Source organism: Melospiza georgiana, chromosome 3 (genome assembly GCF_028018845.1).
Source record: "Melospiza georgiana isolate bMelGeo1 chromosome 3, bMelGeo1.pri, whole genome shotgun sequence".
Classification (NCBI taxonomy): domain Eukaryota; kingdom Metazoa; phylum Chordata; class Aves; order Passeriformes; family Passerellidae; genus Melospiza; species Melospiza georgiana.
In genome coordinates this window covers 30,823,807-30,895,895 of record NC_080432.1, presented here as the reverse complement: position 1 = coordinate 30,895,895, position 72,089 = coordinate 30,823,807, and the positions used below count along the sequence as shown (strand labels likewise).

At 42.9% G+C, this 72,089-nt stretch overlaps 1 pseudogene; it reads right to left on the bottom strand.

Moving 5' to 3' along the window:
* Positions 1 to 25,608: 25,608 nt before the first annotated feature.
* On the bottom strand, positions 25,609 to 70,156 carry LOC131081043 (calpain-8-like; annotated as a pseudogene).
* Positions 70,157 to 72,089: the final 1,933 nt, after the last annotated feature.

Sequence of the window (72,089 nt, the reverse complement as noted above, 5' to 3'; positions counted from 1 at the left end):
CAGATGTTGGTTTCTCCCACTCAGTCAGCCTGGTCTCAGCTCCGGGGTCAACTCCCATGGTCAGGGCGAGAGGGTCCGAAGGTGTTCCGCGTCTCTGCAGGCTCAGCACTCGGTTCCTCACGTCCAGACATCACTCTAGTCTCTCAACTCTTAGGTGGCTCGTTGTTTTGGGGGTTTCTCCATGAGTTTGGAGATGGGGGTCCCACAAAGCATTCTGGTCTTGCGAGTCACTTTGCATAACCCCCCCCACCTTCTCAGGTGTCTTCACTATTCTGGGAAAGGTACAACTTAGCTTCGGGCAAGGTCCCCACCCAGGAGAAGGGCCATTACCTCGCCCCGGCCAGGGCTTTTACTAATACAAAAACAACCATTAACGACAACGACCCGTGATTACAATAACAAAACACACAGAACTTGGGCAGAGCCAGTGGTCTGGCTGCCTTTTTGAAACTTTTTCTCATAAAAAAATATTAACCGAGTTTTTGTTCATAACACTGTCTATTTCATGTTTAGGCTTATGTCTTGCATAAATTTCTTTCTCTCTATAAAGTTTGACTCTGATGAGAAGGAAAGCTGTGTTAGGAATAATTATGTGCTTATTTCTGAAGAAAACAACAGAGAAACATGTTTGAAAGATACTAGCTCTAACAACACATTACCACACTCATTTTCTTCTACAAATAACAAAGTACTGAAAAAATCTGAAAGTTCTTTAGTCTCTTAGACAAAAATGAACATACTCAAGTGTAAAATGGTAAGTTTCATACTGAAAACCCAAAAGCAATGGAAAAAACATCCTTTTGTGGCAATATTTGGGTTTATGTTTTGTTTAGGATGCAGTCACTGAAGAATTTAATCTATGACAGCAAAGTGGATGTATCACCATCTACAAAGCAATTAGATATGCATTCATTTTGAGACAGAAGCCAGCAAGCTGCTGGTTCTCTCTCTTTATCTCTCCCCACTGGCTAAAACACATAATAGCAAAAAACCCCAACTCAGGCCTCTAAACTAAACAAAACAGTGGCTTAGTTCTACATTTGATTTAAATAAGAATTTGTTTGAAACCTTGCAAGGCTTTGTATCCAGCAGCACTAAAAAGCCTGAAGGAGATAACACATAAAAAAGCAATCGTAACTCACATCCAGGTACAAAAGGATGCTGCTCTCCTTGTGCAGTTCACTAAGCCTTATTCAAATAACCTCTGAAAACACTGCCCCATATTCTACTGCTAATCCCAGAACAAAGAGTAAAAAGGTTACTTCATATACACCTCAACAATCTTATCTATTTGGGCTTGAAGGGAATAAGGTGTTTTCTAGGCATCTTGAGTATCCAAATTTTAAATCCAGAGATGGTCACTAGGCATCATGAAAAATTTTAACATTTTCCCTCTCCATCTTTATTATTCTGTTTGAGTAAATAATGAAGTTCTCATACTCCCTAGTGCCAAGATTTTGGCTTTCTAGATAATGCCCTGCCGAGTTGCTGGACAGAGAGAAAAGTGAAACAAGCAATTTCTAGTGGGGTGTATCATTGCTCCCATTGCTGTGATGATACTCAGTGTAAACAAAAATGGTTTTCTGTGTTATAGGGTAGGAATTTGAGTATCTCAGTACTCAGACCATTTATTGATTTTCTAAATCTGTATGGCTGAATAATATGGCACAAAATAAATCTTTTATATTTAAATAGAGCAAACAGGGAATGCCACAGTGATATGATGAAATTAATTTTTTTTAATAACAGGAACATTGCTGCAACCATTGCTGCAATAGAAAGAAAACTGGGTGAGCTTGCACCTTATTAATTCCTTTTCATTGTGGAACAACCTAGTGATAATGTATTTTACTTTGCCTTTCTAAAATGAGCTTGAGATTTCTTTTGTTGAATCCCTAAACATCAGGGGAACTGTTCAGCTGAAGTGGTCATGCTGAGTCATAACAATTCAGAAGTTGAGCTGACAGAAATCTAATTATCCCCCAACCCTTACCACAGATCGAGTCTCTCTGGGAAAAAGTTGGTGAGTATGACTAAATGACAGTGGAGATCTTATCCATTCGGCTTCTTCAAGATAGTTATTGCACTAGGGATCATGTAACTGTCCTAAGCTCCAGTTTTCACACTGCCTCCTGCAATTTCAAAGTAGCTGGATGTAATCTGAACATACAGATCTATCTGCATCCTTTTTTTAGATGGCATTGTGCAAATTATGTCTCCTTTATCCAGAAAAATTGCTGCCAAGAAGAATCATGTACTTAATACTATCAATGTCGCGTGGCTGCCTCTTCAAGCGAGGTGTACCTAACAGGCAAGGCAGGTTACACCAGCAGAGCTGTTCCCTGCTAGTCGAACACTTCAATGTGCTCCTGCCTCCCTGTGGCTGTCCTGCAGGTAGGATCAGGCCCCTTTGCAGAAATCCTCTCCTCTTCCTTGGATGTTGATCGCCAGACCTGGCGTGCAACACAGCACTTGGAGTACACTGATGTACTCTCAATGCTTTCCTGGTGGTCTCAACACTTCTGTAGGCAAAACCCTAAGAAAAAGAATCCCTGACCTCAAGAAACTTCAGACTCTGTGGTTGGCATATCTGGAAGATGTGGAGTAAGAGGCACATTTGAGTAGAGTGAGGGAATAGAATGAAGCAAAGCACCCCCTGAACCTACTCAAGAAGACACACTTAGTGGGTTAACTCCTCGTGGATGTCCTGGGACAAGTAAAGCTAGAGGATGGATTTGGATAATGATAAAGCTATATTGGGGGACCACCCAATCATCCTGTTGTGGTCTGCTGAAGGTCTGAGAAGGTGTTAAAATCCTTGAGAGAAAGGAAGATAAACAACATTTCTAACCTGAATTAGATTGCTGAAATCTTATTAGAAAAATGTCCTGCTCAAAAAGAAAAAAATATTTTTCATAATTTCAGCAGTTTCCTAGGATATCTGTGATGTCTTGCACAGCACACAGACCACTATGTCTCACTCCTAAAGGTCATTGACCATTAATTAAAATTTCAGTGTACATCCATCTTTCAAAGGATGTCTCCTCATCTTGCCATCTGGAAGGTTAATAACACACAGATTCGCAGGCTGTGCTGCAATGCTTGGATCTAACGATGGATTTCAGATACTAGTGATTGTGGCAGCTGCTCAGAACTGCATTTTGGGTTCTTCACACAGGAAGGGCCCTTCTGAAGGTTTGGGTTCAGTGTCAAGCCTTTCACAGGGTTCCATTCCTTGGAGATGCCAATGTTGACTACTTGAGTGCTGGGCATGTAAATAATCAGAAAGGGTCATGTGGAAAGATAACAAAGGATTCTCTGTGGCCATCTGGTTGGAGAGAGCAACTGACTCACCATCTGGGACTATTTTGACAAGCAAACATTTTCAGCCAGTTTTGGTGCCACCTTCCCTTACCTGACATTGAGCCTCTGGAATTCAGCTGGAATTCAGGGGCAAGTAGTAACATAGACAGATTTAATCTTCTCTTTTAACACCAGAAAGGGAAAGATTAGCAAAAGCTTTCTGAACACTGGACTTTCATAGATTCTCTGTGAGTCTTTAGAGTGTTTTTGTGGAATTTCTGATGATAGACTCACAGCTGTGACACTGGAAATGCAAACCCCCTGGGATGGCATTCCTAAGCATGTTTAACCCAAACTCCTTCAATGGTCTCCACTCTCTCTTTTCCAAAGAACATCCCACTTCATTCTATCTTTCAGCATTAAATAACTGATGTTTTTTGTGCTTGGCATTTGTAAAGGTCTCCAAAGCAACAAATCCTGAACTTTAATATTGGTGTGTGGCTTTGTCTTCCTCCCACAGCCTAAACTAATTGACCCATTCTTTTTATCCAAACCCTTGTCTAACAGGTGCAGAGAAGCACAGTGATACACAGTGATACCCAGGATACATAACCAAGCTGTTTATGCTTGGAAAATGGTGTTGCACACCTTGCCCTATAACCCAAGTAGGGCTGCAGTCTTTTACCACACATGGATCATCAGCCACAGAAGGTCAAAGATGCTTGATCAAGTTGAGCTGTCCCTGTGCACGGAGTCTTATTTCCTGGTAACGTGTTAAAACCTATATAATAGAAAAACAGCATCCAGAACTGTAGGCAGCGTTCCCCAGAGAGGAAAAATTTGCAGCTAAAGAAAAGGCTGCCATTTGGTACATTATCCTGGCACTGCTCAACGTTTTGTTCTATTTTTGCTTGGGAAGACAGCTCATGATGAAGAATGTCTCACCTTATCAGCAGTGGACTGTAGCTGCTGCACGGGGATGGGAGGTCTTTAGGTGATCAGCTGTGCTGGGAATAATTTGAAGACATGAGAGTTAATTAGTCCAGGATAAAGCAAGAAGGGATCTGATTAGCCAGAGTACTAAAAGCCAATTATTTCTGGAGCACAGTTAAATGGCTTTACAAAGCTAAAAAGACAGCATCTGATAGTTTTTCCAACACATGAACTCTGAGCACTAAAAAACTGAATGACCCCTTCTTGTCCTCCCCCAGAAAATTTAGTTCTGGATGAGGGAGAATGTTTGCTGCTTTTTTTTTTTTTTTAAGTAACTTCTACAAGGGTTTGTAAGATACTCTTGAACAGGTTTTAATATGCAGAAAAACTCTTCACAACAAAGCATGATTTTTTTGGAAACCACTGCTGAGAGCAAATTGATGTCTTTTACTAAAGTCAAGTTGTCCCTTCTTTAAGTGGAGTTGGCACTCAGGCAAGTTGGCCCCCATGGGAACTGCATCAGGTCAGCCTCCTAACAGCTGATCCCCTCTTCTCTGGCAAGAGCATGTCCTGTATGTAAATAATGACTTGATTGTTTTCTTCCCATGGACTGCACAATTAAATATCTACAAAATCTGTTTGTAGCTGAGACATTAAGAAGTGCATTTCTGGACATTCAAGCATACTCAGTATCTTGCTTAATGTATATAAAAACAAAAGGATGCTCAAGGTAGGCAAAGCTGAAAATGTGAGGAAGAATTGGACCATCTGTGGGCTAGTCTGTGGCTGCTCTGTGTCTGCTAGCACTTAATTCCAGCTGGACTGCCAGCTCCTTCCTTGTAAGCATACTGCCAATGTAAATTGACAGGAATCCCCAGGCTCCAGCTTTGGAATGTATTCCCTTATGCAGTGCTAAGTAGCGCAGATCTGGCAGGAGTAGATGTTTGACTAATTGCACATAAAATTGCACCCTAGCCAAAAAGCAGCCCTGAAGAGGCAGTGTGCAATTTCAGATAGGGCAAAATGGGATCCCATGAATGCATGAACTCAGCTGCTCAGGTTCTGCTTAAATTCTCCCTGTGAATACCCAGCAGAATTTGCAGAGCAAAGCTGCTGCTCTGCGTGAATGTGAATTGCATCCCTAGCATGTCTAAACTGCGCCTTGGATAATTCATGAGAATCGCCACACAGGGTCATGCCAAAGGTTCATCTAGCTCAACAGCCTGTCTCTGAGGCCTGAGGCTGAGCAGTGAAAGGTGTGTAGGAAAAAAGCATGACAAATGGGATAAACATAGCATGCTCGTTCCCTTGGCAGGCTCTCTATCTACTGACAGTCACTAGTTCAGTCTTCTGGAGGCTGTTCCTGCTTCCCAGAGCTTAATGGCCCATAAGAGACCTTTCTTACTGATTCTGACTAATTGCTTCTTCTGCCCATTCTTGCTTCTATCCAAAACATCCTGTGGCAAGAAGGTGTGCAGTTTAATTATACATTGTGTGCAGATGTTCTTAGTTTCATTTACTGTGATTAATAATTTCATCTGTTTCTCACTAATTCCTGAGTTATAATAGAGAGTGAACAATCTTTTCTTACTCATTTTTGCAATTTGCTGTTCCTCCCATAGATTGCTTTGTAATATTTGGAGAAAATTAAACCTCCAAGTCTCTCATTTCAAATATTAAACTGATAAGAGATCACACCTATTTGTTAACTTCCAGCTGTGAATAGCAGACTTGTTCTGGATTTCAGGTGCTAGAAATAATCTCTCTTTAATGTTCAGGCTTTGAATACAATTTACAGCATGAACCTGCCTCCAGCATTATTATCTGCTGGACTACTGGGATTTAAAAACTCTTTGTATCTGGTGTGGTTACTATGGCCATTCTCAAAGTCTGCTATGTCTGTGCTTTGTATCAGACCTCTAAGTATAAGGCTGCTTAAAAAGTGAAGCATTTCAGAGAAAATCTCTCCATGTTCAGACACAGAGGTTTCAGTAGGCCCCCAGATGGTAAGACCAAAAGGAACCCAGAAACCTCGTATCCAAAAGAAAAACAGTCCTGTTTCTCTTTCCCCCTCATCTCCACATGTAATATTGTGCAAAATGCTCCTATGAAGTTCTCCCTCTGCAACTGCTCCACCCACCATTGGCTTTTGCATCTTATTCAAAGTCTCAGTCACAGATATCCTGTCTCACTTTGTGCACCGTACCTGTCTCCTAATACTGCACCAGATGTATCTTCCTGACTGCTTGCCATTGGCAACAGTCATTTTTCCTTTCTCAAGGGAAAACCATATTCATACATCAATTCTCCACCTTCATCCTTCTTGATTTCAAAGCCTCTCATACAAAATGCACATGGGGCAAGAAATGACAGAAAATCACAGCATCTGCATTTTGTATTCCTGCAGCACTAGCTTGAATGGCTGCACAAAAATACAAGCCTGGAGTTTTTGAGGTCCCCAGCTCTCATCACCCTTGTATCTCTGCTTCTGTTAAAGACTTTATTTCCTTCTGGCCTGTCTGAATTGGAGTCAAAGGCAGGAAAAAGTTATATTTACCATTCTCCTCTTCTCAATACCAGTGGCTGGGAATATTAACAAGTTAGTGCACCCTGACAATGGTTCAAGTGTGGAGCATTACCATTCTCATCAAGGGCAAAGAACCTAGCACAGTTCACAAGAGCTCAGGTGCTTTAAGCTCCTTTCTAAAATTACATTTCTGCAGACAGCAGACCATTTAGTTGAGTCATTCTGTGCAAACTGAATGAAATCTTCCAGTTGCAATTCTGTGTGATCAATAGCGGGTGCATCATTCGAGGGGGATATTTTAAACCATCCCAGGTAGAAGTTTATCTCTGGAAGCCTGAGCAGCAGCTGGGCTCCACCACAGAGGAAAGGGCCAGGGCAGCCCCTTTCTCCTCCTTCTTCTGCTGATCCCTCCCACTCCAAAAGAAAGGAGAGCAAGAGCCCATCAGTAGAGACAACCAGGCAGTGCTCCCAGCTCTGCCCTGCCCAGGGTTGCATCATGCAGCAGGATGGGCAGGGAGCCAGCAGCTGGAAGCATGGCTGTGGCCTGGAGGCTCCTGAGAGCTGGCACATGACAGGACAGCCTGGCCCAGCCTTTGCCTGCTGTGTGTCCCCACAGAATCACTTCCAGTGGATGCCCTCGCTGCTCCAGGTGTCCTCCATCTGTCCGCCCCTGCATGACAGCACTCAGGGGACAAGTGAACACAGCTCCTCCCAGCTTCAGCTGGAGAGCAGGGACCCATCTGCCCAGTTCTGAGGACAGAGCTGAAGCAGGCAGAACCTGGAGTGGTCAACACTCTTGAAGGATCCCAAGGATTTCTCTCTCTCCTGCTGCACCATGATGGGCACCAACTTTCTCTGGGGGAAGGCAGGAGCACCATCCTCAGTTCTGCAGGTGTGTTGGTTCAGGAGAAAATACTCACTCTGCCTTTTTTTCCCAAAATTCAAATGGTGAGCAGCATGACTCCCACCATGTCCAAACAGGGCAGTCAGAGCCCTTTGCTTGCAATCATCCTGCAGAAACTAGGCTATGCTTAGAGAGCAGCCCCCGAGCAGAAAGGGTCTCTGGGGAGCTGTTACCTAGCACCAGCCCCTTGAGCATGGCAGAGCAGGGACTCTCTGTCCTCTGAGGCTCTCTGATCCACATGGCAGATTTCCTCCCAGCACCCCCACCAAGGCTGTGCTAGTGTTCCTGCTGGTTTCCTCCTCTGTGTTCCTGAGGGGCACAGCTGGACCCTGTCTCCCTCCTTCCCACACTAGCTCACTCCACTGGCCATGCATCACCTCTTCACAGCCAGAGACAGCTAAAAGGCAGCCTTGCTACTGCCATCCTCCCCTTCTTCTTTCAGCCCCACTGCCTTCTTTCCACCACTCAGAACCCACAGTTCTCAGGGCAGGGCTCATACTAGAGGGACACGCAGCAGGGTAGCAGCTCATGTCTTTCTCAAGGAATGTTATGGATGGCAGACACACAAGGAAGGAATCAGGACACAGCCAAGGGGAAGGGTCATCTCCCTCCACCTGTTGGTCTTCACTTCCCCTTACTTTGGGCTTCACTGCTAGTCCTGATCTCTGATAAACTTGGTCCCTCTTTGGGCCCAGCCACTCAGCCAGCTTTCAAACCATCTCCCATTGTGATCTGCCTGCCTACATTTCCTCAGCTTCTCCAGGAGGCCATTCTGGCAGACAGTCCTCCTGAAGTAGCCAATGGCCACTCCAAATGTACTCATGTCCCAGCCCAGCCATGTCACCACAGAAGATAATCAGGTTTGGCAAGCAGGGTTTCTTTTGCTGTATTCATGCTGGCTCCTAGTTCCAATCACCTTCATGTCCTTCACATTGTCGCAGACATCTTTTACACTAAAAATCCTTTCTTTAGGATTTTCCCTTCTGGGAAGCTGAGGCCCCAGAAAAAGAATGTAAACAATGCTTATCTGCTGCTGTGGAATGCAACAGGTGGATTTTTGATTGGGCCATCTTGAATGTCTATAATTAATGGCCAATCAAGGACTGAGCTATCTCGGACAGAGTCCAAGAGAGCTGGCTTTGTTATAATTCTATTCTATTCTTAGCTTAGCTTAGCTAGCTTCTGAGGAAACCTTTTCCTTCTATTTCTTTTTAGTATAATTATAATGCAATATATATATATAATAAAATAATAAATCAAGCCTTCTGAACATGGAGTCAACATTCTCGTCTCTTCCTTCACCTAAAAACCCCTGTGACCATGGTCACACACATCTCCAGGATGTGCTGTCATATTCCAGCACCTTCGTGAACATAGGATCCTCTTTTCTTGCCAAATACAATAATAAGTTCAGAGTACCTGGTGATCTTGGCCTTAATTTTTTTTTCAAGCCTCTCCAAGAATGTGACAGTGAACACTACAGCAAACATTTAACAAGATGTGTGGGCTCTGTCCTCATTAGTCTAAATATGAGAGGTGAAGCAGCAGATACATGCAGAGCAGGCATTGCTGAACAACATGAAGTTAATTGGAGCTTGGAAGAGGGGAGCCTTTGACTGGCACACAGCCCTGCATAGCAAAGGCACTGATATGAACCAGCACAGGCGAGCCCTCAGCCACACTGCCTTGCCTATTGCGTGAGGGTCCTTCACTGGAATATGGTTTTGAAACACCCCAAAAAGCCAAGGGCAAGTGAAACAAACATTTCAGATCAACTTTTCATCAAAGCTGTTTTGAAATCTGAATTCACCTTGTGTTTGTGAGCTTATTTCCTTGAGCTATGTTCACAGCACCCACTATGAAAATGTACTTCCATGGCATTTTTTCCTTGCAGGCTTGTTGTACTATCACCCACAATTTATAGAAAGAGAACAGAGATACAGAGGGAGACTTACTCAAGGTCAGAGTGGGCAGATGTTGTAGAAATGGAAAAAGCACAGAAACAGTGCGGAAAAGATGGGTCTGATGTATACAGGAGGGACATGAAGGACACTGATTTAAAGAAGAAATTTACCAAGAAATGAAAACACAGTGTCAAAACATTTACATTATCACTTCTTTTTATTCTTAATAAAGGCAATGATTTGGCTTGAAAAATAGAATTGCTCTGACCTTAAACATTGACTTGATATTTTCCTCAGGGATTTTTAACTTCTGATTATTATTCCTTACACTTTCTTATCTCAGCTTTCCCCCTCTCAAATTAACTGTCATTTATTTATGACACTATCCATGTCTGAGCTGCTAAGATGTCTCCTGTGAGCAGTCCTCCCAAAGTATTTTCCACAGAGGCTTAGGAGCAGGCCTCTTCCTCAGTCTAGCCATAAAAGCCTCCCTCTGTTACAAGAAGATCCAAATATAATCACTATTTTCAGGGAAGTTCATGAACCAAGGGATTGCATGCAGCATTTTGTAGAAAACCATTACAATAGACCGGTTGTTTAGCTTGAGGGTAGGCTGAAGTCAGCCCCGTGCACAAGGTGACACCACAGCTCCCTCCAGCTGAACAGGACTTCCCCAGGAGCACCTGGGGCCAGCCAGCACCAGTGCCGTGTAACAGTCTAATTCCCAGTGTGGAAAAACCTCCATTTTGCTGAAAAAGAACCAGAGACACAGGCATCAACTGTGATGTGCTCAGAGTCCCCCGAGAGGCACCATATTATGCCACCAGTGACAGTCCAGAGCAACAGTGATGCACATCTTGCCCTCAAAGTCTTAAGAAGATCACAGGGATTTGAATACAGAGTCCAAATTCAAGCTGCAAGAATAAAACTCACTCTTGTTCCTTGGGTAGATCTGTCTCAGCTACAAATGATATGACAAGAATCCTATACTGAAAAACAAGATAAAGGCACATGAAAATTATGTAGCCCAGAGAGGAGAATAATGAGAAAGACCCTCTGTGATGCTCCAGACCACTGTGCCTGTGTGGAGCGGATGAGTAAAAACATAAGTTTTAAATTAGTTCTCCGGCAAATGTATGGGTCATGTTCATCTTACTACACAGGACATAAAGCATCTGCCTGGACCCTGGGTTCCTCAGTACACTCTGTAGAGGAGCCAAGTTGTCAAGTGGTCCCTAACCTATGTCAGCAGCTAGAGAGGAGCCAGAGCAGAGGGTCACAATGTGTCCCTCCTTCAGTTCTATCCCTGATGCAGAAAGACGGGATCACATGAGTTGGAACACATTAATGCTGCTCCAAGCACCATTCTGGTTCCCAGTTTGTGCTGTCCAGGCCTCCCATGAACTCAAAAATCAATATGATACAAGTGTGGAGAGTGTGTTGAACTGCATGAGTTTTGCTTTGGTTATACTGCTGTCTTGGGCAGAATGAGACCTTCAGCTAATTCAGTTTATTAGAGAAGTCCTTCTGTTGAGTGATGAGGGACAGAAAGAACCCCCTTGCTCTCTAAACTGCTTTCTAGAGAGGAGTGCAGGTGCTGCTGGATCCAATATTAGCCCCAGTTTTGTCAATGATTTATGTCTAAAGGATTGCATAGCTGTAATTGAACCTTCATACAATTTTGTCCTACAAGGATGGATGGGAAACCAAATATATTTATATAAAAATAAATAATTTCATGACTAGACTAAAAGATCTTAATAAAAATTATTTACTGCACAGTAGAGGAAGCTATAACTATTAGTATTGAAGCAATATTGAAGCAATTATATTGCAGCAAGCAAAGCCATTTATTAAGTAGAGATTGATGTTACCTGTGCCAACGACTGCAGGCAAATCTCTTTCACTCAGCCTCAAGGAGTAACCTTGAGGGGTGTCCCCACTTCAGGGAGGAATCTCCAAACATACTCTAAGAGGGAGTTTGTTAGAAGGTGTGAGCCCTGGCACAGGATGCCCAGAGAAGCTATGGATGCCCCATCCCTGGAAGTGTTCAAGGCCAGGTTGGGTGGGGCTTTGAGCAACCTGGTCTAGTGGAAGGTGGCCCTGCCCCTGGCAGGAGGGTTGGAACTGGATGATCTTCAAGGTCCCTTCCAACTCAAACCATTCTGCAATCCTATGAAGACCCTGCTGTTAAAAAGTGGGACTGGATTTTTATATATAAAGCGATTTTCTGTCCGTCATATGTCTCCAGGCCAGCCATGTCAGCTCAACATCTTTAGATAAGCTATCAGCAGTATCACTTGATTGTCCCTTTATATCAGGTACTTTATCAGGTCTGCCACATCTTCATCTCACTATCAGGGTTTTTATCTTTGGGAATGATGAGTCAGGCTGTTTTCAGCATCATTCAACACCAAAAGCAGTGTGCCACCCCCTTCTCATTTCACTGCTAATAGCTTTGCAAAACCAGTATTGTTCGAGTTGTTCTCCCCCCACTCCAGGCAGAGCATCCTGCTACAACTGCCCTTCTGAGCAGTCACTAGAAACTATTTACTTTGACTAGAACCTCAAGTATATTATTCACTCCTGCTGCCACCAACAACCTTGAAGTTAGATCTTTTTGTAATAGCATTTCCAGATGAAGTCATTAGGCCCAGTTATCTTTAAGAGAGGTAACTGTTACTGGAAAAACTATAAACAGCTGTTGAGAGAGGTGATCTCTTATACTAAAAGTGATAAAATATGGCTAATTGGGCAATGCTTCATTTTCCTAGGGTGAAACTATGACTGCTGGGAGGATACTAATTGGTCTGATTCTTGCAGCACCTTCTGAACTCCTGACTCTTGACTTTTGGCACTCTCTCTCTCTTCAAAGAAAAATGCCTGGAAAAGGGGGGAACATTAGTTAACCTTGTGCTTCTCTTGGAGCTCATCAGCTGTGATTAATGGTTTGAAGGGAGAAAATCCTTCTTGCATGAGCTCAAAGAGTGACCTGAAGGATTGCTGTAATGTAGTGTCTCCTACACAGTTTGTGATAGCACTTCCTTGCTATTTGTTCCAAAATTGAAATTTGTGTTCAGTTTGTAGCATGCCAGGCCAGGTGGGGAATATTTTACTAGCCTAAGAGACTTACCATTACTTTGAATATCCTTGCTTCTCCTTTATTATTTAAAAGGCAAAACCCTGAGGGTTTTTTGCTTGAAGATTATATTAAAATCATACCAATGTTTTGATTTCAAACCTTAACATTTCCTGTAAATTAAAATTTTGAGGAGAAAGAAATTGCATCAATTAATTGATATTCCCATCCTGCTTCAGCTCTCTTCTGAGACTGAAAATGCAGTAAGCCTGATTGTTTCGACACAGAGGCATTTTCTGACAAAAACGGCATTTTGAACAATCATTTCTCAGGTAGCTGTTACAGAGGCAGTCTGAGAGTTTTCCAAGATCTCCCTCTGCCCACTCTGGTACTTCACCATTGCCAAAACTTGTCCGTGCCGTTCATATCATTGGAATATCAAAATAAAGGGTCTGCTTTGTCATCCAACAGACTCTGGACTTACCAAAATGGTTGAGGGAGCTGCTTTGGACCATAGCTGCATATGAGAGAGCTGAGTCACAAACTGCAGGTTTGCATTTGAGGTGAACCTTGAGATAACCTCAGTGGGGGATGTGTGCAGCTGTGGGATGGCATCAGGCAGCACTAAATGAAAAGGGGAAAATTCCCTGGCTTTCCCTGGATGGTAAGCCTTGTACATCAGGACTTCAGGAGGTCAGGGAGGTGCAGGCAGTGACACAGAGAGACACGCAGCATCAGCTGCTGCTCAAGCACTCCCAGGTTAATCTACAAAATTAATATATTCAGTGCTGATAAAGTAATCCAAGATAAGATAGGAGATAATCAGAGCTGGTCTTATTAGGATGTGATATAATTAATTTTAAATTACTTATTTGTGAAACTGTGATGATCAGTGTTGTGTTTTCTCTCCAGATGACAGGATTATTAGTCAGCTTCAGGCTGCCTGGGGGTATGAAGCAGGCAAGAATGTAGTTAAAAAGCAAGCATATACATGCCACACTTATTATCTTAATACCCGTCCCCTTTTTTCTCCCCATCATGCCCCCTGACCGTATCTCCTTGGTCTTCTACTTGCTTGACCTCTGGCAATGTCCTGGGTTGACTATATGATACTTTTATCCCCAATCGTCTTGTCTGTTTATGCTGAATAATAAATTTTGCAGCTTTAAGACTTGTTGCAGAGCGTGAAGGCGGGAGAGAAGAAGTGCGCAGTTTGTTTTCAGACACTGCACTCACTCCTCCACATTCCTGCTCTTGGACTGTGTTGTCCGCGGTTGAACAGACAGGGGGACAGAGCTCTCCTTTGCTTTTAGTTAGTTTAGCTAGCCGAGACAAAGAAGTTCCCTAGACTGTGTTTTTTTCATTTTTCCCTTTTCTTTGGACCTGTTTAAGCCTGCTGTGGACTGAACACCCAGCAGAGCACCAGCAGCTGCACCTGTGGCCCACCGGGCTGGGCATGGCCCACGACATTTCCAGCACTGGAGGGCCTGATAAGAGACTGAGTGAGATGAACTGCAATCCAGGGAAGGGACTTTCTCAGTTTGTCATCTCTTTTGGAGCAATAAGGAGTTTTATTGATTAATATTGTTTAGGTTTTATTGTTTAATAAACAGTGTTTTTCCCACTTCTTTCCAAGGAGTATTTTGTCCTGAACCTGTTGGGGGGAGGGGCCGATTGAATCTGCTTTCCTAGAGGAGCCCCTTTGGGGATTCTCTACCAAATTTGCCCTGAACCAGGATAGGCATGTATTAAAAAACAACTGACAATCAAAGGTAAGTACAGTCACTTACTACTGCTTTTGAGCAATATTAATCTGAATTTAATTTCAGCTGTTGCAACACAGTGTGAAAAAGAAGCACTTTCTTTAAACACCTGATGAATTTTCTCTCCAAGCCTCCAAGATTTCATTAGAATTACCCAACTGAGCTTTATCTTGCAGTGTTCAGGTCACATTCACAAAATGTTTTACAAACAAGAAAAAAAAATCTGTGATTCTGTGAGGAGACGACACAGAGAGTCAGTCCTTGATTCCTTTCCCCCATGCCAGGGTTCACCCAAAGTTTGTCCCTTGGTACAGATTTGCATTAAAGCAGTTGAAGTGAGCTGGAATTGGGCTCATGCTTGGAATCCATCCTGTGCTGACAGTTTGATTCTGCACTCATCTCTTTAAGGCAGCTCCAGCACTGGTGGAAGTCCCTGGCAGCACAGCTGTATTGAATATAAAGTATGGGGCATCCCTTCCTAGCTGGAAATTAAGGATGCAGCCACCTGGAAAGCCAGGGGCAGTGCTTTATTCTAATTGACTTTTCAGATATCATGAAGCCTTCTGTCACATTCCAAATTTTTTTCCTTAAAGAAAAAATTATATGTAATTCTATAAAATCCAAATAAGGCTTATGTTACATTTTAAATGGTTCCTACTGATTTTAGTGTGTTTCCATGGAGTTCTTTGTAAAACAAATTCACAGCATTCTTTATACCTGCTCAGAAATCAGCTCAAATTTAAAGTTTAGTGTCAACAGAATCAATACCTAGGAGCTTTTGCAATCTGTCCATGCCTCTTTAAAGACAGAAGGTGCTACATACAGGATAGAAATTGACATAATAAATTGCACACATTAAAAAAAAAAAGAAAGAAAAAGGTGTTGACTGGAATTTCATTAAGCAAAGTGAGACCATTACAGCAAGGTTAGCTCAGACTCTGTCACTTAAGCCCCTCTGGGAGAGGAGATGCTTGCAACATCTCTCCATTATTTATACATCTTTGGCTCATTCTGGCCATGTTTCTTAAGCAGGTTTCTCAGTAGAGAACCTTTAAAATAGGGTGGACACCCCTGTGAGGGTCTTTCCCCTTCATTCTCCTCTGACAGAGCTTGTTCTGAACTCCCAGGCAGACCCTATCCCGGCAGCAGCACCACGCCCCAGCCAACCAGAGCACATTCCTGCAGAGCTCAAGGGGAGCTGGAGCTTTCCTCTGCTTGGGAGCAGCTGAGCTGGAAAGAAGCTCCTAAAAAAGCTCTGCTTAAAAATACCCAGGATCTGCCAAAAGGAGCTGGCATGTTGTCATTTCACCAGTCTTGCCACACACGAGTACTCACTGGGTCTTCGAGTTAAACAGTTCTAGCCTTGAAAATGTTTTTGAAAACAAGCAATACTAACTTCTTTCTCTGAGCAGGAATTGGTGACATTTCCTTGACTCTTCCCTATATTGAGTCGTGAACCTCATAGTCAAAAATTCATGTCCAAAATTAAAATTAATAATATTTATTATTTTTAGAGCTTGCCATTGTCACTGGCATATTTGAGTATATTCAACAAGGTTTTTTTGAGGATTAGAGCATACTACTAATCTGAACTGGAAAGAATGAACTGTTTTATTGTTTTATCTGACCTTTGCTTGTATTAGAGTCAAGCTTGTCATTTCATGGATAACTAATGTTTTATTGTCTTTGTATTCCTGTTACTCCTATAAACCCTGAAAAGTGTGGTCCAGATTTTATTTCCATTCTTTATCACCAGGGAAATAATGTACTGAGTTCCCAAACATTTATGCACTGTAAATTCACTTGAAGCAAAGATGCCACTCAGGGTCCAGGCTGGAAAAAGGTATCAGGGCCTATTGTGTTTGGTGCAACCTCTATTGAACACAATGGTCTGGCACATCTTCCCAGGTTGATTGGAGGCAATGAGAAAGTTAAAAACTTTTTCACTTGGAAACTGAGCATATAGTTTTGAATGGATATTGTGGGTGACAGCCTGCATGCAGAAGAACTTTTCCTTTTTGAAAGAGGACTCTCTTCTAAAACTCAACACCAAGATGAATGGTGTTGCAATTCCAGCAGAGCCGACTGTCTCATACCAAGAGAGATTGCAAAGCAATAAGTTGGGTCTAGAGGCTCAGGCAGACTTTGCTGCTGTTTTATACTGATTTTAATCAGGCTGTGCTGAAAGGCAATTTTTGGATTTCACTGTTTGTGCAGTGTTTATGGATGTGGCACCTGGTACACGTCTTATCCAATTTGAAAGCAGATCTCTCACAGATCTTGGTTATAGGAATGGATGACAGGGAAAACCTTGGGCCAAAGCCTTGTGTTGCTGGGAGTGAGTTAAAAGGGCTAGATTAAAAGGAAGTGTTACAGCTTGGATATCATCGCCATTAAGAAGCATGTTTGCAGACAGATATATTTGTCCCTTTGGGCACCCAGATGTTTCTCCTCTGGAGACTGATCCCTGTCAGAATAGCTTTTTAAATTCTAGTGGTTTTTTATTCCATCCCACAAGTAATTTTCTAGAGCTGTTAGAAAACAGGAGTTAGGAAAGGATGCTTTCAGGGGATCTGGGCTGTCATCAGATCTGAAAATCAGAGCCATGGGTTGTCCTCATGTTGTGCTTCCCGAGGGAGGTCCAGGGAGGTTTTCCTCAATTGGCAGAGACCAGGATTATATGAAATTATTTTAGTATATGTCTTAGTGCCTTCAAGCCCACACATTATAAATAATCTTTAAAAAAATAAAGAAAATATGCTTTTCTAGGTTCTCTTGTGCTTTAGAGTAATTGTTACTAATCAAAAATACTTCAACAAACTCAGTAATTGACTAGAACTGGGCTTTGGAAATACCATTCACAGTTTCATTGCCTTATAAATCTATAAATAAAGAATAAACATATGACTTACACTCTGTAGCTATTGTTTAGGATGCAGTAAAAGTAGCAAAGGAAGGAGGAGGAGGAGAAGTGAAATCTTTCTGAGAGGGTGCAAGTTCCTTCTGCTCTGTGGCATGTCAGCTCCTCTCTGCTCAGCAAAGCAGAAGCTGACGGGACCCAGAGGGGTGAAATTCAAAGCACTGGTGGTACCTGCACAGCAGATGGGGACAAGTCTATTTGAGGTAACATAGAGCAAGGACCAGTCTCCTGGGAGGGATCTCTGGTCAATCCAGTGGACCATCCTGTCTCAAAGTGTCAAAGATTAAGTGTTTCAGAGTAGCCACACAGATGGAGGATTATTTTAAACTTCACAGAAGGTTTGCTCTCAATTTCTAAGATTAGTGGTCATCTCAAAGCCTGAAATGATGAAGTTTCTTAATTTTTCAAAAGGTGGTTTAGCAATAAAGATTAAAACAAAACCACTGATTGCCATTTTGTCCATTCCAATGTCTGATCCCTCTTCTCATCTTGCCAAATACTGTAGACCAACAACATCCAGTTACAACAAGTTTTGCGTTTTAGTTTGAATTTGTAAAATCTATTTCCTTTGATCAGGTCTAAGTGTGTTACATCAATATTATATTGAACATCTTCTTCTCCTGCACTACAGCAGATGTTTTCTTGAGAGAGCTCCTGGCAAACCCATTGGCCAAGAAGTTCAGTTCTACAAAATTTGAAAACAAGGGAAGAAAAAAGATACAAAATCTACCAAATATTGCTATGAAATTCTTGGCTGGTTTCAGCAAAATATGGGGATAGTGCCAAAAGCATCCAGACTCCAGCTACTTGCCAGGAGTGGTGGAAACCCAGATGCACCAATGCTATGTTAAAGCACACTGGTGCAGTTGAAAGATGTGGAATAAACTTCAGGTATTTAACTTCAATCTGAGTGAAAGGGAAAGTGCACCACTACCTGGCAGATGTATTTGGCAGCACTGAGATGTGTGTGCTCCCTGGCAACCAGACTCCTCACACTGGGATTTTGGGTTACCTGGCTTTTTATTGACTGTGGTAATTATTCTTGCATGGTTTTATTGCATGCCTGCCTGCACCCCTGTGTATTCCAGTTACAATGGTGGAATAAATGGAGGTGTCTGGAGGGGGAGATTCCTTCTGTCTGTCAGGTCATTTGGGTGTAATTGTGCTCCTTGTTTCAGGAGCATGCCATCTACTGATAAAGACCTAGTTATTCCCCAAATTAGATGGTACTGAAGAACACATAGCCCAGCTCCTGGGTATTGTAGGACCAACAAAACTGTGGATGAATACTGCCAAAGGCTTCCTCTGGCTCTTGTTCACAGGACATCTTAACAACACCCTTCTATCACGAAGTAAGTGTCTCCACAACAGCCCCATGACTGCAATGGCCCTCCTCAGCCAGGGACCCATGTGAGTGAGGGCATCCATCTGGGCCTGGGAGATGTCACTGCAGCAGCTGAGGGCTCTGCCAAGCACTCCCCAAGCAGTCTGTGCAGGCTAGCACAAAATAAGGCTGGGGATTGCACTGATACAACCACAGCCAGAATAATCTGAGCAATAGATAAAGAACCAGGAGTGATCCCCCAGTGTAATTAGGAAGAGCACAGATATGAAATTAAGAAAATTAAATAAATGTAGATGTAGGGAGTGCAGGTTGAAGGCATATTGCAGCATCGGCTTGTCTAGCTCTGTGGTACTTTTGAGATCTGCTGGTGGTATAATTTGTTTTGCAGTGTCTCTGAATGAGCTGTATTCCCAGATTTCTCTATTGACCACTCCTATGTCATGGAGCATAATTTACTACAAACAGCAGAAAACTCCAGCCTATCAGAACCGATACCAAAATATGCTGAGCACCTTGTGCTCAATGCGGTGAACCTCATTAGTCTAGCCAGAATCACTCCTCCTCTAGCTGAGTTCTGATTTAGCGGTCTCCATCTCTCCATGAAATGATCTTGAACTTTGGGATGGAAACATCAAGTATCCTTAAGCCAGCTATCACTGTGTTACCAGCTCCTTTTAAATGAAATGAGTGAGACCTGGCCAACAGCATTCTACTTACCTTTATCTCTCAGAAATCTCCCAAAAAAGAGTTCATTCAGGGGAAAAGAAAGTTGAAGTAAAAAATCGTTCTCCTGGTAGCTGAGGAAATCTCATCTGTTGTAGGTGTAGGAATCCAGAGAAACAATACCATGGCTTGACAAACACATGATTATTCAAGACATGCTCATATATATGTTATTCACAAAATGCACCTTGTGCTAAAAGAAATGTACATCCCTAGTGACAGTAGGGCATCACCATTCCATAGCTCCATTATATCACAGAATGATGATAGGACATCAGGTACTGAGGGGAGATATCCTTTGAACTAGAATAATATTTGCATCTTATGGAGGGGGGGAGGGGGGCCAAGGATTTTATGAGGACAGGCAAAGTTAAATCTGCCAGGGTAACATATAATAATAACCCACATAATTTTAAAAATAATGATTTTTTTTCTTCCTACTCACATTACTGGTATCATGATAGAATGCAAGGTGTAAGCTCTGAATTAATTATATTTTCTCTCTCCATAAAGCTTGTTCATTGTTTGTGCTGTAGTCAACTTGGACACTTAAATTTGGTTAAATAATTTCTCATTCAAGCTTTCATGCACCCAACACAGAGATCCTGTGGGATGCCCCACTGCCTGCGACACCACCAATCACCACCAGTCATCAATCACATGTTTGACAAGCACTGCATTTCCTGAGCTCCAACTCCATGCAAATTAATAAGCAAATATGATGATCTTTTAAAGCATTGCAAACCACAATTTGAAATAAAATGTGTTGGTCACAAAGCTCCTTTGAACTCTCAAGAGATCATACCTGCTGTGGTATGTGTACTGGGTAAATATGCACTGTGGTCTAAGAGTATGATTACAGCTTGGGAAAGCACACACAGTTTTGCAAACACAGTTTCAAGCTGGCTGGCTTAGTTACTGTGCCAGATAACTTATTAATATCAATTACCAAAAAAAGCTCTTTAAATAAGAAGAAATATTTTTTTCCTGATCAAGCCTACATGGATGACATCAAAGACAGGTAACCTTGAAGTCTTGGTGTCCAGAGAGCTATGCCCAAGAAATGGCCTAGGAGTGCTGGCTAATCAAGTAAAGGTGTGTTGAGAAACTAAGACAGAGAAACAAGAAATCTCTGGAAATGCCAAATCCTGTGCTATCTGTAGCTAAGCTATGGCAAATGAATGCCCATCATTACTAAAGAGAGCACTAAAGATTTTACATTAAAGCAATGTCACACTGCCTTGGCCTATCCTCCTTCTCCTTTGAAAGCTTCATCAGACAAATAAGTAGCCTGACTTCTTTCAGAGGTATTAAAGTCAATGTGATCTACTGGTTTGATAATAAACCAGTTTCTGTGTCTAAACACAGGCCCTCAATGGCAAAGAGGTTGTCTGCTTATTTTCTCTTCATAGTCTGTGATGCCACTGCCAGGGCAGTGACGTTTGTGGTGGGAAGTTCTGTGGTGCCCCTGTGGAGCCACAGGGTTGAGTAAAGTCATAGGGAAAACACCCACTTACATGGAAATGTGGTTACTGTACCCATGTATCTATGATGCAATGAAGATATGTCTTTGGGAAGATTTGTGGTGCTTTCTACATGAACAGACTGAAAGTTTTCTTGGGGACTCTGTGGGGACTCAGTACCCCATGTACCTGGGCTCTGAGAGCTCTTTTGAAGTGGCCTCAGCAGAGCACCTGGGTGATGTTTGCCAGTGATTGTAGCTATTCCTGCTGCTCCACCTCAGCAACTGGTGGCGGTGTGGCAAGTCTGGAGCACAGTACAGATCCTGTGATCTGGGTATGGTTTGTGTCTTCACTGGCAGGGAGCGAAAAACTAAGGAGGATGATGAAAGTTCCCCTTCAAAACCAGCCTCAGTGGTGTTTTATGTATAACAAAGGAACACTGAAACATTTCACTGTATCAGCTGAAAAGAAGCATACAGCAGAGATAAAGATGTGACAGTCTGTGCATTTTGGAGAATAAGAGAGAGACTGTCAAAAAGGATATGGGAATTTAGGGAAGCTTGAAATGCTTTAAGACATTGGAAAAGGGCCCTCACTGTTATGATCTCTGTATGAATGAGATCAAGCTACACTGTTCAAACTAGCCTGGGAAAACCTAATTTTGGTGAGGGATCACATTGAGGAGCACACCAGCTAGTTTGAACTTGAAGAAAATACCTTTCAATTTGGAGGTTTGAGGGTTTTTTGAATGAATAAAAGGTGGGTTAGAAGAAATATCTTAATCCCTCCTTGGGCTGACTCTGTAGTTTTTACATGTTTAGAGGTGAATGAATAGACAAAGCTACCAGTGGTTTACAGAGTTTTCCAAATAGCAAAAGAGGGTTTTTTTTTTTCCTAAGTCAGCCATGTGTATTCTGAAGGGAATATACATGTCTTCTTTCCTAAAACTTGCAGGGCCACAGAAGAACCCATTTTCTCCAGTTCCTGACATTGTTCAGCTCCTGAATGGACAAAAAGCTGCTTCATTCACCTTCTTCCTGGTTGTTATTCCAGTTTTTTGTTATTCCAGTTGTTATTCCTGGTTGTTTGTCCAGGTACTTCTTGAGTCCATCCCTCAGATACATTCCTCTGGATTATTTTCTGTTCTTCATCTTTGCATACAACCCTCCCCAAGCGCCTCCTGTCCACACAGTGCAAGTCAGGTGACAGCTGCATTGAAGATTTCAAAGACTGAGGAAGGAGTTAATGAGTGGCCAACAGTAACAAGTGAAGTGATTTGCTCTACTAAAGAAAGAGAGGGTTTTATGCTGTATGTGCCAGTTATACAGAGGGAGACACACCATGGCAACAAGCTTGTCAGGCAGAAGCAGATGAACTATCATTGGAGACATCATTAGTGGTGGAGAAACTTCAAAAGCTTTTGAATTTGGATTCCTTTTGCACCCAGAATCTCATCTGCTGTTATGGAATTTGAATCTCCAGTCTATAAGCTTAGTCTGGGATAACAATAGCAGGCTGGGATGTTGGATGCATCCTGAATAACATGGAAAGGAAGAATGTGCCTACAGTAACTCAGTGCTTCCAGGCCTGTCTGGTTGTTGGAACTGTATGGAAAGTAAGAATGAAAACATACCATGGAGTCAGGTTCAGCAGGATTGTCTAAAATAAAGATTGAAAGGGAATTTGTAAAGGACTGTTCCTTCTGTGCTTACTCATAAACCATGGATCTAATCATTAGCCTGCACTGGTGGATTGATCCCCCTGTAGATCTCCCATTCTGGGAGGGTGGACAGATAATTGCACATAAGAGGTTGATTCTTTTTATTCTCCTAGCTCATTGGCAGAATCCCAAATACCTGTGTTTGTCCTGTCCACAGTGCAGACACTTACTCTGATGCAAAGCTGGAGTCAGATGCTGATAAGGTAGGATTTATACCCACAGGAAGTTCCTCTGTAAGCAACCACAAAGCAATTAGTGCACAAGGCATGTGGGACTCTGAATGTGGTCTAATGTGAATCTCATTTTACCAAAGCAACATACAGAGTTCAAGTTTCCGGTTCACCAGCCTGCAGTGCAGAGGAAAACATTCCTGTGGGCAAGTGGAGAGAGAAAAGAAAGATCTGAAGACCTGTGACAGAGTTTCTGTGGGAGTCTCTTTAGCCCTGCCATATCTACAAAGTGCTGAGAATGCCACACAGCAAAGTTTTCACTGTGACAGGGAACGGATCACAAATTCATGAACCGTTGTGACTTGCCTGGATTATAATTCCCCATGATAGAACTACTTAAATCTAAGGTGAGCTGCAGCCCTTCACAGCTCCAAAAATGAAGCACAACCAACATGCAGAGTGTAAGAGTGCAGAGAGTCTGGTTGTCCAAGCTGTGGCTCAGCTCACCATGCCCCAGTGCTTTCACAGGAGCTGCTGCGGGCATTTTAGTCAAGAGCTATTTTAGCCCCATCAGGACTAACTGGGAGAACTGATGAGCACAGACATTTGCCCAGCTTGCAGCATAGGGAAGGAAAATCAGGTGGACATTAATCACCTTTCTGCAGACGCGTCAAGTAAAAAGGAGAAGCATATTCAATCCCATGAAAAGGCTTATTTTTGAGCAGTTGTTCTCTAAGACCTGATAGCCAAGTGCTGTACTCAAAGAACAAATGAAAGAAGAGGTGGCTCCTCTGGCACTGCCTGCTTTCCAAAGATAAAGGAAGATGGAATGCAGCACTCTGCCCATCCTGTACAGGAGGATGAGAGCCATTGACATAACTGTAAGAATTATTGTGATGGGGGCATCTGCCTTGCACTAAAAGGAGAAGTGGGAGCATGCAATGGATTTCTGCATATGTTTGAGTTTTCCCAGTCCTGTGGAGAGAGGCCTCTCTGACCATAATTGGAACAAACTCGTGAGTAGTGTGTGTGAGCAGAAAGCAAATCTGAAGCTGCAGCAGCCAGCTCACCCTGCTGCATCATAAACAAGGAGACGTATTGCATGTGCAAGATGTAGGGCAGGGAAGGACATGCTCATCCTACTGAAAAGGCAGAGCATTCACCAGAATTTTCTGATGGTTTTGGAGAGCTCATCTTGTCCCAGGTAGCTTTTCCTTCCAGGCAAGTGGAGGTACACAGACATGTGTTTTTGGTAAAAATCTGCCAGGAGAAACTGGTGGCAACCCATGACATCTGTACACACAGGTCATGGCTAGTGATAGGTGCAGAGGGACAGTGGGGGAAACCCTGTGGTTCCTACTCCAGCTGTTTTTATCCTGCAACCCAAACTAAATATTTATTTATCTTTTACTGGAAGAGGACATCAATTAGAAAGGCAGAGTCGTGCACTGACGCAGGTTATGCATCCCTTTTAGTCACATAAGGCCAGCAGCAGGAAGAAATGTCGTGAGATGTAAGGTGTGGGGTTTGTCACCAGGCATTCTGTGTTCAGAGATGGGAACCAAACAACAAATAGCTTTCTTCCTGCTCAAAGGAAGAGCTTAGGAACCAGCAGGCATGCAGAAAGGCTTCTCTCAAACACAGCACTGAATAGAAAGAGGGGGACAGAGTCATGGCCCCACATCTGCCTTGAGGACACAGATGTCAGCCTGCATTCCTGCTCCTGGGGAGAAGTGTCCAACATGTCGCTGACCATGACATGCAAGGTCTTGTCAGATCATTACTGCAAGTTCCAGAAATATCTTCTGATTGCTAATACAGAGTGCTAGATTATCATGCCTGCATTGCTGTGATATTACTCTTTAGAATACTGTGAAATTTAATGTAGAGAGGAGCTTTTTTAAAGAAGATAAATGTTTACAAGGCCTTAGGAAAGCATAGAACTGTGAGCCAGTGCGAAGTTTAAGACAGTTGAAGCCAGCTATCTTCAGTTTCTTCTTTAAGTCGCAATCGACGTTAACACATCCCCCACATTCTCAGGCTCTGAGACCCCCTACATGTGCATTTTTTGGTTTTTGCCTTCATGAGATTCTGAGCTCCAGTCACTCATTAAACTAAAGCTCCAAATCATTTCTTTTGGCATGCATATGGACAGGCATTCACAGGAGAAGATTTCAGCTGAAATAACTGCAGTAAATTGCATCTGACCTTCCATCCTCTCTCCTTCTCCTGGAGGACTGAGCCAAGACTTGTGGAGGAGTGCCATCACATTTTCCTGATTCCCAGTTAATCCTTGGGGCTATGTCTGTGCCCAAATCCTCTGTGCTCCCAGCATCTCAGCATCTGCCTCCAAGCTCCTTATCCCCAACTTCTGCAGACACTTGCCCCAGCCAAAGCCGACAATTGTCTGCAAAAGGAGGTTGTTGCTAAGACAGTAACATAAATTTTGCCCACACTCGTGAGCATGGAGCAAAACATATGCTGGATTTTGCAGCAATGGAGATCCCCTCCATGATTTTGAACACTACTGAACTTTGCTGCACAGTCAGAAGTCAAACCACAGCCACCTGGGTCCATCCGTGCTAAGTCAGAACTGATGAGATTTCAGCATGGCACAGAGCAATACTCTTTGGGCAGGAAAAGTAAAGCAGGTAAGTCCTGGGCTTGTTTATTTGTTTGTTTAAGATTGCATTTATTTTATAACTGACAGGTGATAATTTTTATTGGCGTAAAGTAACTTGCCAGGAATAAAAAGAAGTTTCTCTTTCTTTTTTTCACAAGAAGTAGATGCCAAACAAGTGGTTTCATGCTCAGAAGAGCCTCAGAGGTCTCTGCTGAATTGATTGACCATGGTTCAAACCAGTGTGCAGCACAGCCACTGAGGGAGAAACAGCACCAGGGGTCAGGGCATCAGGAAGGTCTACAGGATGCCACTGGGGCACTCTTCTGTGCCTCTTGGAGAACAAGCTGGAAAAGACTGGAGCTGCATTTTAATCTTTTATATGTGTAGGATCCATCTGCTCTTGAACTTCAGGGAAATCTACTGCCAGGATCAGCTTCAAACATTGAAAGTGGGGTCTCTTCAAAAGGAAGATGAGTTCTGTGGGGCAAGCGGGAGAAAGCTTCAACTTTCAACCTTGAAAAACTTTAGGGTGGGAGTATGCTGTAGAAAGCGAAGGGAGACGACCCATCCTTTGATCAGCATCGAACTCTGCTTTATTGATCCAACATGCACATTTTATAACCGAGTTAATTAAGTTCATACATATTGCAAAACCCGAGCTCATCATTGGTTACAGATTACATACCAACCCCTCCTTTTGTTTTTAATACCTGTGGTTTGTTATTGAGACCAAGACTTGTTTGTCTCATCCTGTTGTGAACGGTTCTCAAGGCCTCCATGTTTGCCACTTTGCTTTCCCATACTTATCCAAGGACAAGATATTTACTTGTTATTGAAGACAAGCCTGAGAACTCTTGCTGTTTACAGAAACGTGGCTGAGAAACAGGCTTGAGAATTTGCTGCTTACAGCTGCCTTTTACTTTTCCATTAGCTGTATATTTTCATGGCCTTTCTTTTCCTTCAAGCCATGTCTGAGCAAAATTCTCCAACAGTATGCAATGTACAATTTCAGCTAGATTTAACTAACTGTGACTGAGGGTAGCAGGGCTTCCTAGCCATCCTCCTCCCTTCAAGCCATTCTTCAGCTGAGAGGACTAATTGGATGGACCTCTTGGGGCTCCTTCCAGCTGTTTCCTGAGATATATTTGTATTCTGCAAAGGGAAGGCTCAAGCTGATTGCTTTTACAACAGCTTCAACAGGAAAAATTTGCATTAAAAACAATGTGGGAAGAAAAAAGACCTGGCATCTTAAAAGGTTTCTTCTAATTCTGGCAGGTCGATCAGCACATTCTCTGGCAGAAAGAAGAGTTCCCTGCTGTGTGTTTTCTAATGAATTGACCACTGCCCTCTAAAAAGAGATAGTGAAATGCACTGTGTAAGCACCTTATCCATCAGCCTTCGGAGTTTTGAAAGTACCTTTATTTTTTTGCTCATATAAAGGTAAAAGTTCATTCTACTAATTCAGACAGGCCTTGTGGGCTGAAGAACATTTTCACATAAGCAAACTTGCCCTTTAAATCACTACCATGTTCTCTTATAATAACAATTTAATCTCTTACAATAGTGATTTAAAATAAGTGTATTTTAGTGTGGTCTACTGCTGCAGTTGGATCAGGTGGTATTTCAATCTGACCAGACTTACTTCAGGCAGAGAGATCTGGATGACTCCATTCTTGTCTTTGTCCAGGAGATAGAACACTTCTGAAATGTAGAGGGGGGGGGGGGGGGGGGAGCTGGATATAAAATATAGAGTTTGGCATGTAGAGAATCACTGCTCGACAAAATGTAAAAGTCTGGCTTTTTGCCATGATCTACTGGAAATTTAGACTGGCTCTGTAAGATAATATTACAGTGGTTCTTTCTTCTTACAAATAATTTCTGAGCTGCTTCATGAGGTGGAATAGATCTATAGCAGCAAAATGGGAGTTGGCAGCAGGACAGCTATAAAATCTGATGTGGTGGCATCTGTCATGATCCAAGGACAAACCTGTACATCAGGTCTGAGTAAGGACTGCAAGTGATAAATGTTCCCATTTGTTAGAGCTGGGATGATGTGGGGGCCAGAGCACTAACCATAAGTTGCTGATAAATGTAAAGCACAAGAGAATGGTGTGTTGTGGAAATGTGTCCTCTACTCCCCATGGGCATTCGGACAGAAAGGCTTTTGCTATTTCTCTGTTTCTTCCTCTGGCTCAGTTTGCTGGCACCTGAACCTTTCCATGCAATTTGCTGCATTCACAGCTAAAAGACACCAAATACCTAAGGCAATCCCAAAGCTTTCAGCTTTGGGAATTGCCCTTGGGTACTCACTGAACAGGGTCTCCAGGCAGATCATGCAGGCCACAAAGCCATCAAAGTCAATGGTAAGCTTGGTGCTGCAGGTGCAGCAGGTGACGATGCTGTGCTGCACCTCATCTTTGAGCCTGAAACCTGAGGGTCAGGAGAGCACAGGAGTCACTGACACAGCAGGTTAATTTGCTGTCTTGGATGTGATTTATCCATATCCTGCTGCAGCTGCAGGTTGAAGGGCAGGACTATTCCTCCAAGAAGGTCTGTTGAACTCCCTCACTCACCTCTGTGGGTTCTTTTCAAAACCAATTGTGCCAGCTGAAGAGAGACATAGAGTTCGCCCACAGCATTTTGTCAGACTGCATATTTCACATTGTTTCACAGCATAACCAGTCCTATGTTCCCCAGATAAACTCACCCCTAATTAGCAAGTGGGCACTGCAGCTGAATAGCAGTGATTGCAGCAGAGCCAATTGCTCACATAATACATTGGGCTCTATTCAGGCCCATATTCATGCTATTTCTGTCACTGGATCATTCACATAAAATCCACTGAGCACAAGATAAATAAAAAAAAAAACAGTGCTCCTCTAGATGTCTCTTAGCTGGCAAGCTCTGCTCCAAAAGACATCAGAGAGGATGTCACTGGAGCCTGCCTTGATCAGGCTTGCACCTTCTTCAGAGGAGACAAAGGTGGTGGGAGGAAATTAAGGAAAAAGAGGGTTTGGGCATAGCTCTGAAAGAGAACTATTAGATTAGGAAATAATGAGGCAAAAAATAGATCAAGTAATAATCAGATGAATAAGCAATGGTCACAGCATGGACAAAAGTACCAGCGGTTCGTAACGCAGAACAGAGAATGGAGTTTGATGTATGAAACAGCAAAAGGATTGCAGTGTGTGACTGTCAGGAAGGGAGAATGTCACTGGCAATGTGTGATCTAGGTGGCAGGAGAGAATAAAAGCCATTAGACCACTCTGCTGTTCTCCCAATGTCTGGTGATCCAATCTCTGAGCAACACACCTGCCTTTCCGAGGGCATGTCGTATCTCGTGGGAGTTGATGGTACCAGAGTAGTCACTGTCCAGTTTCTTATAGATTTTCTGTGGCAAAGAGTGTGGTGTTGTTCACAGAGGTCCTCACAGAGGTCCCAGGACGAGGAAAGAGATGAGGATCTGACTCCATGTTTCAGAAGGCTTGATTTATTATTTTATGATATATACATTATATTAAAACTATATTAAAAGAATAGAAGAAAGGATTTTATCAGAAGGCTTGAACAGAAAGAAAAAAAAAAAAACCAGCAAAAAAAAAAAAAAAAAAAAAAAAAAAAAAGCTTGTGTCTGACCAAGAGTCTGAGACAGCTGGACTGTGATTGGCCATTAATTAAAACCAACCACATGAGACCAATCACAGATGCACCTGTTGCATTCCACAGCAGCAGATAATTATTATTTACATTTTGTTCCTGAGGCCTTTCAGGAGAAAAAGGGAAGAAAAATTTTCTCCCCTTCTCAGGAGAAAAAATCCTAATGAAAGGATTTTTCATAAAACAAGTCTGTGGCAGAAGGGGAAGGAGGGAATGGGAGAGGGCACTGGAGTGTATGCCCCTGCAGCAATGCCATGGTGTGGGCACCAGAGGCAGGCTGGGCTTGCACAGCTGGGTCACAGCAGCCATGAAGATATGGCAACACAGGTCTCATCAGGGGCTACAAGCAGAAAACTTGGCCTTCACTGACTCAGGCTTTAAACTAAAAAAATTATTTTGCTAGCCCACCATACCACCCATGCCCTGCCATCCTCCCTGCTCATGTAGCTAACCAGTGCCAGGACAATCATTCCTACCTCTGCCTGTTCACATTGTCACTGCTGTGCCCACTGGTGGCTGAACAGAGACTGTCCCTACCACCACAAGTTCCTACTCTTTGAAACATTAATGAGCGAGAGAAACATTTCAAGCAGTAAATGGCAACCTAGGCAGAGTGGGAAACACATTCCCATTGGCTGGCAGCATGCTTGCCTTCACATTACATGGTGGCAGACAGGCCATTGAGGAGAATATCCTATCATTTGGCAAACACTGCAACAGACCAAGTCCATCTTGCTTAATGTTTCAGACAAGATGACAGATGCCTCCTATTGCCAGTAGATTTATTATCCAGAATTAGAAGCCACCCAGACCTAGAGTTAATAGTGGATTTGGGTGTCAAGGTTTGCTTTTCTGACAAGCCTTAGGACAGAGCTGTGTCTTCATGAACCCAACATTTCTTCATGGAACTCCAGGGCAGATGCTCTGTGATGAGCAACATCAAGTATGGTGGCAGCAGGCTTGCCTGAAAGGGAGGTGGTCACACCAGGAAAGCCCAACTCTGACCTTCCTTTAGACCGCTTCATTCTGGGTGAACTTCTCGGGATATTAAATCCTGTATCAGAAAAAAAAATAAAATCAACAGTTCTACAAGATTTCAAAAATACAGAGGCAGTTTTTTGTAGGTCCTAAAATTATATTTCTTGTATTTCCTTATGCTTATCCAGCTATGCAATATATAGCAATGAAATGTTCATATGAGCTTTAACAGACCAGGCAGCAGAAAGAGCTGTCTTTGCCAATAATCAGAGTTAATCTGTCTTTCCATAGGGTATTGCAAATTATGGAGAATGATGGGGCCAAGGTGAAAGAGGACTTGCTTGTGCCCTGTCAAGTGAGAGGTGTTTCAGAGCCCTGGAACAAATTCGAGCCCCAGGAAGGAAGGCTTGCAATTATATCTGCCTGTGAGGGTTTAACTCTATCTCAGTTCTGGATCTGTACTTCAGAACTAATAGGGGAGGCAGGGGGATAGAGTCAGAAATGTTGTTACCAAATACTTTTGAATCTTCATCCAAAGTGTCTTGAATTCTACAAGTCTCAAGGTGTTGGGTCCATCGGTCTGGGTCATGTTAAGGCATGGTTCAAAAATCAGGATTCCTTTATTAACAAAACTGGAGTGTAAAAACACTGGATGGTGCTGGATGGTGCAACACTGGAGAGTAATCTGGAGAGCAGTTCTGTTGAAAATAAATCACCCATCACAGTGTCATCCTAATGCCAGTTTAGTTCTCATTTATAATGCATCTCCATCTCCCACAGACATGCCCACCACTCCATATTTGCTTGGTTAAAGGCATGCCAAGAATTTCTAGGCTATCTTCACTCTCAAGGAATGATATATGGGATTATTAAATATATAAGCAAGATTAAAAGATTAAAAATGTCCACATTTTGGACACTTAATAGTAGGTTAGATTTCACCTTAGGGGGAAAAGAGCCCAGTGTTGCAGCAGAAAATTGTTAGAAACCAGAGGCAGGAGCTGCAAGTGAAGAGAGTCAGTAGCTGTCTAGAGCGTCCTCTCCCATGTCCTTCAGGTCTTTGAACATCCCTTCCAATGTAAAATTATGCAGAAACAGGGATTTGGACACTATGGCATTGTACTTACTGAGTTACCCCATTAAGCTTGGGAGCCTATGGAGTGTAGGACAATGGCATCACTTCTCTTAACAGCCAATTGTCCACAAGATCCACAGTGAATCTTTGCTGGCCTCAATATGGCCATGCCATGGCACCAACACTAGCAAGCTCCTAGAAGCATGGATCATCACCCTCCCAGTGCAAAAGAGTACTGAGTAGAGGTGTTGACCTCCCTTTTTCCTTTGGCTACACAAACCTCGGCAGAAGTATTGACCTCTCCCTTTCCCTTGACTACACAAACCTTATAAGCTCCCAAGTGTCCCCCCAGTTATGCAGAAGGGAGGCAGGCCCTGCCTGTACTTGCAGTCTTCCCCCTCGGAACAGGCTCAGCATGCCCCTGCTGCTGTGAGCTCCAGGGCTCTGTAAGCAGGACCTGACTCAGAAACAGCAGCTGTGGATGTACTCAAAACCAGCATCTTGCCAAGCATGCTATGTATGCACCTGGAACTGCACAGGCAGAAAGGCCCTACTTCCCCCCACTATATTTAGGAAAATGTTTAAGTAGTGAGAGATGGTGATGAGAGAAGCAGCTGATGATTAAATGGTCCAGGTTTCTGCCACCATGAACTGATAGAGATGCTTCGTTGAGTTTTTTGCCCCCAGCTATGTGCTGGGACAAATGAAGTGTAAACTTAGCCCAGCTTGTCAGGAAGTTTTACAAAAGAGATCCAGAAACTTTAAAGGTGATGAAATTACATTCAAAGGATACATCTAAAAGGCTCATCATCTCCCTGAAAGTGTTAATGTTGAATCTATCACTTTTCACATCCTTTCCTGTACAAAAAGGAAATATTAAAGACAAAGTGAGAAATAGTTTAAGACAAATATTTTTCTGCAGACAATGCTGAAAATACCAACCACCTTAAAATCTTGGTAGCAAAGCAAATGCTGTGCCATTTCTTCCACTATGTCCTTTCAGTTGATTAATATGGCTTTTTTTTTCCCCACAGTGGGAGGGGATGTTATTGGTTTTGGTGGTGATAAGTCTCTATTTGTCCACAGAAGTCATGCAGCAGCAGCATAATAACACTGCCCATGGTGGTCCTCCCAGAAAAGTACAGGGAATGTTGTGTCTCTGCAGAACATCTGCTGGCCATGTTTGGAAGGGAAGCACCAGGCACTATTTCCACCCCACCCCATATTTAGAGGTTCAACAAATCAGGAGAAATTCAGCTGGGATCAGACAAAAACTCCATTTTTCTTCACCCCTAGCTGACAGAGTTTTGTTAGCACAGACCCTGTTCTCAGCTCCATCCAATGGGGAGTACATCATATACTCTTCACCAAAACCCAGTTTAGAATTCTTTAAAGTTCAGTTGCAGTCACTTCATGGTCCTGGACAGAAAACAAAACATACTGTAGGTGTTAACAAAAAAAAATATTTGAAGAAAGCTCTATTGATTTGCTATCAGACACCCAGAGACTATTTTCTTTCCAAATCTAAGACATGTAAAGCCTTAATTTTTTTCAAACCCTTCACATTTACCCTCAGATATCAGAGGGAGAAGATCTTCAAAACCAATCATACTTCCTAGACATTCAACCAGGAAATAAGTGGTTTGTTAGGTGCTGTGGTGACGTGACCAAGTAAATGGCAACTTTTTACAATGTTTGACTGAATAAAAAGTTTCAGGAAAACATTTGAGATTTTCAGGGCTTACGGAAACTACAACCAAACAATTCTAAAATTGCCATCTCAAAACTCAGAATGGTCTTCCTAACTAAAAAGATGTCTTCCCTCTCCAGTAACGGTGGCCACCTGTTCATTAAGAGGAAACCTGACATGATAGCCACAGGCTAGCGCAGCAGGACTTTATAGATACTGTTTTTCAAATATATTAAGTAAAGAAAAAGCCCAGCTGACAGTATTTTAATTCCTGGGGCTAAACAAAAAGGAAGGAATTGGCCAGCCAAGCAATTGTCAGAATTATACGATAACGCCGCAGGTAATTTATTTCACCCTGGGATAATATTTTCACAGTCCTCACTCCTATCGCCCCTATTTTCAAAGCTATTCCTTGTCTTGCATTACCAAGGGAAAAAAAAAATCACATTTTGCACCAATAAGAGGAACATTTAGAAAATCTTCTCTATTGTAAAATAAACTGAACTGAAGCTATGAGTTAATAAAAGGGGAGAAATACTTGGTTTTTTGAACAGACAGTAAAAGGAATTGGCAAGTCAAATATTTGTATAATCATAACAGAGATGTCTCAGGTTTTTTTGTTCACTTTAATCCACTAACCTCTCCAGAGAGCTTTTGGAATGGAATCTTGAATTCATCATCTAAATCTTTGTTATCAACATGAGGCAAGAGGAAGGGGATGGCCAAGAGAGTGGTTAACAAGGTTCTAGAAAGTGAGCTGTGGATATTGTAAAGATGCTGTACAGGGGCTTATTTACAGCAACAGAAAATGAGCATGTGCTCTGCAGCAATGGCAAAACAGAGGCACTACTTTAGTCATGACCAGCCAGGGGCTGGCTTAGAGCAAATACTTCCTAAGGCTGATGAGAAAGTTTTCTTCTGTTACCAAGATAGCATAAGAAAAGAGCCACCGTGAAAAAATGTTGCTGCGCTTGGCCAGAGCAATTCAGCAGCTCCTTGGAAGCCTTTTGCAGCTTCTCCCAGACTTCAGGAAGACTATTTGTTTCTATGGAAATATGCCCTTTCCACCTTCTCCTACTCATGCAGGAGGTAAGGACAACCAAATATGTTGTAGTTCAGTCTACAAGAGTGAAGTCTCTGTGCCACATGGCCCAGGTACATAAAAATGAATGGGAAGCTAAGACATGGACATATGTAAAAAATCCCCATGAGCAAAAAATATTTCTCCTCAGCACTAAAACATTCTGTAATCCCAAATCGAATGAGAAATAAAAATCATGCCCCTGTTTACTTCCACATTATGAAGGAAAACTCTGCCCAGTTAATTCGTCTAACCTCATATGGCTTTGCAGACACCTCATCACCCATTGTCCTAGAAAAAAAAAAAAAAGAAAATGGTTAAACCAGAAATTATGAGTCTACTTTAAATTCTTGCCTTTAAAATAATTAGCAAAAAAAACCCAAACAAACAAACAAAAAAACCCAAAAAAAACCCCCAAAAAACAAACAAAAAACCAAAAAAACCCCCAAAACCTATTTAACTATAAGGTGTTAATAAATGCCTACAGAACAAGCCCCCAAGTTTCCTGCTTCCCATGCTCTGCATCCCATCTCTGCCTGCCCCAACTCTTTGAATATATTTCCCATGGGAAATGCAACCTTGCTGTTCTTGTCTTCCATCCAGACTCCGGCTTTTTCATCCAATGGATGGTATTGATATTGATACAACCCCTTTTAAAACCATCTCATCATCATCATAGTCTCAAATCCTGCACTCTTTCATTGTGGGAACTTCTCCTTCACAGAGCTGAGGGACCTTGTTCCCAGCCAAGTGCTTAGGGGACACCTCTGAAGAGCCATGACTCTGAAGAACCATCTACCATAGATGTGTGGTAACTATGGTAGATTGTGGAAAAAATGTATTGTGGAAATGGGCCTATTTTGCTGATTAAGACAAAAGATCAAGCCCAGGGTATGGATGCAACATGTGACCTTCTCCTTTGTGTGCCTCCCCAGCAGAAGGGGGGGTTTTCAGGGAAGGTACTCACTGTGATTTATCCTGATTCTCAGCAAAAACTCTCAGTCAGAACTCCCCATTCTTGTAAGGCTCAAAGGTGGAGGGCTCAAAGGTGGAGGGCAATGCAGTACTGTCCCCGTGGCAGCATCATGTGGCTGGAGACCTCATGCAGGTTCACACAGGGGTCAGTCCAGGCTGCTGGCTGGTGTCTTGCAAAGAAAGCATGGCCTGCATGCACATCTGTGCTGCTTTCCAGCTGTGGAGAACATGGTTTTGTCAGAAGCCCTTTGGCAGTTCTCTGGTAAACCAGCCACCTGATTTCAATTTCAGCGCTTCAAAGCCATCTCAAGCTTTTCATTGCAAAAATAATAAATCCATGAATGATGGCACAAAAGAAAACCACCAGAGTTCTGTCATGGGAAAGAGGCAGATGATTAGAAGGGGCAAGGATCTTCCTCTATAAAGATTCTCTTTTCACATGCCTCTTTACACTTGGTACCATAAAATAAATAATAGTATCATAATGTGTGCTCATATCTGATCAAATTACTACACTGTAAATTTTCTGTGCATTGAGCATTTTTTGCAAGCTTGTGGACAAATTTAATTTTCAGAGTTTTTTTTAGCAATTAATGGTATTGAATAAATCTCCTAATTGCATAGGAATTGTAGTCTCTGATTTCTTTAAATAGACAGAAAAAAGTAGTAAATAGAACAAAGTAGTAGTACAAGGGTGAGACTTCTGGGGCCACATTAAGTGATTTACCCAACTTTTATTAGTAATACTAAGGATATTCATTTGGATTTTGTAGAAAACAGTACTTAAATTTTTCTTAATACCAATATAGTCTGTAGGAAGTTAAACATTGCACATTTTATTTCATAAAATAAAACACTGACATAAGAAGGAACAGTAGTGTAAGAACAACATCCCTGCTATAAAACTCCTATTCATGACTTTTGGTCCACAAAGATGTCTTTCAAAAAGTATGATTCAGTGACACACAAAAAATGCTGTGTGGCTGATGCAGGATGGGAAGTATCATTTACGGATAAGGTTTCTGTCTAAGACCAGAGCACACAAAAAAATCTTACCAAACATTGTATAATCATTCAGGTTTTCTGTTTTAAACTGTAGAAAAATATGCATGTTTTTCCTCTTTTATTCTGAGATAAGATTGAATTTGGTATTTATTCAACAGCCCCTCACTCAATATTAAGCTAAGTGGGACTGCACAGGTTAAGAAGACAGATCCATATCTTCCCCAATATATAAAGTTCATTTTCCCTTTGCATTTGCAAGGCTGCTGAAAGAGCACAGTTAATTGCTACGTGGCCATATATTCACTTACTGAGAGAAGAAAAGGGCTGAAAAGCCAAGCAAAAATTAGGATAGGAGTATAGGAGTATCGGATATTCCTACTGCCAGACACCCCTGGGGTCTTTCTCTTCAGTAATAAAAAGTCTCTTTGACTCAGTATTGACATTTGGGGGGATTAGGGAAAGTTGAGCAGGGCTTGTTCATTACCAGGAGCCTTGGCTCAGAACTGTAAAAGGATCAGATCCACAGAGCTTGGCATTTCTTCTAAACAATATTAGCTACATTTTTGCAGTTTTAGAGTGCAGAGGTCCTGTTCTGCCTTCACCTTAACTAAACAGACAAATTCTGACCTCGGTTGTACAAACTTCCTGGAAGCCAAATTTCAACGAGTATAAATGAGATCAAGACTGGGAGTCGGACATCTGTAATAAATCCTTGTGTCCCAGTCCTTTGAAAATGATTATTCAGAACTTGAGATATTGGTCCCGTGATTCAAGGGCAAAGCTCTCCATCAGAGATATCATTCATAAGAAATAAGTCATTGTGGCAGCTAAATTTTCCAGTGCAAGAGGAGGTGCCCATGTGGAGGCTGGAAGTCTTCAGCAGAGACCACATTCCTCCTGAGGAATCTGGAAGGAAGAGAAAGAGACAGTGGTAAAGTGCTGCTTTATACCTGCACCAGTAGGAAACAAATCAGATAAAGTCTCCTTCAGACACTTTCTGAAAAAAAAATTCACTTACAACGACATATAATAGTATCAGATACACATTGATACAGATACAGAAATTCTGTCTTGTCCTAGAATTGTTCCAAAGGAAAAACTGTATCTTCATCTAGAGAAATCTATGGCATATCAAGTTACTTTTCTCCTGATGCGGTGTTGTGAATGATACTGTTGGTTGGAAACATTTGAGTAAGTCTTTAAATGCTCAGTCAGGAACAGTCAGCAAGTTAGTGCTACTTCACTCCACTAGTCTACTGCTACTGAATATGAATAAAAATATAAGGCTGATGTCACTAGCAGTCAGCCTGGGGATGATGAGATTGTTGTGAGGCAACTATAACAAATAGCAAGTTTCAATATTTGGCTCTTCCTAAATTAACTGAATTGCTATGTTAGTTTGTACCTCCAAATATAAGGCAAATTTTCCAAAAGCAATGAGTTGTCTTGAGAGCACAGATTCCAGTGAGAGCCAAAGAGACTATCCTCCCAATTCCCAAAAGAGCTTTTACAAACATCACCCATACAACATTTCTGAAGCCTGAGTGGCCCCTTGAGACTTCAGGGTCTTTTGTTGCCTATTACCAGCACACTCGGGCAGCAAGGGCAGAAGCTGGGTGATGGACACACAGTTGTTGTCAACAGGCAGCCACATGACTTAGAAAAGCTCTTCAGACCAGATAGACAGACCTCAACACACATCTTTTCACCTTGTCCTGCAGAGAGATCTGCTTTAGGTCATCATCTCTGCAGTCCTAATGATAGTGGAACCCTGGAAAAAGGTAAAGATAGAATCTAAAATGTTAGGCTTTGTGCTTTCCCAGATCAACCGCACCTGCGTAAGCAGTACGATAAATTATATAATTGTTAGATGTGATGATTGTTTAGTAATTAAATGTAATTATTATATAACCATAAGAAGAATAGTGAGAAACTATGTTGGAAATTCAGAGAGGGGCTAAATTTATGTATACAATAGAACAATAGAAATTTAATAATTAACATGAAAGTTATGTAACGATGGAGTATAAAACATGATCATTTCGGATGTATGGTCGGAATCAGATTTGGGTTGAATATACCCTGATTCCCAGAGCTCTTAATAAAAAGCACCACATATAATCCCCCATGATTATGTGTTTTTGAATGCTAAAATTTTGGCGACCCAGATGGGACCCTTGTGAGTGCTGCTGAGCGAGTTCATGACTTGATCACGCTCCAGCCGGCACCGAGGGATTCTCGGGGAGCCCATCGGCTGCAACTGCTTCTGCTGCTCACAAACGTCCTCGGGAGAAAGGTAAGGTGCTTTTTAGTTTGGTTTTGGGTGCCTGCCAATAAGATGCAGCGAAAGCTACGCTTGGTTGGGCTAAAGGAATTCCTGTTGGTACAAGTCTAGGTGCCGTTCCGTAAGACAATCGCGAAAGCGTTGCGGGTTTTGTGGTATTTTTGAAATGGAGAAACTTAAAGGGATTTTGGGCAGTAACACCCCTATCCCGCAAAATTCTCCTTTGGGGTGCTTATTAGCACATTGGAAACAAGGTAACTTTGGGAAAGAATTATGTAAAACTAAGTTGATTGATTATTGTAATTCATGGTGGCCAGAATATGCCTTGGAGAATGGTGAAAAATGGCCAAAATACGGTACTCTGCAATATAACACTATTTCGCAGGTTATGTCGTTTTGTAAACAAGAAGGAAAATGGGATGAAGTCCCATATGTTGATCTGTTTTTCTACTTATGGGGAAAGCCAGAATGGCAGGATGAATGTGGATTATTAGTGGTTAAAACATCTGCAAAGTGTGGGGTTTGTGAGGAACGTTGTTTAGAACACTTGGCGTTAAGAGAAAGCTTGAGTAGGGAAAATTATACACATATTGATTTACAAGTAGCTCAAATAGGAACAAGAGAACCTAACCCTATCCCACCTGTTTCATCTGTTCCTATCCCACTACCTGCTCCTCACCCACTTAGTCCTGAGCCTGTCTCGTCTAGTACACCTTTCCCTCTTTATCCTCCTCTCCCATCATCACCCGATCCCTCTTCCTCGGAAGATGAGCAAAACCTAACTGTGATAGAAAGGAGAAAGAGGTATGAGAGTGAAAAAGATAGCAATGGTAATGAATCAGTGACCCCAATAGCCCATAGAACCCGGGGTCGGGCAAAGCTTGCTCCACTTGTGCATAGAGATGGCATAAGCAAAAAAAAACCGACTGTGATTGCCCCCTTGCGACAACGTGTCGGAGTGGAAGGGCCAGTATTTGTAAAAGTGCCTTTTTCCCCAGCAGACTTAGTTATTTGGAAACAGTCAGAGAGAACTTATAAAGAAAATCCTGATAAAGTGGCACGTGTAGTAAAAATGGTTATGAAAACTCAAAATCCTGACTGGGATGACATACAAGTAATATTAGATACTCTAATGGATTCTACTGAAAAAGAAATGGTACTTAAGGCAGCCAAAGAGAGCGCAAGAGAAGATATTAGAAATGGGCTGGTAACAGGGAATTTAGATGTGAATTTCCCAATTGAGGATCCAAATTGGGACCCTAATTTATTGTGCGATATGAGGAGATTATGGAAATATCAAGAGTAGATCCAAATAGGATTTCAGAATGCTGTGCCCAAAACTATAAATTGGTCCAAACTATATGAGGTTCGACAGGAAAAGAAGGAGTCTCCCACTGCATTTTTGGAGAGGCTTAAGGAGGTAGCAAGGAAATATACAGACCTCCAAATGGATACAGAGCAAGCAAAGGTTCAGTTCGCTCTCATATTCTTGGGCCAATCACAGGATGACATTCGTAGAAAATTGCAAAAATTAGAAGGGGAAGAATTAAAGAATTTGGATAAGTTACTTGAGGTTGCTTGGAAAGTATATAACAATCGGGAAAAAGAAGCTAGTAAAAGGCAGCAGCAGAATCTTTTGGCAGTAATACAGGGGAAAGAGAACCCAAATTTCAGGGGGCGTAACAGGAATGGTTGGGGTAGGAGACCAGTTACCCAGGGGTTAAGTCTGAATCAATGTGCGTATTGTAAGCAGGAGGGGCATTGGAAGCAAAATTGTCCAAGTTTGAATAACCAGTTTGACCAGGGCAATCAGTTCCAGCAGGCTACCAAGGAGATGGTCCTGGGGGAGTATACCAGCTGACTAGACGTAGAACCGGTAGAACAAGTTAAGGAACCTGTTGTAAATATACAGTTAGGGCATAAAGATGTCAGATTTCTAATAGATATGGGAGCTACTTTTTCTGTATTGAATGATTTGCAAGGACAAACTGGGGACAAGGAAATGACAATAGTCGGCACTACAGGGAAAGAGGAAAAACGGCCTTTCCTGCAACCCCTAGATTTGTGTTTTAGAAACAAGGTTATAACACACGAATTTTTATATGTACCTGAGTGTCCAATTCCACTTTTAGGGAGAGATTTGCTAGCGAAACTTGATGCAGTAATAACCTTTGAAAATGGAGAGTTTATAATGAAAATACCTGAATCAAAGACGGGACAGATATTAATGATCAAAGAAAAACCTGTTCCCTCTATCCCTAGGGAGGTAGAAGATGCAGTGATTCCCTCTGTATGGGAGACAGATGCACCAGGGAAATCTAAATTGGCACAACCAGTGCATGTGGAGTTAAAAGAAGGGGCAAGGGCTGTACAAGTCAAACAATATCCCATAAAACCAGAAGCACGGCAAGGAATAGTAAAGATTATTGAGAAATTCTTGAAATACCAAATTTTAGAAGAATGTGAATCAGAATTTAATACACCAATATTTCCAGTAAAGAAGCCAAATGGTGAATATAGATTAGTGCAAGATTTGAGAGCAATAAATAAAATAACAAAGGACATTTATCCAGTAATAACAAATCCTTATACATTGCTAACATCTGTAAAGGAGATATATAAATGGTTTACCGTAATTGATTTAAAAGATGCCTTTTTCTGCATCTGCCTTGACAAAGAAAGTAGGAAACTGTTTGCCTTTGAGTGAGAAAACCCAGGGAACGGAAGAAAGACCCATCTCACCTGACACAACTCCCACAAGGCTACAAGAACTCGCCGACCCTGTTCAGAAACCAACTGGCAAAGGAACTGGAGATTTGGACCGAAAATGGGCAAGTACAAGAGACCAATACTTATTGTTGCAGTATGTTGATGATATACTAATAGCTACAGAAGAAAGAGCAACATGTATAAAAGTAACCATTGAGATTTTAAATTCACTGAGAATGAGAAGCTATAAAGTATCCAGAGAAAAGGCACAAATCACACAACAGACTGTGATTTACCTAGGATGTGAAATTTCACAAAGGCAACGAAAACTAGGTACTAACTGTATCCAAGCTATTTGTGCTATTCCAGAGCCCCAGAATTTACATGAGCTGCGAGTCTTCCTCGGGATGGAGGATGGTGTCGCTTGTGGATCATAGACTATAGACTGATTGCGAAACCCCTATATGAAGCTCAGAAGAGGCAGCCATTCACCTGGGGCAAACCACAGAAAGAAGCCTTCCTAAAATTAAAGGAAGCACTGACAACTGCTCCAGCACTAGGGTTACCTGATCTGTCTAAAGATTTTCAGCTGTTTGTACATGAAAGGCTGCGCCTAGCACTAGGAGTCCTGACCCAACATCTGAGAAGATGGAAAAGGCTCGTGGGCTACTTTTCCAAACAACTCATCAACATAAGTGCCGGGTGGCCACCATGTCTGCAGGCAGTTGCAGCTACTGTGATCCTGATACAAGAAGCCAGGAAACTTACTATGAGAAGGCACATAGATGTCTATGTACCACACATGGTAACCACTGTCTTAGAACAAAAGGGGGACCATTGGCTATCTCCCAGCAAGATGATGAAATTCCAGGTAGTCCTGACTGAGCAGGATGATGTCACATTAAAAACAACTAACCTTTTGAATCCAGCTTTGTTCCTAGGTACCACAACTGAAGAAGGCCCTGAGAATGAAACAGATCCAGCAATAACGAACACTGACACTAGTAGCAGAATGAGGGCAGACAAAGTAAGTTGGTGGGCATGTAATAAAACTTACGACTGCACTTCAGATGATGAAGAGATAAAACAGATGCTGCCCCTGGCAATAGCCCTACAAATTGGTTGTGCTTGCAGAGAGATTAAACATAAACAAGGCAGAGTGAATTATAGAGTAATTATAGGGTGTACCAAAGTTACAATCCAAGGTCCGGGACAATTTGTATGGGCAGCAAGTGATGGTACCTGGACAACATATCTGCCTGTAGATGGGAAAGTAAAGGAGATTACTTTAGGCCTCCCAACCTTATGTCCAATTTGGAAAAGATCCCCATTTAATAGAAAACATGAACTTCTGCAGATAAGAGCAAGACGAGAAGTTCTTGACAATGAAAATCCAGATGACACTTGGCAAGAACCCTCTAGTGGAGAGAAATTTAGATGGGCCCTAGAGTCATTGCTTGGTCCTATAGCAAACTATAAGAGCAGAGAGATGCTATACAAACTTACAGGTCAGGTAGGTAGACTGGCAAGAGTCACCCGTGAAGGATTTAAAGAATTAAATATACAATTACAAGCCACCACAAAAATGACTTTACAAAATCAATTAGCCCTAGATGTGTTACTCCTGAAAGAGCATGGAGTATATAGATTCTTAAAGGGACAAGTTGATCATTGCTGCGTTCATATCCCAAATGTAACTGCAGATGTAGAATATGACATCAGTCAGTTGAAACAAATAGAGCATGAAGCACAAGAAGAGCAAAAGGATTTGGCTACAAGCTGGTTAAGAAAAATCTTCAAAGGATTAGGGTGGAATGTGAGTTCATGGATTAAATCTATCATTGAGAGTGTGATAAATCTTACTAATTGTATTCTTAGCAATTTAGTTAGTTTACAGCATCTTAAAAGGAGAGATACAGAAGAAAACATCCTGGAACCAGAGGATAATAAAGGCTTTAACACGAGATCCACGCCCACCATCTTCTGGTTCTCCAGTTCGTAACAGCATCCACGACAACATTTACATCAACCCTAGATTTGAAGAACCAAGTATGAACTGAGGAATAAAGGACTGTATCAAGTGAAAACATTTACACCTATAGTGAAGTGAAAATGCTTTCAAAGGGGGGAGAATGATAGTTGAACCCTGGAAAAAGGTAAAGATAGAATCTAAAATGTTAGGCTTTGTGCTTTCCCAGATCAACTGTACCTGCGTAAGCAGCATGATAAATTATATAATTGTTAGATGTGATGATTGTTTAGTAATTAAATGTAAATATTATATAACTATAAGAAGAATAGTGAGAAACTGTTGGAAATTCAGAGAGGGGCTAAATTTATGTATACAATAGAACAATAGAAATTTAATAATTAACATGAAAGTTATGTAACGATGGAGTATAAAACATGATCATTTCGGATGTATGGTCGGAATCAGATTTGGGTTGAATATACACCGATTCCCATTGCTCTTAATAAAAAGCACCGCATATAGTCCTCGTGATTATGTGTTTTTGAACGCTAACACTAACTGGAGCTCCCCAGTCACAACATCAAATGCCATGAAGTAAGCCTAGTGTGTGATTCAAGGGAGCTGGGATCATAGCTGGGTCATAGCATACCTGAGATGACTTAGCAGCCAGGTTTTTCCAAAAAATTAACACCTTAAAGTCACTTAAGTGACTTAAGCGTCACCAAGTCTACCCTACTGTGGGTAAGGCCACTGAGGACACAGATGGGATGGAATAGCTGTAAAGCACAAGGAGCTCTCCACTATTGTATTCAGTGATGGGAGCAGACAGCTGTCCATAATGCACAAATTTAGGCAGTTGCAGCTACTGTGATCCTGATACAAGTCACTTAAGTGACTTAAGCGTCACCAAGTCTACCCTACTGTGGGTAAGGCCACTGAGGACACAGATGGGATGGAATAGCTGTAAAGCACAAGGAGCTCTCCACTATTGTATTCAGTGATGGGAGCAGACAGCTGTCCATAATGCACAAATTTAGGATGCTGATAGGTGAGGGTGCCTGGTACCACAGAAAAGGCAGCTCAGAAATGTTCTCAGTGTGTGCATGCAAAGGCACTTGGGCACTAGGGAAAACCTTCTGTAATTTTGAGCCAAACCACACAAGATCTATTAGCAAAAGTCAGCTGTTCTCACCTGCTCCACCTGTGCTGGCTAATGATCTTCATCCATTGGAGTCTGTACAGCATTTAATTGCTTTTCTTCACATATGATATTGGTCATGATGATACTGGTTGGAAATTTTTACATTTGTTTCTCACACCACAGAAATTAGAGATTACGCTGTAAGTTTTTTCCTTACATTATATTTTTAGAAACACTGGGAAAATCAGGAAGAACAAACCCCCAAATTTACTGAATCAGAACAGTAGCATATATCAGACAATGGATTAAAAAAAAAAGTTTGAAATAAAAGGGAGAAATAATAACAAAAAAGAAAGTGAAAACTGAGGGCTAATGATAGGCTGTAATCAGAAACACTTATCTGGTATTGCCAGGCACCATGAGCCTGCCCCCATTCAGATTTTGTAAAAGAAGATTCGCAATGAGACTGTTACTAAATTACTGGCTCAATAATTTACACTGCCAACCTGTTGAAATGGGAAAAAACTGAGCCTCAATTTATCTGAGTCTTCCCATATTAGGTCAGGAAGAAACAAGAGAAATAATTGAATCATTTTGCAAAATCCAGATCTTATTGAAGTGTAGAGCTGAATGCCAAGATGTAGCACACTGCTAATTTTTTCCACGTTAACAGCACAAGGAATACAGTCTTTAAAATGACGAAAAATTTTACCTGATAGAGCAAATAACCAATACTAAGCAGACCTTCTTCCATTCTCTTCTGTCTCCTGTGGTTCTTCTGCATCAAGCATGGCTCATTCAAACTCCCTTCATGGTCATCATTTGGTTCATCCAACTGGATTTTAAACTGGGGATTGGTCCAGTATATTTCTAAGAATTCCCAACAGGAGACAAAAAAGAGGAGGCTTTGCTGTCCTTGCAATTGTCATTGCAATCAAGATGGTTGTCACTATATCTACAGAGAATATCTCCCTGGAAGAACTTTTGCCTGGAGTTTCTCCAATTCTTTCCATTGAGTTGTATGGGTTTATGTTTTCACAGCTATGCTGAGTATCAACTGGAGCCATGAGAAATCAAAGCACCAGGGTGTTGCGGTGTGTTGTAATGTCCTGTTTTAAACTTCCGGGTCCCTTCCCAGGTGTGCCTATACCTCTCTCCCTTCCCCCTCGCCCCCTTGCTGAATGAGTCCTGTCAATCAGGCTTAACATTCCAGGAAGGTCATCGTGTGGTTGGTCAGGTTCAAAAGATGCCCCTATGCCCAGAGGTCATTGGCCTGTCTAGGTGTCATCCTACCCTGAGACCCTGCCCCTTCCCTCCCCCTCCGCCGGGAGCTTAAAAAGGTAATGAGACCATGTGCTCGCTATTCTGTTGGAGCTGTTACTACGGTTCAGACCTCTGTGACCATGGAATAAAGCTCTGGATATTAACCCTCCAGCAGAATCCATCTCCTTTTCATCCTCACCATCGCCTGAAGCCTTCCCTCCTAAGGTAAACTGAGTTCCTACCAAGCCTGGACTTGTTTCAGTGCCCAGCTGCAATCTCCAGCAAGCTAAAGGTATCTCTGGGGTGATACACCACAGTTACTGCCTTTGGCCTAGCAGCAAGGGTCAGACTGGCCCAGGCACAATCTACCTGGTAATATTGGGATTCATATTCCAATACCAGGGTATTTCCTGGGACTAAATACCAACAAGGAGAAGGTGATACTGTTAATTCCAGCCAGTCTTGTATCTCCAGGAAATGTCCTTGGCCGAGGCTGTTATTGTTGCAAGAGGACCAAATACCAGACAGCCTTTCCAGAGGTCTAACCTGAAGACGAGTTAGAAATAACAATACCACTGAACTGTGGCACTTTTCTGGCCTACCTAACTCTTCAGAGGATTACTCCAGCCAGTAGCAAAAGCCATATAAGCAGGAAAAGCAGACAGAGAAAAGAAATTAATATTGCTACATATTAACTGCTTGGTAGGCTGGTAATCCCCCACAAGGAAATAAGTGAATTAGATCTTCATTTAAACTCCCAGGCTTTTTATTACTGTCCAAACCCCACAGATATTGTTGCACTTCCAAGCTCTTTTTTCCCCACCAAAGCCCCCTCCAGTCCACAAACAGTTTTTGAATGTTTTGTTTGGTATTCCACTAAAGGCCCATTTGGTTGGGTTCTTACCTTGGTAGTTCTGGCAACCCCCAGCAGATGAACCCCATCTCCACTGTCCATTAAACAGAGTCAGGTCCCATTTGTTGACCTTGTGGCTTGTCAGTATGTCAGGAGTCAAGTTGCAGATCTCAAGGTGGCTAAATTGCCTTTGGAAATCTGAAAATGCCATCATACAAGTGGCACACAAATGGACAGGTTAGTCCATCAGCCTGCAACAGATGTGGCTGAGGCTGGACACTTCTCCCAATGGTGTTACAGAGCTGTCCAATGCTGCATTTAATTGAATTCTGAAACTTGAAGCTGGCTTTTGGGAAACAAAATTGCCCACTGTCTGAATGATCTGTATCTTCTGAAGACAGCCTCTGTCAATGGCTATCACATATTTTGGGCTCAGACAAACCATTTTCTGTCATTCCCCAGCTGTGGGCACTCCCCCATGGATCATGCTTCATAAACAAATTCACTGAAACTGGTGAGGAGATCCCATTTAAAAGGAATAAGATCTGGCCCTTGTGAAAGCAGCACTCTGTAGGAAAAAAGTCACAGTTTGGTGTTTTTCTTCATTCCTATAATTGATGTTTGTTTTTACCATTCCTGGTATGTTTGCATGAGTGACAGACTTTGATTGCTCCATGCTGCTAGCAGAGGTCTGCTCTCATTTCCTAGTGCCTCATGGCCCATGCAGCTGATTGCAGAGGAGGACAGTGGCCGTTTATCTTTCCAGGCTAGGACAGAGTGACATCAGTTCAGCACTGATTCATATATAATTGGATCAGGGTTAGGACAGGCTTTCTATTAGGACAGGCTGAGTAAACAGACTCTTCCCAAGTTGGTAATCTGAACTTTTTCATTAGTGTGTAGCATTTAGGAAAAAAAAACATGTCAAAATATAGAGCAGCTGAAGTTCATTCTTGCCACTTCATTGATTTTATTACCATCTGGTCTCTATATTTTGGATTGGTGCTGAGTTATGCAAGCTCTAATAAAAGGTAATATTTGAATAGAAAAGGAGATAAAAAAGAGGTGAACAATGCATGCATGCCATTATTAACCCCCTCGGTGCTGGCAGTTTTTCTCCATCCAATTGAAAAGATTGCTCAAGGCACATAAAACTTCCAAAAGAGTAAGCTAAATAAACAATTCTCACCAAAACTCTCCATCATCTACTTGTTTATCCAGAGCCTATATTTGCAAACAATTGCTGTTGTTTGCAATCAGCATAATTCCACTCAGGACCACTGCAGACAAAGCACAAAAGCACACTGTTCAGCTCTTGCATTTTATTCTACAGTGAGATCTGAGTTAGGTGCTCTCTTGGGCTGATAAAGGAGTATATATTTCTTCATCAAATAGATATTGTGCCCCTCCAAATGACAGCACACCCTGCAACCTGACTGTGCCAGGCTGGAATTAGACTGCAACAGTATTTGCAACTAAGTCTTGAATTGAATCTCCCTTGCCAGGTGCCAGAAGGTACAAACAGATTGGCTGGATTAGGAAATTCCCAGTCTGAAAGTCAGTCAGAGCTTCTGCATTTTAAGATTTTTTGGGGTGCCTGATATCCTCCCTAGGAAAATGATACAACCTCCATTGCTGAGGGTCATGAAGGAACAGGAAAGCAAAAAGGTGAAATCAGAAAATTCACTGCCAAAAACAGCATTGCTCCCTTGCCATTCTGATATTAATGGGCTCAGGATGGATTCTGCTCTGATCTACTCCCATGTGACAATGCAGTGCTGCACCTGCCTCAGCAAGGTTGCCCCACGGTAAAACAGGTGTGACGAACCAGGATATGGCATATGTGTGTGCTTGAGGCACCTTACCTTGGGGGTCAGCAAAGCAGCTCTGATAAAAGTAAAATAAATTGTAATATTATCTCTATCCTTAATTATAATACATCAGCATCCATGCTACAGTCAGTCAGAATAGGAACCGGAAATCTCAAATGCTGCATGAAAAAATATATTGTCATTCAAATGACAGTAAAATTTGTGCCATTCTAAGTATAAAAACAAAAGAGGTGTTGTCACTACCCCATTCCCAAGATAGTTGAAACCCAGACAGTTTCTGAGAGATTTTGAAATTTTGTCTCCTTGTCTTAGTCAGCATCTCAACTTTTTCAAGATTCTCAGATAGGTACCAAATTCTGGTGTGATTTAGAGCTAAGCAACCTCAGAGTTAAAGTAGAGGTATAATGGTTTATCCCTGCTTTAACTCCCAGGAACAGGACTAGTTTGTATATTTTACTTAGGTCCTGGAACTCATTGGTAGGATCAATTTGAGAAAAACTGTCTTGCACAATGATGAGGATGTGGCTTGCATTGGGCTTCTTAGAGTCAAACCAAGGGCTGTTGTCTCTGATGTGAAAGCTCCTCCTGAGGCAGGTATTAATGCACACTGGAAAGAATGGGTCAATATTCAACCTTGGTAATAAATTAATAGTGTTTTGTTCCAACTGATTAAGTATCTCTCCTAAATACACTTTGTGATTGGATTAACTGCATTGTCCCAATTTAATTTTTAATAGATTCCAAAATACACCAAAGAGAGAGAAGCAGGAGCTTACAAAAACCTACTTAATCACTCCAAGATCCAGTCCATTTTACTTCACCCCAGGGATTCCTAAACCTCACTAGTTTCTCTGGCTGTCCTCGGTAACATACCTAAAAGATCCACAACAAACAAAACCTGAGCACTTCCATTATTCCAATCATCAGAGACCAATTGCTTTGCAGATAGGATAATATATGATTTGTACTTGAGTGATGCAGTCCATTACAATTTGCAATAGTTAAAAGACACCTAGATGCCTTCCACCCTTATTTTACATTATGCTGTGGCACCAAGTGAGCCATTAGCTGCAGCACTCACCATTTTATATAATGACAGCAACCTGCAAGGAAAATAATCAGCTACAAACCAGCAGAATATCTACATCCTTAAAAGCAGGAAACATTGCACAACACAGCAAGGTTGGAAGGAGGTTATCTGGCATAGATATCTGTGTAATGATTCCAGCTTCAGAGGAGCAGGAATACCTGGGACTCGCTCTGAAGATGAGACTCACAGCAGAGTTCATCAAAGAGGCTTTTACTTTTTTCCCATCAGATCTGACTGGGAAAGTGCTCGCTCCCACCTCAGACAATACAAACATGGGGAATAGCCGCCTCCTCTCCTGCTCCTCCTTTCTGTACCCTGAATTTTGGTAACAGGTTGGTCCACCTTTACACTTTTTACCCCAACCTCTTGGTACCATACAAGTGGCAGACTGCACAGTGTGCTCCACACCACTGTACAGAACTTCTGACCTGATTGAGTGTTACAGGTACTGTCTTTTTCTGTATCAGTGTATGTAAGTTCAGAACATTTTTATGGTCAGTCACTGAAAGACATCAGAAAGTTGAAGGGACTACAGTGTTGCAGCCCCAAGCTGGTTTGCATGATGGTCCCAGAGAGGCTGGCTTATCTCCTCTGCTCCAGTGATAGAGTAAGCATGTCCATTTACCAGCTTCAGACTTGTGATTGCTTCTATTTCATCTGCAGCAGTTATCTGGAGCAATAAAAGTATGCACATTTATGATTATATATTGTGTACGAACTGAGCTTTCATAAGCAAATTAATATGGGGGAAGACATCCAAAGTGATGTGCATGATGAATACTAATATTCTTGATGAAAAGTATATTAAATTGAGGTGAGATCCACGGCAAAAGCTGCAGTCTTAATAGGCAGTCCAAGGACAGAAAAAATTCAAGAATATACAGGGAAATCTAAATCAAATTCCCAGCTCAGGTGACAGACCCAGTCACCTGCTAAGACATGCTCACATGAATTTAGCTCTAGCCTGTCTCAGACAAGATCCAGTACAGCAAAACTGGAACTCTGGTAATTCTGTATGCCACAATGCAAATGAGATAATGAAACAGGATGTGAAAGGTGTGAAGTTTTCAAAACATGTACAAACATATGTAACTTGAGAGTGTTTGTGTTACAGGTGTCAGTTATCTTTAGGACTGAAAACCAAAGCCAGAATCAGACTACAGGCTACAACCAAATGTCTCAGCAAATTTGTCTCTGGCAGTCAAGTGTCTGGAGCTGAAATTACACAAAATTTGAATAAGAAATGATATTCAGAGAATGGAGTTCCTGAAGACCAACAAGTTGTTTACAGCTCTAAGTATTATCATATGCTGTCATGTAAACAGGGAAACATGATGAGGACTGATCATTTAGAACCTTGTCCAAATTTTTTTATACTGAAATCAATAAAGATCTCCAATTAATTCAGTTTGCTCTTGTATCAGACCTTCCTATCTATATCTTACATTGGTCTGGGCTTTTGTCACAGTGTGGGACAGAGCCCTGAGAAGAAAAGCAGGGAGAGTAAGGCCTTGTCAGCCTCTTACATCAATGGAGTAGCCAAGCAGTGACCTAGCTCTCAGGGCCTTCTAGATGATTTGGTGAGGTTTGAAGGAGCCCTTCGCAGCTCATAGAACTCAGAGATGCCTCCAGGAAATTCCTCAAAGCCCTCCACAGTGGAGCCTCCTGCTAGAGCTTCAAAAGAGCTATTCAACCTGGGGGGGAAAGGATAAGAGGGACAAGAATAAGAGAGTCAAGGGTTCATCTTGTGATAAATAGGTATGATTCATGCTGATAAAAATGGAAACAGTAATCAATATTTATACAGTAAATAATATTTGGGAATAAATAAAACAGTTAAAAGTGGTAATGCCAAAGACAAAAGGGAGAGGAGGGGGTCCACACCCCCTTCCCAGCAGATGTTCCCAAGGACCACAGGAAAGAGCTCAAGATGCAGTTGCTAAAAATGAGTAAAACCTAGTTGAGTCCCAGAAAATGCTCATTATAAGGGATTTATTGCCTTGATATGTAGATGTAGTGATACGTTGGTCTTGGCTTACATTGTACTGGCTTGGTGCGCATGTGTAACCCAAAGGTGAATTAAAGGACACAGAGGAAGACTATGAAATCTTCATCAAATGACCCCCAAAAGACTTGTGCGACCACCAAACTGAGTGGTGGCACACGCGCGGTAAAGGTGGTGATGAGGGCGGAGGTAAAAAAAAAATGTGACGAATTGAAAATGGGAAGAGATGGCATTTACACATGGAATAAAAGGGGGGAATCTTTACTTGGCAAGCTCGCACGTGATGTGGCAATGGTCCAAGAGCCCTGCACTCCGTACCCCGCCGTTATCTTTTGCTTATGCGCTATTATTGGATCCAAATTATCCCTTATTTTAATCAAATTATATTGTACCCAATTTTATAAATTTTTATTTTAACTATTCAATTAAAATTACTACTACTTTTAATATTGTTTGGTTTTTTTTATGATGGGATAATTGGGCAAACATAACAATCTCCACCTGCAGGCACAAGGTACCCAGAAAGAAGAGGTTATCATTTAGTATCTCTTAATTTGCTTTGTCATCAGTGGAACCCAGGGCAAGAAAATTCAAGCCCCTTGAAATACAGTTGGCAAGACCCTTTATGGACCCAGAGGGAACTGTAGATGCTGAGTGGGAGGGAGGCTGCCTTAGAATAGAGTGTGTTGTGACTGACACCCCTGGTCTGGGCCACCACCAGGGGCACAGCCAGGGGTACAGCTCCTGCCCAGCCCCATGCTTGGTGTAGGCCTTCTCCAGCAGCATGCTCCAGAACTTGTTGCCCTCCTCTGAGTGCAGGAAGAGAAGCTCCCTGTTCTTGGTGGGCAGCCTGTTATCCACCACTACATCCACCCACTCCCCACACTGCCAAAACAGAGGGAAAGAAGAAAGGAAAAGATGATGGAGGCTGGTGTGCCCAAAATAGCTCCACACTACTATCCTCCTAGCCCTTCACCTGTTATCACTACCCCCTGCATAAGCAACTGTAGGATTATTCCCGTGCTGGATTGCTATCCTTTGTAATAAAGACAAACTCCTCCCAGCTCTGTGGATCATTCAGCAGGCTTTTCCATGATATATTAAATTTTGCTGATAGGAAATACTAGCAACATCTTGTTGTACATAGCATCAAAAACTGTCTGAACATGTAAACTGAGTTTACATGGTGGACAGCCCAGAAAGCCAGCATGGAGATAGGATACTCTGAACTATCTCTAGGCTCAAATCTTAAGAAAGAAACCCCAAAACAATATGCCAGTAAAAATGCATGTAAGTAGAATTCATCTAAAGGGGAAACACTCAGTAGTGCTAAGCCCTTCTGCAAACACTAGGAAATGTGTGAAATGTGCTTGTGCTAAATTTTGGCTTCAAAGCTAGAAATGTTTTCTTCAGGATTTGCTGCATTCCTGAGAGGAGAGATGATAATTCCCACCAAAACACTAAAAGGTGAAAAGGCTGGTGGAAAGGCTAGGTATGTGTTCTAAAACTTCTGTCCTCACCAGAAGAGCTCCTTTAGCAGGGTGAATCCACACTGCTCCCGCCTGAGCCTAACCTCCAGTCAAAGCAGGTTGACTAAATCCCAACACTCTGGCTCCAGAGGCATGGAAATAAAGGCAAAGCAGGGAGGGAAAGGGAGGAAGCAGAAGGAACCACACCAGCCTGAATTCACTCTCAATACCTGGCAGCAGCAGAGCTTGGTTTGGGCTCATGTTGCCTGATGGTTCAGCTCAGTTAATAAAATCTGTATAACTCCCCAGAGCTCCATCAGCAGAATCTCAACAGTGAGCAGGTCTCGTTCAACATTATTTAACTCTGTTCCTATTCTCTTTCTAGCTCCCCCATCAATTTCACATACACACTGTAAGTGTTGATTATTTCACGTGTTCCAAGCAAAACAAAACAAACAAAAAAACCCAAACAAAACAAAAACCCACACCTTAACCCCAACCCTAACCCTAACCCTAACCCTAACCCTAACCCTAACCCTAACCCTAACCCTAACCCTAACCCAGCCAGTTCAGGTGGTTACACCAGGGGACACTCCTTTACAGATGTCTGGGAAGAACTGTGTTGGAAGAATTGCAGTGCTGGACTTGGCCTTAAAAGCAGCCATGCCTCCCTTGAGAACTGCAGAGTCCCATCTCCAAATCTTACTTTTTGGGGCCTTATATCTTTTACTTAGCTTGTGCCAACCAAAAGGAATCAGCTGGGAATTGGTTTGTAACTTGATAAAAATGGAAATATTTCTGAATGTTGATGGTTTGGGGGAATCTTTGGATAGCAGAGATGCACGACATTCAGGCTTTTGTGATATTTACTTTCAGAGGATGTAGGAATCTGTCCATATCAAGGAGCTTTCATGACAGGGCCTAAAGTGTGCAATTGGCCTCTTATCTTCTTGTACACCATAATGGGATCCTGGTCTATTAATAAGCCTTCTCAGCCCTACTGGATAATATATGACTAGCTGTAAAAGAGTATAAATTGTTACTTCCCGTTCCCTTTTTCAAAGTTTACCATCATTTTACCAGCAGCGGGTTTCATTATTTAGTTTGTGGTTGTGCCTACAGGACAGCACAAGAGCACAAGATCCCAAGAAAGGCACCTTATGTACGCCCTCAGACTTGTTCTGATTCAGCTGCAGGTTATAAGTCATCTTTCACACTGTGAGGAAACTATTTTATTCCATTCCTAAAAAGGGAATTTTTTGGCAGAGAGAGGAAAAGACACCAATTGACCAATTAATTAGAATGTATTTCTTCCTCTGTTCAGTCTCATATTTCAGTAACAAAAGTTTCAGATAAATGCCAATTACAGCGTTTACTGCTGCTGCAGAATGTCTTACAAAGAAGCCAGCTTGATTTCTGGATCTGAAGTCTTTTCAAATGGTAGTAATGTGAAATATTAATTGGTGAGGGTTTTGTTGCTGTTTTTATAGGTTTTTTAAAAAATTTAAGCAATCCTGACCTTGTGTTTGTGTGTGTATGTGCATGTGTGCATATATATATATATATATATATATATATATATATATATATATATATCTGTAGACATGTGTGATCTTGGAGAATTACTTTGACTGTTAGTGCACTTGAAATAGAATCCCTTGCTGCTCACAGATGTCCTGAGTTGGCTCGGGTTGTCCGTGCTACCAAGGCAGCCCCTGGTTTACAGAGATAATCAAATTGCTGCAGCGAATAACAAATCCTTGGTGATCTAGCAGCTCAGTGACTCCTCCATATTGATGATGTTTACCCAAGCATGCTCCACTTGCAGAGGCTGTAAAATAAATGAGAAATTTTATTTGTTTCAGTTGTTTCAGAGCTGTGCTCACTTTCTGTTTAGCTACCATCAAAGTGTCTAGACACAAAGCATCTAAACCCTCCTTTGACCCTAAGACAGTGAGTTTCAGCCAAATGTCCAAGTGTCTGATTCCAGGATGCAACTGGACAGCACAGAGGCATTTCTGTCCTGAACCTGTTCTGGCTTGTTGTTGTTTCAGCAATGCCTGGTGTTCAGAAAGGATCCAAAAACATTGCTGTGGCTTCCTGGATTGCCAAGCAGCTCCGACTCTCAGCTTTAGTCTCTGCTGGAAGCCCTTGTTCAGAGCTTGTAGTACTTGCAGCATCACCTCAGACAACAAGCAAGCACTGACCCACTAGCTTATAATTTATGGCAATGAAGGTTGCCTCTGCTTTGAGAGTTTTAAAGATCTTAGGTTTTCTATGGAAGTTAATTTTGTGCTGCAGCTTTGTACAAAACAGGCAAAGAAGAATCCAGCAAAGGAACAGGCTTTCTTCTCCTTGGGGTCTCCGAGTTGTTAGAAAATGTATTTTTAATATCAATGAGATATATTTGCTAGAATCAGGATCTCCAATATCCCTGCGCCCATGGGACTGAATGTCAGAAGGGCCATGTATTAATGTCTACAGCAAAATAAGTGAACAAGCCCAGTACTATCAAGTTCTCTCATGCTTACAACCACTTCAAAGTCTCCCTCAACAGGCATCAGATCTATCTCAGAGCTGTCTGGCTTTGGTTTGTTCTCCAGGATACCTCTAGTCTCCCCAAATCTGCCTGTAGGACAAAGACATGCACAAAGCCCACGTGGGGCGGGCTCCTGGGCTGGTGTAAACTGGTGCATTTGCCTTGGCTTCAGGGAGCTCCTCCAGCTGCCAGACCCAGGAAGCTGCTGTGCCTGGAGTGGCCTCTGGGCATTCAGAACAAAAGACAATTAATGAATAGAAATAGTGTGGCTCTGGAAAGCTAATATTAAACTAAGGGGGTTTCAGTAGATTTTATACTATTTAGATTAAATTTATGCTACTTACTTCTTAAGAACTTCTGCAAACAGTCCTCGAGTTAACTTATTCAGATAGCAGCAAGAAAACTTCATAAGTCACCTTTAATAACTAAGACTGTGTGACTACATTTTAAGTTGTTACTAGGCTATCAAAAAGATATGGTTCAAAGAACGTTGAAAACATTTCAAGACTTTCAAGTCCCCATCAAACTTCCCAAGCTGATATTCTTCTAGCTTATGCTGTTGCCAAAGAAATAAGTTTAATGGAGTGAGATCAACTCTGGGTTTTCTTGCTCCTTTTGGTCATATAAACCCAGACCTGCAGTGTTATTTTGAAAAGAAAAGGGACATGTTAGAGAATATTATTTAAAATAGGCTCTATTTTCCTAAAGGATATGTTACCCAGTCACATATGTGGCTTATGTAAATATGTAATCAGGGTCTGTTTCAATAGAAGTGTTTTACATGAGGGTTTTAGTAATGAGGACTTTGATAGTCAAGGTATTGGATCAACTACCAAAAAAGCTTAGTATGGCTCAGAGATATAAAGCAAATACCTGAAGAGTAGAAAGAAAGTTCCATGCCTGCAGCTTAACGAATTGGATTATCTTTCTTTCTTTTTTTTTTTTTTTTCTTTTTCTTTTTTTCTTTTTTTTTTTTTTTTTATGTGTGTGTGTGTGTGTGAGAGAGAGAGAGAGAGAGGGAGAAAATCCTAATAACGGCAGAATCCAATTTTGGGGCTTTTCTTCTTCTAGGTTTGGGATAGTTTTCAGGACCAGCCATTGGGTTACGGCCTCCCAAAAGATGTCTTGGGAAAACCCAGAGCAAGGCACCATCCCCAGATGGTGGCATCCAGGTTTTGAGGTCCAGTTCTGTTGATACCACAACGTGCAGTATGTGATGAATTTTGGCACTGATCTCTAAAAAAAGCCCATTTAGCACAAGGGACTGGGACTCCACAGAAACATTCAGCAGATGACAGAAATAGAAAAGGACTCAGGGTATTTGCATTCAGTTTCTAGGCTAAACACAATGCACTGGCCTCTTCTAGTTTTAGGATAGATAAAATGATAAAATTTTTCAGTCCTATAGCTTGTAAACTGTCTGGGAAAATGAGGTTTTACTTCGGGTAAAATTTTTTTATGCCATTACAGAAACTTTTCAAATAGGAGGTGACAAGAAATGTTTCAGGAGAATGGCTACTTATTTGAGCCATTCTCCTGAAATACAGTAAGTGATTTCCCCATACTCTGCTCTAGCATCCACCAAATAAATATCCTGGAGTGAGTATATGATTAGGTATCTTATTTTTTGCATTTGGAGCACAAGTTCACACATCAGGGAATTTTTTAGCAATTGCTTTAATAGTGCCGTGTTTACAAGAGCAGTACTGGTGTTATTTATCACCACCGACTTGCAGAAATTGTTTCAATCTCATTTGCACAATGGATATGCTGGAAGACCAGTGAGGTTGGGAGTACTGCAGTTAGCAGCACAGGAGAGAAAAAGGCTGATTTATCTCTTTTTAATCTACCAAATCTCATTACAAGAGTTTCAGCCTTCTTGCCTCTATGCAGTCAAGGGTTTCTTGCTGCTGTCCTCTGCAGCTGGATCTTATCAGCGAGGCAGGCAGGGAAGGCAGCTGCTGCAGCAGCTACTCTGAGGGGGAATAAAGTCCCCTTACAACTCCCTTCTGGCCACTTGCACAGCAGCTCTGTTTAGCCAAAGGCAAGCACTGCAGAAAAATGGGTAAGGAAGGAATTTTTATGATGGATGTCTGGGAGAGGATGAGTGCTGCCTGAGAGATACTTCCTCTGCATTGGGCCCTGATTCACGGAGCTGAGCAGCACTGCCTTTTTGTCTGTGTGGCTGGTTCCTGGTTGCTCCTGTCCCTGCTCACAGCTCCACATGAATGCAGTTCAACCAGAAAGAAGGTTTCAGCGTGAAGGAACAATTTGCTGTGGATGGTATTACAAAGTTTACATTCTCTGTTCATTTCTTTCCAATGTGGTCCTTGTTTCTAATTTATACTTGGACCATCCTGCTTGACACAAAATGGCACATCACAGACCCAGCCCCTCTACTAAACCAGTTCCTGCTCTGTTCCTTGGTTGTTGTGTATTTGTTTTGTGTGAAACTGAGGCAGGAACTTGCTCTGCCTCCCAAATAAAAGCACCTAAGGACTAGGCTACAGCAGAAAACTCCCCTGGTGTTCCTTGTCCTCTGAGTCTTTAGAGCTGCTCTTGCTGGTATGGGCATAAATCCTACTCTCTTGCTTCAGGGTAAGTGCTCCCATAATTAGGCTGGCATCCAGCTCTGTCTTAAGAGGTCAAAAGAAAAACAAATTTCTGTTCCACATAGTTACTTCCTCCAGGAGACAGTTTGGTATCTTCCAATTTTGACACAGCTCTTATAAGCCCATATATATCCTGTCTCAGGCAGCAGTGCTGGTATGTGAGTCCTCTTCTTGGGTATCTATCTCTCCATACTATGTCTAGGAGATAGCCAATAATATGGTTCATGTATCAGGAGTTTTTAAATGAAGCTTCATTTCTTTTTCTTCTTCCAAACCAGAAGCACCATACATACACAGCTCTCCTTGGCAGACATCTGTTTGGGTAGCTCCTCCAATTATAAACTGCGGGTTGGCACATAATTCCTGAAAAGACAAGATTTCAAAGTTTGCATCACCCTTTCTGGCCTGAAAAGTTCCCTTTTCTTGTTTCTTGTTTCAATATTCAAAAACTATTAAGCACTTTGAACATTTCTTTAAAAATATACCCTTTATCTGATTAACATGGTCCCAGGAAAAAATTTCTTTTTTAAATTGAGGGCTCCATGTATTTTTTGAGACAAATCCTGACACCCTTTGCTACTAGGCACTGTCACTGATACTACTGAGATTTTTTTTCTACAGTGGAGATAGAGGTGAAAATTCACCTCAATGTTTACATCTTATTTCATCTTGCTGAGACTTTGGTTTAAGCAGCACATATGAGTTTGTGAATCTAACTACTGTCTGTGCCACTTGAACTATGCTGAGTTTCCAGTGCCAACAGTGTGGAGGATGTCTCCTCACCCTGACCCTGCTTCCTGGGAGGCCAACCACACAAATGCTTTTATTAGCAGCAACACCCCTCTCTTCCTGGCCCTTTGGGGCCAGCCAAATGGTTTGTGGCAGTGACTGTCACTCATATCCCAACTCTGAGCTCTCCAATAACTCATGGCCTATATTAGGAAGTTGTTACAGTGACCTGATGAAGGTCTTCAGGGTGAGAGAAGTGGATGAGAATCTTGGTTCGTGATCAGAAGGCTAGATTTATTGATCTATGATATATAATACATTATTACTATACTAAAAGGAATAAAGAGAGAAGTTGCAGAGGCTTGCTAAGCTAAGAATAGCATAGAAAAGAAGAAATAACAAAGTTCTGTGTCCAGCAGAAAGCAAGGACAAACTCTCCCGTGAGTGGTCAGCAAATCCAAACACTCACAGAAGACCAATCACAGATCTCCTGTTACATTCCACATCAGCAGATAATTATTGTTTACATTTTTCTTCTGGGGCCCCAGCTTCCCAGAAAGGACAAATCCTAAAAGAGAGGATTTTATGAAAAAATGTCTGCGACAGGAAGTCATTATTGTCTCTCTACAGACAAAAGCTTTTCCTGTTTTTCTGAGAATTTTCCATAAGCTTCTGGATGGCAGCAAAGAACAGTTTATAGGAAGCCTAACTTGGCAAGCAGAGTTGAAGACAATTTAGGCAGTCGCTGGCTCTCCTCGAGAGCAGCAGTTGTCAGCTCTGGGCATCCCAGGGAGAGACAGACACAACCCAGGACTTGTGTATGATGGAGAGCCAGTTTGTGAATCTTCGCTCCAACAGGAATCATCTCAGTTTCATGCTTTTGGTACTGTCCAGTGGAGAAGGGCCTAGCAGTATGTTACCCATCACACAGAAGAAGGTTTTGTGTAATTTTTTCTCTTCTCCTTCCAAAGTGCTGCACCTGGTGTCAGTCAGATGCATATGACTTATTACTCACCCAGATACCTGTCCTTCCTGAGCCACTCCCAAGTGCCACATGCACCTTTCACACAGCTGAGTTTCCCCTCAGGAGTCCCACAGGCTGGTCTCTGGCAGGCATGGCTGGGACCTGTTGGATCTCAGCTCTCATTTATTCCTTACCCTGCTGTGCTTGTGGCAGTGTGTCTGCCTGCAGCAGGCTCAGCACTGTTCTTGTATGAGAAACTAAAGTCTAATTTAATAAGTTTTTGTCCCGTTCCTCAGCTGTTCCAATGGCCTGGAAAGGCTCGGGATGGCCTTGGGGCAGCCCGCGCTCCAAAGGACGAAAGGAGTCTTCAGGTTTTTCGGTCCTCAGTGTTGGTTATTAATTTTTATCTACAATATTTTCCCCCGGCCCAACAGAGGTCCGCACAGCAAGCCAGCCATGAACACACTGCCTGCCCTCGGGACGGTCACTTATCTTTATACTAAAAACTATGTATAAGATATTTACTTTTTCCCCCCAATACCTTTCACCCTTATTGACAAGTGCACATTCAGTAAGAACCAATCCCAAAGTGCCACCACCACCATTGAAGATGGATGACAAGAAGAAGAAGAGGAAGGACAGGACACGCCCTAATTCCTCCATCTTGTCCCTTAAAAAGCCCCCTGTACCGAAATTCCAAAACCTGTGTTTCACACTATAATTAATCTATCTCTTCACCATTTATTCCCGTGTGATCCTCCCATCCTCATACAGCTGTTACGTCCTGTGCAGGGTCAAAGTCCAACCACCAAACACTTCTGTCAACGTTCCAGGACCTCCGAGCCCCCCAAGGGTTGTCTCGGTGACTCTGCACATCAGGACTGCTGTGCTGAGTTCCCACATCTCCCCCTTCTGTTTGCACTAAAAACACTTCCTTTGCTACCTGACTCATGACGCGCCTTAGACATTCAAAGATGCACGGAATAACAACTATGAGGACTAAGAGAATTATTAAGACATAGAATGCTATCTTTAAAATTCCTCTCCATATGGGAGAGATATCAAAAAATCCTACCAGATCATCGATCCACGATCCTGTGATCTCGCCAAGTTTATTTATTCTGTCTTTTATTTTCTGAATACTTTCATGAATTGATTTTGAATGGTCTGAGAGATTCATGCAGCACATCCCTTCAAATTCTTCACAACCATGTCCATGAGCGAGCAATAGATAATCAATCGCTGCTCTGTTTTGAAGAGTCGCCTGTCTTATACCACTGAAGTCTTTTAACATGTCACTCAATGCGACAGACACAGATTGAGCATGTTTACTCAACCAACAACCCATGCGGTCAATTTGAGTCAAGGCCACCCCCGATGCTGCTTGAGGTGAGAAGATTGCTGTAGCAACTCTCGCTGCCTTGTCCCAAGTAAATATTTTGTCATTGCAATTTGCCGCATAATGTTGTATTGATCTTTTTTCTTTGTGCTTTTTCTCTCTTAGCGATTTCAGATCTGGCGACAACATTGAAATTTCCCCAATGCTGCATGGACCTCCCGTGGCATTAGCAGGAATGCCGTGCCAAATTCTGTCCCCACAAATTAGAAACAAACCCCGTGGCAATTGCACTGGGACTTGGATCGATCCTCTGGCAGTTTTTTCTGTGTGTTTCCACCAAGCTGATGCATTTTTATAGAATTCATGATTGGGAGTCGCATCGATAGTTTTTGTCTTTGTGACATTTGGAGTTTCAAACAGCATGCAGAGTTCCATTGTCATGGACCCAAAAATCTCCAATTCCTGAGGTTCTGTAGAAGCCACAGGAAGATGTGTCCAAGCACGCCACTCCTTCACAGGATCTTTAATGACCTCTGAGATGTTAACTGCGGAGTGCCCTGGAATTGGCCATTCGTCCACTGACAATCCAACCATGCATGCTGAAAATGGTTTCCCTGGCCTCGAATGTGTCAGACAAATACTATCCAAATTCGCTGCTTGAGCTAAAGCCTCCCATACATTTTGTTTTGGTTAATTAATAGGTAAATTTGCCCCATTGCTTATTGCAATGAATGAAAGAATGATGCACATGAGCATCATGAAGCTCATGACTTCACTTTCATGCGAAATCATTGTTATGTTTTTCCACTCAAGACCCCAAAGGAAAAATTCCCAAAGTCTTTAGTTCTTTTTATTTCTCTTCCAAGTTGTCTTTTGCAGTTTGAGTCTCGACTTCTGTCTGAGTACTCGTCTCTTTGTTTCTCGGATCAGCTTTCTCCTGTTCTCGTGTTCGAAATGGCTTCACGTGTCGAGCTGACACCCACTTCAGACCTCGATCTGTGGAAACACAAGCGAAACCCTTGCCCCAAGTTATTAGTTTGAAAGGACCCTCTATTTGTCCTGTCTCTGGGTTTCTGATCAAAACTAAAGGATTTTCCCTTAGCTTTGCCTGTGTGCTGTTTAAAAAATGCCTCACGATTGGTGGATTATGTTCTGAGGATGAGCTATTTAGGAAATTCAGCACATAGAACGCCTTATTTAATTTCATGCGAGGTGTTTCCTCTGGCTCACCCCTTCTTTGTCTGTCCAGAAGGGATTTCAGGGTGTGATGTGTTCTTTCAATGATTGCCTGACCTGTGGGCGAATGTGGAATACCAAATGTATGTTTGACACCCCATCTTTTCAGGAATCTGTCAAGCACCCTGCCTGTATATGTTGGACCATTGTCTGTTTTTATCTCCTGAGGCACACCTAATGATGCAAATGCTTGCAGAAAATGTTGACAAGCATGGTCTGCTGTTTCCCCTGCATGTGCTGAAGCAAAGACTGCACCTGAGAATGTATCTACTGAAACATGAACATTTTTGAGCCTCCCAAAAGATGGATACTTCGTGACATCAGCTTGCCACAATTGAAGACTTTGCAGTCCCCGTGGATTGACTGCTCCTGTAGAAGAAGGTGGCTGCACAAGCTGACAGTCTGGACAAGCACTAATGATCTCCCTCGCCTGACTCTTTTTGAGACGAAAGGACTCCATCAGCACCTGTGCATTCTGATGAAAGAACGCATGACTTAATCTTGCCTGCTCAAAAATGTCCGGCAGTGTTTGCAAAATGGGCATTGTCAACCTGTCTGCCCGAGCATTCCCTTCCGCTAAAAACCCCAGAAGTGTTGTGTGCGCTCTAATGTGCGTGATAAAATATTCTCTTTCCCTGCTCTCTAGCACTGTTTTCAAGCTCGCCAGATATGAGTATAAAACCTCATTACTGACTTCTTTCAAGAGCGAACCCTCCAATCGTTTGACCACACCCGCAACATATGCGGAATCTGTGACCAGATTGAGAGGTTGTTTGAACAACTGAAATGCTCGGACAACGGCTGCCAACTCCACAATTCTCAATCCCCTGTCGTTGAGTTTCTCCACGTGATCACCGACTTCTGTGTCTTCCCTGAGCCATCAGTGAACACTATGATCCCGTCCAAAGGTTCTTCACTTATTCTTGGTTTCGCTCTGTAACATATTTGTGATTGCAGTATTATATGCTGTGGAAAATGGATTGTGCAAATTCCAGAAAAGCTAACAATGCGATTAATAAGTCTTTCAATTGTTGCATTGCCCAATTGAAATAGTCTTGCTTCAGAGGTAATCTGATGACTGAGAATTCCCGTCCTGCCATTGTCAGCAACCTTGTTCTCGCCTTTATGATGATTTGTGCTGCCATCTCTAAATCTGTGAGAATTGTCTTTGAAGGCCTGTATGGTAGAAAAATCTACTCTATGATTATCAAAGAGTCTTTTTGTGATTCATCCCATTGGAGGATCAAACCATGGAACTGTGTTTTCTTCCCCAGCACTGCCAACTGAAAAGGCAACATTGGAACAAATCGATGTGCCTGCCTTTTCTGTATCACGTCTGTGACTTTCTCCAACTCTTCGCTTCTTGCGTGAGTGTCCTGGGAGATCGAATGTCTATGTCTCCTCTCAAAAGATCGAGCAACGCTGGAATGTCGCTGTTTGTGATTCCCAAAACCGGCCTCATCCACTTGATCTCTCCTAAAAGCTGTTGTAAATCATGCAAATTGCTGATCTTTGTGCTGACCTCCATTTTCTGAGGTTTTATTGTTCTCTCTGAAATCTTCCGCCCAAGATATTTCCAAGGTGCAACCTCTTGAATCTTTGAAATGCTGATTTCCAGACCTGCCTTTTGCACCTCTGCGATCACACAGTCACGAGCTTCTTGCAGCTCCTGTTGTGTTGATGCTGCAATGAGCAAATCATCCATGTAATGAATGATCTTCACCTTCAGAAATTTCTTCTGCGCTGGTGCCAAAGCTCGTGCCACGTACCATTGGCAGATCGTCGGAGAATTTTTTAGTCCTTGTGGAAGAACCACCCAATGGTACCGCTGCAGAGGCGTTTCCTTGTTGATACTTGGAACTGAAAAGGCAAATCTCGGAGCATCATCTGGATGGAGCGGAATACTGAAGAAACAATCCTTGAGGTCGATGCCCACAGGCAGCCAATCTCTGGGAATCATTGAGACAGATGGAAGTCCCAGCTGAAATGGTCCCATGTCTTCTATGACTTCATTGATCTTCCTGAGATCATGTAACAATCTCCATTTGCCTGATAGCTTTTTCTTGATGACAAACACTGGAGAGTTCCAAGGGCTGTCTGTTGGCTTGATGTGTCCCTTCTGCAATTGTTCTTGGACCAGGTTTTTCAAAGCACTCAACTTTTTCCGCTCAAGGGGCCACTGATCCACCCAAACTGGATCATCTGTTCTCCATGTCAACTTCAATGTGGCGAGTGCCGCAGCGACCCCTATTAAAAATCCACTTCGATCTTCGCGCCCCATTGTGCCAAAAGGTCTCAACCCCAGACTGTGATCGGCTTTTGGATGACAAAAGGACGAATGATCGCCATCTTGTCTCCTGGTCCCGTGACAATGACAGAATTCTTACTCTGCAGACAAAGAGAAGCTCCCCCTATGCCTGAGAGACAACCCAAGGGCGCGACCAAGCTCCAATTGCGTGGCCAAAAGATGTACGATATTACTGTGACATCCGCCCCTGTGTCGAGCATACCTCTGATTGCTATTGTCCTGTCTCCACATGTCAATTGGCACGTGAGTGTGAGTCGATCTCGACCTATGTGCTTCACCCATGTAGTATGTACTTCAACATGTTCTCTCATAGGAAACCCTTTCTCGTCAAAGATTGACATGACTTCTCCAACGGCGTGTGGCGGCAAGGCGAAAGCTCTCGCAACCACAGTATTTTCCGGCACAGTCAATGGTGGACGAAGCGCTCTTGCCAGAACCGTCAATTCTGTATTCTTGTCTGCAGAGACAACTGTAGGATAAACAACGAGTCCAAGGATGCTGCATTTGTCTTGTCCAACTATCAAGAAATCTTGTTTTTTGTATGAATCTCCGCAGATACCCGTTGGTATCTCTGCATGATTTTCGTCTAGAAAGCATACTAGTTTTGAAGCTGCCAATGCACACTGTGCCCCTGGTGGGAGGAGGTCTGGGTCGCTATGGAATCGACTGAGGGTTTTGCTGAGAGCATCTGCTTGTCGCTCACTGATGATTGCCCTGTCTGCTCTTGTGTCACCACCAGTACTTGTGTCTGAGCGTGCTGGTGATTTACGGATGCATCCTTCTCCCATTTCCCGGACATGGGAACGGATTTCCTTCCATGTCTGTCTGAGAATAACATTCTTTCACAGAGTGTCTTCCTCTTCTGCAGTGCGCACAAATTGGCCTTTCTGCTTTTTGTGCTGGTGCTGGTGTATGTGTCTGAGGACAATTCTTTCTCATGTGTCCAAACTCCCCACATTTGTAACACTGTCTTCCTGGGGCATTGCTCTTCTTCTGCATTGTTGCAAGAACTTTGTTGGTGTTCTCGTTCTGTTGATGAAGTTTTTTTTCCAGCATCTTTTCCAATGTCTTGTCTTCTGATTGTCTCTCTGAGTGTCCTTTTATCTGTTCTTCCCATTCCTCTCTTAGTTCGTTCTTCACAATCGATGCGACATGCTGAGGTGTCCCCACCTTGCTGCATGCCTCCACCATCTCTGCCAAGGATGGCCTTCCTGGCATGGCACTAATGACCCATTGACAATTCGGGTTGGCGTTGCCGAAAGCTAAGCTCTCCAAGAGAGGCCTCTTCGCTTCCTCAATCGTCACCTGTCGATCCACGGCTTGCGTGAGTCGATCGATGAATGACATGAATGGTTCTGCGGGACCTTGCCTGATGCAAGAGAACAGAACATCCGGAGCTCCTGTTGGCATAATCTGCATGATTGCCATTCGCGCTGCTTCTTTGATGTCATTTAACACTCTTTGTGGAAGCCGCACTGCTTGTTCCCCTGGGTTGTCATCCGGAGGATCTCCTGCTAACTGCGCTTCTGTGAGATTCGCGTTTGGCCCACCTTGATATCTATTTCGCAACTCTGAAAGATACTTTCTCCATCTTTTTTCCCAGACGAGACTCTGTGTGTCAGTGAGAATCATTGCCACAATGCTTCGAATATCATATGGCATAAGGTCATACGTGGTGAATGTCCCGCTTAATAGTTGTTTGAAATATTGTGAATCCAGCCCAAAAGTTTGAGCCACCTTCCCTAAGTCTTTGAGTGTTTCGTGACCCATCCTTTCCCATCTCGGGTTCTGTCCCTGGGCATCATATGTCACCGGCATTCTCAAATCTCCTGAACCCGTAAATAAATGCTTGTCTTTTGCCAATGCTTTTCTGACGCGGTTCTAATCCATCGTCTTCACTGGCTGTTGAAATTCCTCCTCTGGAGACTCCATTGGAATTTGCATGAACAATGGGGTTGTGGAGGTCATCAGTGATTCATTGTACCTCATCCTTTGCCTTGAGGTTTTCGGCCTTGCTCCTAAATCCGAAAAGGAAACTTGAGGATCCTGTTGATATCTCTTTTTTGCTGTATCAAAAGAATGCAAGAAGCTTTTTGCTGCTTCCGCTGCTGACAGCATCCACACTGGAACACCTTCTGATGCTGTAATCCGTACGATGTCTTCTCCTTGTTGCTGTGCTTCATCTGAATTTTCCTCGTCCTCGCGAAATCCTGAAGTTGAGGGATAATCCATTTGTTGCGTTGTCATTGTTTTCTTAGATGTACTCTTCTTTTTATATGTTGTTGGAAAAAATCGCTGCATTGTTGCAATCTTGACACGAGATGGCGCTGTGGCTCCCCTGAACAGATCGGGCATGTCATGCACTTCGGTCATTCCCCCACGAGGTGGCGCTGTCACCGGACTGGACAGCCTTGAGGAAGACGGCACGAACTCGACTGCCCCTCGTTCGGCCGACTGCCGTGCCTGCGATCTCGTTTGAGACCGAGTCTGCATGGCTTTTAATTCAGCGGACAATGGAGCTGGAATACGTGAACGTCCCCCCTGGAGGGAAGAGGCTTGAACTCCAAGGGTTTGGATTGAAGGCACCGGGACTGGAGAGGGGGTGGAGCCTCGGGATGTGGAACCCCGAGCACGCCCCTCCTCGCCTGAGATGTCACAGGGGAACGAGCTCACCTCCGCCCGCGCTCTGCTTTCTGCACATGTGTGCTTTCAGAACCACCCCCCGTCTCTCCCAAGCTGACGTCATTCTCTCCCTCCCGTTCCGCCTCTGAAATCTCTTCCCTCTGATCTGTCCCTGACTCTCTCTCCTCCTCCTCTGACACTGTATCCACTCCTCCCACCGGTGCGCGCAGCCCGCTCCCCGCCGGCACCCGGGCCCGCTCCACGATTCGAGCCGATCTCCGCATCCCAATTTCCGGGTCTGACGTCACAACCGCGTGTCTCCTGCGTCTCCCTACGGTGGCCTTTTGGGGCTGTGCAGCTTCTCCTAACTCACTGCCCGTGTCTGACGCTCCCGCACCGGTTTGAGACACCCCCCCCCGGGGTTCCGCGAGCCTTGCCCTTCGCGCGCATCGTTGCCACCATGCCGGCTGGAGCAGCCGCCGTTCCCGGCGTTGTGCTCACAAAAGCCGCACCAGAACCCGTGTCTCCCATCACCTCCTTACTCGCACTGCCGCCCCCCCCCCAGCCTGCACCGCTGCAGCCGCGCCAGTCTGCTCTGCCGCTGCCACGCCGCTGTGCCTGCCGCAAGAAAGCGCTTCCCCCGACCCTTTTTCTCCCCCTTGGACCCCCCCTTCCGACCCACCGCTTCTGAGTCGGAGCCTGAAGTCCCTGTACTCTCTGGGGTTTCAGGGCGTTTTAGGAATTTCTTGGGCTTTCTGGGTGGTGGTATCAGAGGCAATGATATTATTCCCTGCTCCCGTTCCTCGAGAGCTTTTTCCCCCTGGCTAACTGGGGCCAGAGGCAATCTCTGCCTAGAGCCTTGCTCTCCTCCCCCTGCTCCTGAGGGACCTGCAACAGCTTGTTGCCTTTCCAGTCGTTTTGACTGCACTGATACGCCTTCTAACATAATTCTTGCTGGAGACAGCAATTTTAAGGCTGTCTCGTCTTTTTTCGTGGCTAGGAGATAGAGGTGCCTATTAATTTCTTGCCAAAACCCTACTTTGAACAACAGATGTGTCTCTGAAAACGGGTAATTGAGTCTCACCCACAATAAAAGCTGTTTCAGCTCCTTCTTTGGAATCCCGACAGTGTATGTCTCTGCCACGCCTTGTAAGGCGGACAAAATTCCTAGCTGTCCTTGGGAAAGTGTGCCCCCCATGTTCTTAATTTCGACCTTCTCACCGAATCTCTGTCGTCAGAACGCTCCGAAGGCTCCCGATCTCCGTCCAGCAGGTCACAGGAGATGGATCCAGAGGCGCCTTTCTGGTTCCGATCTGGGCTATTCTGCTACGAGTCTTCTTCAGCAGAAGCTGGGAGGTGTAATTCTCAGTGACTGCTGTTTTCTTCAGACTCTCTCGGCCGTTTTTTGGCTTCTCTCCCAAGGAGTTATCAATGCTCTCCTGGGAATTCGTCCAAGTCAGGAGCTGCCCTCTCGGCTCTTCAGGGCTGATACCCCCCCTTTGGTGGGAGTAGCCCATGCAGCAGACGCCGGTTGTCCCGTTCCTCAGCTGTTCCAATGGCCTGGAAAGGCTCGGGATGGCCTTGGGGCAGCCCGCGCTCCAAAGGACGAAAGGAGTCTTCAGGTTTTTCGGTCTTCAGTGTTGGTTATTAATTTTTATCTACAATATTTTCCCCCGGCCCAACAGAGGACCGCACAGCAAGCCAGCCATGAACACACTGCCTGCCCTCGGGACGGTCACTTATCTTTATACTAAAAACTATGTATAAGATATTTACTTTTTCTCCCCAATACCTTTCACCCTTATTGACAAGTGCACATTCAGTAAGAACCAATCCCAAAGTGCCACCACCACCATTGAAGATGGATGACAAGAAGAAGAAGAAGAAGAACAGGACACTCCATCTTGTCCCTTAAAAAGCCCCCTGTACCGAAATTCCAAAACCTGTGTTTCACACTATAATTAATCTATCTCTTCACCATTTATTCCCGTGTGATCCTCCCATCCTCATACAGCTGTTACGTCCTGTGCAGGGTCAAAGTCCAACCACCAAACACTTCTGTCAACGTTCCAGGACCTCCGAGCCCCCCAAGGGTTGTCTCGGTGACTCTGCACATCAGGACTGCTGTGCTGAGTTCCCACAAGTTTTCTAAGGTTGAGCTTCCCCAAGGATAGGCAAAGCCAAGAAACACATCTATGGTATTTGTTGAGGTAACATCCAGGTGCCAGAGTGAGGTGCTGATGGATAAATGGGGTTCCCAGGGTTATTAAAGCTGGAGTTACTAAAACTGCAAGTTTCTGTTTCTCACTTAGCCGCTGAAAAAAATAACAAAGTCCAAAGCCTTGAAATTTTCTGTTCTTCTCATTCTCCTTTTCTCCACCAGATGAAGATAATTAATTTGGGGAGGAGGAATCCCCATTTTTAAAAAATATTTCTTGATGTTGCAAAATGGCAAAGGAGAAGTAAATGGGGACAGAAATAAATGACTGAAAAATGAGAGTGCAGAAAAATCTCTGAAGCCAGATTTTGTAACTTTAAAAAAAAAAAACAACACCATCTAATCTTTGCTGATGAAAATTACTTTCTTAGAATCACAGGCCATTTCTAGGATATATGTATTTAGGTAATAACATTTCCAGTCATTTGTTATTTACTTTTACAGGCAGCTTGAAGGGAGGCAGAGGATTTTATTTAGGTATTAGCCTGATTTCCTGAGGGGCACAGTAGCAAGACCTCAGTGTGGGTGCTGTTACAAATGATAGTGGCTTCTGGGGTGGCCCATGGTTTGGTGGAGCTTTTGCATCCACCTCTGGATTGCACCCTGGACTTGTAGCACTCTGGAGTGGGGATGGACAGAAAGAAAACACATTGCCAAGAAGCAGGTGCCCATGAAGCAGTTACAGGATTCCCTGCTTTATAATGGGCTTAGAAGACGGTGATTCCTCTTCCCACTCCCTGTCCAACTTTTCTTCTGCCATGGAAGTAAAGCAAGATAGAATTAAGAGAAAAAGACCTAAAGGAACAGTGGATATTCAGCTCACCAGTGATTTAACCTAGACGTTCAGCTTGCCTTTGGTTAGGGTTGAACCCAGTGAAATAGGAGAGCACTCTTACCATGGGGCTCTTTCAGATTATCCCCCGAGTTTTGAAGGAATATGGTCCCAGGTCCTGGTAGCCTAGAACAGAAGGACAGACTGGGAACTCTTCATCCTTGAACAGTGTGCCAGTCTTCAGGGACTGCTGCTTCAGGGCTTCATAGTCCTGCTTCAAATACTTGATGGCATTCCTGTTGGATCCAAGACCATCTGGTGCTGCTTATTCTTGTCAGAGTCTCGCTGTGACCCTGGACATGCTGTCCACCCTCCCAGCGTGGGCTGCAGCTCTGCCTTTGCCTCCGGGGCAACGAAAGGAAGTAAATAGGGGCAGGCAGCAGGCTCGGGTGGAGCCAAGGACTGACCCAAGTGCTCCTTCAGCCCTGGCAGGAGAAGGCATCAGGAGAGCCTGTATGTACCGGGGAGATGGGAGGGAGCCACAGCCATCCCACACAAAGGCTGGGATCATGGGTACTGCTGCTGCCACTCCCATGGTAATTGCTCTTTTTGCTGTCCCTTTTAAAAATACTCTTTTAGCAAGAAGCCAGGGAGAACTTTTTGCAGGCATACCTGTGAAGAGATGGAAAGAGACTGTGTGCATTCCGAGTGCTGAAAGTGAGGTTTAAGGACCAGTCCTTTAAAAATTCAGGTGAAGATGGTTCAAAACTCCTTCCCTCCTTCAGAAATTGGACTCTATGCTGTTGGAGGGTCGTACAGCTGCAAAACCTGGAGCTGGATATCTATTGCTACAGTTTACATGGCTATGGAGACACCATGGAGTTTTAAAGCTAGGGAAAATGAAACCTACTTCTGGCTTTAATGAAAAGTTTTCTTAAGAAGACCCTCTCTTTGGTACTCTCAAAGCAGTATGAATTTATGATTTAATTTATTAGCAACAAGACACTTGAAGTTGAGAGAGCTAGAGCTGGCCACTTGGAGAGGGCAAGGATACAACCCAGGAGCATGACCTAGGCCAAAAATGGGAAATTGTTTCACCAGATAGGAGTGAAGCTGCTACCCCTCTTCAGTGTCACCTTGGGCAGAAGTCACTATAACGTCCCCATCTATAAAAACAAGATGTGGTCTCAGCTAGTGAGAGATTATCCATCATATTTACAGTCTTCTGGTGTTGTTTCCTTCATAAAAAAAAGTTTACAGGCAGAAAACAAAGAAAGCCTTGGGTGCAAAAGGCTTTATAGACCTTAGGAAATAGTGGTTCCTGTTCTTGTAGGAGAAAAGCTCCATTTCTACCCTAGCAACCCCATTTTGTACCGACACAGGGATCCATACATCCCTGGCAAGGTGGCTGCCTTTGGAGGTTTAGGAACTGAAGGAGGAAATATTTTCCATGGAGCACAACTGCTCTCTGCTGTCATCCTGTGTAATGGCTGAGATTCCCCAGCAGAGCCACCACGTGTCTAGCTGAGAGCTAGCTAAACAGTAACTTTGTTTGCAAAGGAGCAGGTTTGATAACTACCTCTAGGTAAATTTAGACAGAAGGTGTGGGGAAGGGAAGAGGGAATCTTTAAGGAATGAAACTGGTGACATAAGGAATCCAAACAGAGTCTAGCCGGGTTGCTTGTCTGCAAATATTTGAAGAGAGTGAATGCAGAGGAGGAAATAAAATTACTTGGTCAGTTCCAGGCAGTGAAGGCTGGGCTGTGGGAATTAATATATCAGTTACCCCAAAATTAAACTAATTCTGTTGAAATTGATAAAGAAAAAGAGTGGCTAGCATTTTATCCCTGTTGCATTTCAGTACTTCCAGGCATGTCTGTGTACTGAAACAGAGTGAGGAGTGGAATAACAAAAGTTTGAGGGGAATTTTTTTTCTTTCCACAGTGGAAAGAAAAAAGACCCACTTAAGGGTACCCACTTTCTTAGTTCATGAGGCAGAATACTGCTTTCTTCCCCCACCCTGCATCAGCCTTGTGCTGGAATGTCCTCTCTTCCTGTGGTCTGGCAGAATGCTTTCACTTTGCTGTGATTATTGTAAGCTGCAAGTTTGGCAATGTTGTTCATGGAAAAGAATGGTGCCCCAGCAACTGGAAAAGGTCATTTTGAACAAAGGAATATTCTGTGTCCCATCTACTTTTTGAGATATACACTTGATATGCTGCGTGATCTGTAACTCCAGGTGCCACTTTCAGGAAAGGAAATGAAATCTTGCGATTTCAATGAGGATCATTTTG